The following is a 72,089-nucleotide window of genomic DNA, read 5'->3' as shown; positions in this document are numbered from 1 at the left end:
GGAGGTAGGAACATCATCTGGAGTGACAGAATGTTCCTTGGTTTCTGTTCTTTGACTCCTTCATGGCCTACCACTTAGTTTCTCTGTGCTTCAGTTCCCATTTTTAAAATGAGGATTATAGACATATACCCCACCCTACACACAGGGGTGTTGTAAGATTAAGGGTATGTCCACGCTACCCGCCGGATTGGCAGATAGCAATCGATCTATCGGAGATCGATTTATCGCATCTCATCTAGATGATCCCGCGCCGTGAGGACAGGAGGTAAGTCAAAATAAGAGACGTCGACCTCAGCTACGCTATTCTTGTAGCTGAAGTTGTGTATCTTACATTGAACACCCCTACCCACCCCACAATGTAAACCCGCCCTAAGTGAGTTGCTACAGCAATAGGGACCATTTAAGTATTTTACACTGAATTTTTGCCCCCTCCATACAAATTCCAGTTTCTTCACTGCTTCTGTGATATTTATCAACCTGATGTACAGTTGGTTGGACTCTGAAATAGAACACAGCTTAACAGTTCAGACTTAGCAGTCTGAATCACAAGCAAAGAAAACACAAAGCAAAGGGCAAGGAGAAGGTTTTATAATTGTGATCAGCCTGTCTTCTCAGCATTTAATTTAAACCAGAGCACTGTTTTTTAGTGCCTGTAGCAATCATCCTGCTCAAGGAAATGAAAATATACTTAGTAAGCTAATACATGTGAATCTGTTTGGGGGGATATTTATTTATGAGCCTGGCACTTCAGGGTGTTTAGAAGGTAATTTCAAACTGTGAGGACTGCGCTGTGTAAATTTAGAAGCCATTTTTCTAAATGTCAAGTATTTATTACATGAAAAATCATTTTGAGTGCAGAGCAGCTCCCCTCGGAACTGTAATGCATTTTGGGGAGGGCTTTGTGGATGAATAGAAATAATCTTTAAGAAGGGACAAGAAAATGTTTTGTGTGACATTGCATTGTGTGTGTGGTAACAGGAAAAAATGAATAGGGCAGGATGAGCAGACAGATATTTTTCTCTGCTTCGTGCTCTGGGTCAAGGTAATCCAGTGTAAAATATAACTGGATCTGGCTTTCAGGGAAAGGCCATGACGTATGTTACTGTGCCTGATAATATCTTAAATTCTAAGCATTAATTGAACCAAGGTAAAATCATAGCAAGGACTGGGCTTACAAAGGTGCTTAGGCACCTAAGTCTAACATTTAGGTGTCAATGACATTCTCAAAGCTACAGTTCAGCTGCCACCTAACCCTATAGGTGCCCAAATCCCCATGGTACCTAACTTTTCACTGGTGGGGATGTGGAAAGCTGCCTAAGTCCTGATGCTGCCCTACCATTAAAGTGCAGCTCTGAGTCCTAGAACAAGCCAAAAGGAATTCTCAAACTAGGCATTCTCCCACTATCTCACCAACAGGACTCCAGTCTGTAGGTATTCTCAGAGCAGGCCTACAGGCTCAGGCCCTGCCCAAAAGACAGCGGACATGTGTATGCCACCAGATAACCCAGTACCCCAGTGGTTAGAGGATTCACGTGGGATATGAGAGACCCTGTTTGAATTCCCCCTCTGCCTGAACCCAGGTCTGTCATATCCTATATTTTCTATATTCAGTTTTCTTTCCAAATCCCTGATGTCTTTCTTGATTACATGGTTGATTGACTGATAACACTTCCTTATTTACTTTCTCCACACCAGTCATGATGTTATGGCTCTATAAATATTTCCATTCCACTCTTCCTTCAGTGTTTTTTCTTCACTGATAACACATCCCTCCATCTTCATTCCCAACCACTATTTCATATGGACTCCCATGCTGCCATGTCTCCCTTGATGATTCCTCGAAGGTTTGGTTGTATCACTGGTTTCTCTCCTGAATAGAAACTACCTTACACAGCATAGACGTCTGGCCCTCATGATCTCCATGCACAGATAGGAATACTATTTATATGCTTATTTCATACTGGACTGCCTTGGAAACTTCAAAATCCATTCTTCATAGCAGTTATTGCTTACATCAGGGTCTCTCTCTTGTATAGTAGGACACTTAATACCATGTGCTCTACTAGTCCATGAAACACCCAGACTGTGGTTCACTGATAGATTACACAGCAATTAATACCCACTCAGAACCAACTCTTTCTTCGTCTGGGGTCACCCCCTGCTAGGTCTCTCTCAGCTGATCTCTTGTCCTCTGGCTTTGTATGCAATAGCCTCAGCAAATCACCCAGCTCCTCCAAAGCACATTCAGCACAATCAGAATAATTACCTTGAGTCACACCTCAGTTCACACCCCAGATAATCACTTTGCTTTAATGGACTGCAGTTTAGGTGAACTTAGAAACAGCTATAAGTTAATGTTTGCAGAGTTTCTGTTTCAGACTCACTGTTAAATGTCTCAGCAAAAGTGATTCTCCACTTTGGAAATTATCTGTATTACAGTAAAACCTATGGGCCCTAACAAAGACAGGTTGCCTCATACAATGGGTCCCATTAAAAGACATAGTAAGAAATGAGACAGACAAAGGATATGAGGGAAAAGAGAAGAAGTGACTTGCCCAGGGTCACAGAATGGGTTGGTGATAGAACTAGACCCAGCTCTTCTGATTCCCTGTCCAAGGATTTGTTCCCAAGACCACTTGGGCTTCCTTTAAAGACTCCTTTATTGTTCAATGGTAATTACTGTACATTTGATGAAGAACAGTTTACTTTTTACAGTAACTCAGCCTGGGATCACTACGAACCATCCCTTACGTTTCACGTTGTTGATAGTTCCACAGCTAATCCTTCTTCAATCTTTCTTGTACTATGCCTCTACAATTTATTAAGCCAGGATGTTTATTTTTTTAAAAAATAACTTCTCACTCCTGAAAGAGATGGAGATGGTAGTTATTGAGGGTCTTCCTTTGGAACTCTGTGTCCCCAGAGCCCAGGCTATAAGACATTACCATTGTTTGCCTTAGTAATGTACCTATTGACCGGGTGCTGCACAATGATTGCTGTGCTGAGTGCAAGAGAATAAGCATTGGCATCTGGAACAGGGTTTTTCATCTGCAATGTGTGCACTGCAGCTATTCAAATAGTAGAAGGAACAAACTGGGCTGAAAACATTGAGAAGACATATTCCAGTCCTCTGTACTGCACAGGGGCTGAATTTATTAATGACGAAGTGGGAAACTTCAGAAGCATTGAAGTCATATCCCATAGGAAGCTCAATTGTAAAGGGTGCTTCTCAGAGTGGGTGCAAGGATGTTTCATGCCCTAGATGAAACTTCCACCTTGCGCCCCCCCCCTTCCCCAGCCCTGTGGCAGCTCTCCGCCCCCCCATCCTGAGGCACTCCCCCTCTCCACCCTGTGGCACCCCCTGCAGCAGCTCCCTCCAGCCTGGGGAGCCGTGCGGCAGCTCCCTGCCCCAGCTCACCTCTGCTTCACCTCCTCCCTGAGCACGCCATTGCTGCTCCACTTCTCCTGCCTCCCAGGCTTGCGGCACCAATCAGCTGTTTGGTGCCCCAAACCTGGGAGGGAGAGAAGCAGAGTGGGACGGCATGCTCGGGGAGGAGGCAGAGCAGAGGTGAGCTGGGGCGGGGAGTTCCCCTGCATGTTGCCCCCCGGCCCCGACTTGCTGCAGGTGGTCCTCCCCGAGCTCCCCTGCCCCAGCTCCCTCCACCTAAATGCTGACGATGACCAGGGTGGCTGAAGATCCGGCCGCTGTGGCCACCACTGAAGGGCCCGAAATGCCACCCCCCAAATGCTAGTGCCCCAGGTGACCACCTAGGTTGCCTAATGGGTTGCACCGGCCCTGGTGCTTCTTCTATAGGTCCAGAATGGGGAATTCAGAGGAACCATCCTACTCCAAAGACTTTGTGTTATCAAAAATGAAATCCAAACCATTTTCCATCCTAAACCAGCAATAGAATATAAATGCATACTTCTGGATACCCTCAGTCAAGACACTTGGAAGGTAAGTGCTATGTGGTTATGACATAGTGAGGGAACACAAAAATAATTTCTGAGCAGGCTTCCAGATAGCCCTCACTGTAAGACTAGTAGCACTTTGGGTACATCTACATTTTGAACTGGAGGTGTGATTTCCAGTTCAGGTAGACTTACCCGCACTAGCTCTGGTCTAGCTAGCACACTGTAGCCAGTGCAGCAAGAGGGGCTAGCCATCCTCAACTACCTACCTACTAGCCTAGACAGGCTTATACTAGGGGTACATCTTTCCTCCCACCACTTGTGCTATTCTTAGCAGGCTAGCTCGATGAGTTATTACACCTCCAGTTCAGAGTGTATACACACCCTTTGAGGCCCGGTGCTCTCTATATTTGTTTCTTTATATGGCTTTCCCACGGTGGAGGAGGTAATCAAGTGACGTGCTTATGGTCACACAGTGCTATTCCTTCTCCTTGTTTCCGGATGCTAAACTATATTAAAGACAGCTTGAAATATATCAGTATTCTCCTGCCATAACTTCTCCAGCTAAATAATTTATGTCATTGCCACAGAGGTGTTTTGTGAATGGGAGGGGCAGGGTTCACATCATTTTAACGGAGTGTCATGGGGTCCATATTATGAAATGTTTGTAGCTTATTTTTGCACCATTGCACAGCACAGCCTAACTGCATGAAATTCAGTGTCATCCACTGTATGCATCAGCTCCACTATCACAGCACTAAAAAGGCAGGTCACTATCTAGTTTTTTAATCTCATCTCGTTCATTGTGTACTTTTGAACAATGGCTTGGGTGAAAGCAGAAGCTGGACTAGCTGAAGAGTTTGCATCCCATGTAATTATCAGGACATGCTGCAATGGGAGTCTGTAGCGAAAGACAAAGTAAAGAAGTTATGTTGGGAAGATAAGAGAGAATGGCTTGATCAAAAGGCGAGAGAAGCTGAAGCAACATCTTTAAGAGGTGGCTCTAAGAAACTGTTTCAGGGTGTAAGCAATTGCCATAACAGTGGTATCATAGAAACGAAGGAGGAAAATTGTTAACAACAGAAGTGGAACAAAAGGAATGATGATGAGAACATTTGAATGAAGTACTCAGCCAGCTAAAGACAGCAATTCCATTTGACGGATGCAGAGAAGGTGAAAAATTAAAAGTTTCACTGTTAGAAATTTCAAAAGCGGAACTAGAGAAAACTATTAAGCAGTTAAAAAAATGGCAGAGCGTCTGGCCTGATGTCTCTCTGTCACTGCTGCAAGGACCATGCATAGGTCTGCTTATGCTGACCCTGTGACACCACTCCCCTGAGGAAATACCTCATAGTGCAGTCACTATGCTTTATGCTGCCAGCAAAGTGTAAAGTGGCTGAAATAGGGAACATTATCTGGCTTCTTTACTTCTGGATTCAAGGTGGTTTTTGTTTTGATTTTTGTTTTTTGACAGGATCAGCCCATTTCCACTGTTACATGAAACTATGAAAGCTTCTTGAGTCTTCAGGAGGCTAACGAACACATCCCGCCTCCTGGGCCTCGACGTAAGTGAATCTGTTTTGAAGGGATTGTCTTTAAAAATAAAATATCACAAGGATTTTACTACCCAGAGTGTTGGCGCTGGAAAGGAAGAGGTGGGGAGCTAACTTGTTGCTTGTTGCAGCCACAGTCCGATTCATCTACTTCCTTCAGTGCTTAATTTTTGCCAGGGCTGAGCCTTGGCATCTCTGGGCTCGACAGTTCATAGACCCAACACCTCTGGACAATCTGCATCAGATATGAATGTAAAAAAATTGCTTGAGCCCCAGTACCTCTTTCATTGTAAATTAAGCACTGAGTTCCTTCCCCTTACGCTGGATACTTCCTCAGTTCTTTTAATCAGTGCAAAAGTAGGGTACATAAGCAATCCTATCATCCTGCTTTCTATAGCTTTGAGCATGTCCTTTGCATTACCATTGTTATGCTCACTTGCCAGGTTCTGCTACCGAAGCTTCCAAAATAATCCCAGTTGTGCTGTTCTCTCTCTTTTGGGGGGTTATTTACAGAGGTAGAGCAAAAGGCCACAGAATATTGGCCTCAATTACAACATAGCAATCAATTGCTTCCTTAAAATCCTGCAAATAACTTTAAAAGCCCCCCAGAGTCTTCCAGGGCTGGCAACATTTTCTTCTCTCTCTATTGCTATGCAGACTCTCTTCTACTCCATGCTGCAGATAACATGCCCAGCTTCCACAAATCAAGGGCTGTATCCTCCAGGCCTTGTCCCAATGTAGGCACTTACACCTATGCACGGTGGGTGTGGAACACCACCACCAGTTAAAGAGAGTGAATACTGCCGGTGTGGTATTTTACACTGCCTTGTGCTCAAGTGCAAGTGATTTAGCTGTAAGGCTGTAGAAAATGAGCCCCCCCACAGAATCAAGTAGTTTCAGCAAAGACCCACAACATAAGTTATCTGCTGAATCAACCTCCCCCCGCCCCCCACCCACCAGGTACAACAATAATAGCTGGTTCTTATATTAGACTTTTCATCAGTAGATTGCAATACAAAAATTGTTATCTACTGATGAAAAGTACATGACCATTTTCCCTACCTTGTGCCTCATAAATTTTCTCCGAGGTCAGTATATGTTAATTCATTTCACTTCACTTTCCTACTTAATGTCCCTCTTTACCATTTGTCTGTATTGACAAGTATGACAGCAGGTAGGGTGACCAGATGTCCCGATAAAATTGGGACTGTCTCGATTTTTAGGCGTTTGTCCAGCATCCTGATCAATGTTTGGTCGGGATGCAATTTTCCCGATATTTCACATTCCTGTTTTGTTTTGTTTTGTTCTGTTCTGCCAGCGGGACTCCGCTTTTTTTCTCTCTCTCTCTGTTGGCAGGACTCCGGGACCCTGCACTTTTTTTTTCCCCCTCTCTCTCTCTCTGCCGGCTGGACCATGTTTTTTTCTCTCTTTCCCCTTGCCGGCGGGACTCTGTTATTTTATTTTCTCTCTCTCTCTGCTAGCGGAACACCGTGTGTTTTTTTTTTTCTGTGCCTACGGGTTTCCTCCCATCCCCTCATGTGTCCCGATATTTTCTTTATCCCATCTGGTCACCCTAACAACAGGTGAACAACAGCAAATGTCTAGTAGTAGATACGCTGGAGGGTAGGGATAGCATACCGAGGGACCTAGACAAATTAGAGGACTGGGCCAAAAGAAATCTAATGAGGTTCAACAAGGACAAGTGCAGAGTCCTGCGCTTAGAACAGAAGAATCCCATGCACTGCTACAGACTAGGGACCGAGTGGTTAGGCAGTAGTTCTGCAGAAAAGCACCTACAGGTTTCAGTGGAAGAGATATGAATATGAGTCAACAGTGTGCCCTTGTTGCCAAGAAGGCTAACAGCATTATGGGCTGTATAAATAGGAGCATTGCCAGCAGATCGAGGGATGTGATCTATTCAGCATTGGTGAGGCCTCCTCTGGAGTACTGTGTCCAGTTTTGGGCCGCACACTACAAGAAGGAGGTGGGAAAATTGGAAAGAGTCCAGCAGAGGGCAACAAAAATGATTAGGGGGCTGGAGCACATGACTTATAAGGAGACACTGAGGGAACTGGGATTATTTAGTCTGCAGAAGAGAAGAATGTGGGGATTTGATAGCTGCTTTCAACTACATGAAAGGGAGTTCCAAAGAGGGTGCATTGAGACTGTTCTCAGTGGTAGCAGATGACAGTACAAGGAGTAATAATCTCAAGTTGCAGTGGGGGAGGTTTAGGTTGGATATTAGGAAAAACTTTTTCACTCTGAGAGTGGTGAAGCACTGGAATGAGTTACCTAGGGAGGTGGTGGAATGTCCTTCCTCAGAGGTTTTTAAGGTCAGGCTTGACAAAGCCCTGGCTGGGATGATTTAATCGGGGATTGGTCCTGCTTTGAGCAGGTGGTTGGACTGATGACCTCCTGAGGTTCCTTCTAACCCTGATATCACTAGTCTACAATTTTTGAGACATTGTCTGCTTCAGAGATAAAATGTGGTATTTATTATGTATTTTGATGTGCTGTATTCAAATATGATAATTAAAACAACTGATTGGCTACTGTTTCTAAGATATTTAAGTTTTTACATTTTATGTCTATGTATATTGTATAGATAGTAGAGTTTTTAATCATAAATTGTAAACCTAGGTCTTTTCATTGTGTTATGGTTGCTTACATGATAATCATTCACCTGTCCTGTTAGTAACACTTAAAATCAGCAAAAGGGTTATATAAATAAAAAATCTTATTATGAAACAAAAGGCAAAAAACCTATTATGTACATAGTTTAGTCCTATTCAGTGTTCTACTCGTGCTTCTTGACTGTCTCTTGTATTCATTAACGGAGCATCTCTTGTCACTGGTCCGCAATAGTCTGCAAGCAGTGATGGACTCCATTTGCCCTGATAGGCGTTCTTCATTGTTTGCATGGTCCTAGGTGAAATCAATCGCCGGTCGTCGCTCATGCTCCAGCAGTGCGGTGAAAAAATTAGATGAGAGTGCAAAAACATGTATCTTAGTGACATGTGTGCAACCAAGGCTTTTGTATGCCTTGACGGAGGTTTTCCCACACAACCTATTGTCTGCCTTGTTGTTTCCGAGAACATATTATGCCACTACCACTGGAAAAGCTTCCATGCGTTTTTCCTTGCCACGCAGTGCTATGTCAATATGCATCATCTGAAAGAAGTTCATGAATCTGAGGACCTACAAAGCACCTTCCCTTTATTCTTAGCTTTCACTTAACTTGAGAAATTTTCACAGGAGGTACTTGAAAGCTGCCCTTGGTTTGTCAATGGCCCTTGACAAAGTGCGTCAGTAGACCGGAGCTGATGTGTAAGGGCGCGTAAACAAAATCTCCTTGATCAACAATGGGGATGCTGAACACTTTCCCTCCCAGGCTCCCAATGACCCTGTCGGAGTGGCCAATCTTTCTTGATGTAGTGGGATCTCTTGCACGACATATCCCATCGGCAGAGAAACAGTAGTACCTTTGTGACCAGTCTGCAGACCAGCAAGAGAGCAACAACTGCAAATCGCCACAAAGCTTGCCACTGAATGTTGGTGCATAGTTATGCACTCAAAGTTTGTTTCATGTTGGAGGTTTTCTTATAGGACTGCATGACCAACTGGAATTGAGCGGCAAAAACATTGCATATGCCAAAACAGCTTTAAGATCGGCTTCGATGAATCAATGAACAGTTCACTCATCGGGATATGCACAATGTGAGGGCTGCATCACAACCATCCGTGTGTTGCAGGCTACAGATCACTTCCATGAAGAAGAATGGCACAAGATCTTTTGACGGCAGAACATGGAAACCCTAACATCAGCTGCCAGGAGCTTCCACTGTGTAATCTGGAGCCCAACAGCTAGACTAGAGCCAATCAACAATTTTAAGCATCATTTTCGTTCTCAGTGACCCAGAATTAGTAAAGTTTGACTACATTTATTTCAGAAGCATTTTGGCTGTAGAGCAGTGTATTCTATGATTCTAAGATTCCATACCCTCCTCGGAAAAGTAACAGTAGAAAAACACCACAGCCATCATGTCATCAAGTACCAGGAGAGGTGGGGGAAAGTTTTGCACTCTATACATATGTGATATCGAAGTTCTGATGTAGACTTCACTCCTGCAATGAGCTCTGCCTGCATACAGCCTCATTGACTTCAACGCTGGCACAGGGGTCTAGCCATACAGAACTCGTTGCAGGATTGGCACCTCAGGCCCAGAGCTGCAAAGGGACTTAGATGTGACAATGCTGAATGTTGCAAAATCTAACTATTAGGCACCATGAAAATCACTGGAATCCATAAAGCCTATGTTAGGCACCTTGATTCCCTATACAATGCATGGGGAAAGCAGGCATCTAAGATGGTGATCCGCAAAAGACTGCATCATAGGTGGGGAGCTGCCTATGCTAGCCAGAGGAAGATGACAATGGAAGATGTGTGTGCTAAGCTATGCCCTTCTCAGAAGTGAAGTACCTAAGTCCGGGCTTCAGGGAGGTGCCTGTCTTTGTTAGTGAGCCACAATCATGGAACCCCTCTCCTGGAATTACATGTTTCAGGCTCCTAAGCCATTTCTTGCAAGACATGATTTAGATACTTAGCTACCACCACACAAAGCTTGAAGGAGAAGGAGGCAACTTCCTTATATACCTTAGCCCAGAACTTATGACCTAGGACACCATGGGTCTATTGCCCCTTCTGCCTGGTAAGGGTAAAGGCTTTGAAGAGGGGTTTCATACTTCTCTGATGAGAATAACTGATACTGAACTATGGGCTATTCTAAGGTGGGGCTTTGCATTGAAGCCATTCCACTTTAACTATTAATTGGGTCATAGAACAAGTAAGAGAACCTCTCCACGGCCCAATGATTAGGGCACTCACCTGAGGGGTGGGAGATCCCTGCTCAAATCCTTTCTTCTCCTCAGGCAGAGGGGTTAATGGAACCTGGGCCTCCTACATGCTGCGTGAGTGCCCTGACCACTAATTTAAAAATTACGAGGGAGGCAACCTCTTCCATCAGTTCCCCACTCATAGCTATTTTGTGTGGAGCTAGGTGTACTCCGAGCCCGTCTACCAGATCAGCCCCATAGGAAAGAGGCAGAGGCATGATTATCTTCCCTTGGTATGAGGATCTCACTGGGGCTTAGGTGTCAGCTAGACACCCAGAGGCAGAAATTTAGATGCCTAGGAGATTTTTAGAGAAAACAATTTATCCACTGAGTGAGTTTAGGTATCGACAGGGTTAGGCAGCAACCAAGTGAGGGGATTTTTGGATTGCAACGTAGCCTAAAGCTGGGATTTAGGTACCTAAAGCTGGGGTTTAGGCACCTGAGTCTGTTTGTGGATCTGACTCTTAATTGCTAAGCTTGATAGAAAAATATAACTGTGTGCTGTCATAAATATTAGGCTTCAGCTCACTTTGGTATTTGTCTACCAGCAGGGGGCATTTAGCATGTGGCAATAGGTCCCCCCCATTTTTATTCAGCCTGAAATTGTTTTACTAACATTTAAATATTAATTTTAACAGAGGCACTGTAGGTACAAGGAAAGGGCCTGATCTGAGCTCTTTATTCAGGAAAAACTCCCACTGGGGGGCAAGGGGGATTTGATGTGATTATCACACGTTTCCAAATCACAGATAGTATTGGAAAGCTCGTTCCACACTGGCTGTGATTTCTTCCTGAAGCTCTAGGAGAAAACAGAGTTAATAAGACACATGCCCCTTTAGACATACTATTGATTATATAAAAACTAACATGTCCCACATTCCAAAAACAATTTTTAACCAATTGATTCTGGGAAACTTTCATGTGAGAGTTCATCACCTTGCTAGAAGCTCCTGAAATCTGTTGTATTTCAAAATCAAAATCTTGGAGAGCTAAACTCCATCGAAGAAGTTTTTTGTTATTTCCCTTGGTGGTATGAAGCCACTTTAGCGAAGCATGGTTGGTTTGTAGTTGGAAACGCCATCCCCAAACATATGGGCATAGCTTTTCCAGTGCGTACACAATGGCATAGCATTCCTTTTCGCTGATTGACCAATGGCTTTCCCTCTCAGCCAGTTTCTTGCTGAGAAACATGACAGGATGGAATTCTTGATGTGGTCCTTCCTGCATTAAAACTGCTCCCACACCACGTTTGGACACTAGGAACGGTTTGTCAAAGTCTGGGGCCCTTAGCACAGGGTCAGACATGAGTGTTGCTTTAAGCTGGTTAAAGGCCTTCTGATACTCTTCAGTCCATTGAACTGCATTTGGCTGTTTCTTTTTGGTTAGGTCTGTCAGTGGGCAGCGATTTGGTTGTAGTGTGGTACAAATCACCTGTAATATCCAGCCAAGCCTAAGAAGAATTGGACCTGTTTCTTTGACTTTGGGAAAGGCCACTTTTGGATAGCATCCACTTTGGCCTGTAGGGGGTTGATAGTTCCTTGACCCATCTGGTGTCCAAGGTAAGTCACTCTGTTTTGGCCTATTTGACACTTTTTTGCCTTAACAGTTAGTCCTGCCTCCCTTATGTGCTCGAAGACTTTTTGCAGATGCTCCAGGTGTTCTGTCCATGAATCAGAAAAATGGCCACATCGTCAAGGTAGGTGACGGCAGATTCTCCCAATCCAGCTAGGAGACCATCTACAAGTTTTTGGAAGGTGGCGGGTGCATTTTGCAGCCTGAAAGGGAGCACATTAAATTCATACAGCCCCACATGGATGATGAAGGCTGACCTTTCCTTGGCGGATTCGTCTAGCGGTACCTGCCAGTACCCCTTGGTTAAGTCTAAGGTACAGATGAACTGGGCACATCCCAGTTTCTCCAATAGTTCATCAGTGCTCTGAGTCCTAGCACCCTTCCCACTGCAAGGGTGCAGAAGGGTAGGGACCTCAGCCCATGAAGGCCACAAGGTGTCACCCTATCCCATGAGCCCCTGGCTCATCACCAAATCCCTGTTTTTTTTACCTCTGGGAACTGTACAATTTATCCCACTGGAAAATAACTGCAAGTTAGGCAAATTAACAACTCCCCTCAAGTACCTCAGTCAGATACAACATACCTTCCTACTTAACCCCCTGTGGCTTGACAGTGCTGTGAGGAAGATGAAAATTTCCCTCGTCTGCTGCCAATTGGCCCACGGGAGAAAAAATTCCTTCCTAATCCCCAAATGGGTGATGTGCTAGATCCACAGCATCTGTCAGGCCAGGTTCCCATTCCTAATTTGGGGTGGCTAGGATGGGGCTGCTGGAACAGAGTCAAAAGACATCCCACATGGCCCATGTTTCAGATTAAACCCTGGGAGCTCGGAAATGCTGGCCAGTCAACAGCCCTGTCTCCCAGCTGGCTAATGGGTACCAGAGACACCTAAGATGGGGAGAAGTTACCTAGTGTCCCTCAGTGAGCAGCTGACTCCCTCACTGCTGGAACCACCATCAAATTCCCCCCCATGTCAAAGCACATGGGTGGCATTTTTTGTCTTGGAAAGGAGATCAGCAGCTAAACAAAACTGACTAATACCCTAGAATTTCTGTATGTTTGGAGTTAAACAAATGACACAGTTTTTGCTTGTTTTTTGCATAAAGATGTATTGAAATACCTGGAAAAGAGAGAGGAAAATATAATAATAAAGTTATTCCATTTTAACTCCTTATCTCATATGCACCTAAAACCCAGTATTTCCTCTTACTTTGCTAGATAAGTGACAAATGAATCAGTTTAGTGTCCCTAATAGGGCAGTGGTGCACATTCAGTCCTGAGTTGCTGTTAGTGTAATGGGAATACTCACACAAGCATCTGCCCCAAGTGAAATTTGAACTGTAAATCCGTACAACTTTCAGGGCAGTATCATTTTTCCGTCACATGGTTAAATAATTTCAGTCCCATTTACAGGCTCCAGACTGAACATTTTAATTTTGGTGAAATTCTACCATCCAGTATCCAGGTGGCTCAGTTTAGTGCTTTGTGTACTCCTCCATTCCATACAGATTCTTAAAGCATGCTCATTGCCATAGTATCTGAGATAATGTGAGACCTTAATGTTCATATTCTTTTTCTTCATTCTTTCCAGTCACAGACTAAACAAAATAGCAGTGTTTCTATAGTTAAGGCTAATTTCACACAAAGAAAGGATGCCAACTTTTCTTTTTTTTTAAACAGGAGCTTAGGTTCTGAGGGAATCACAAACTTTGTGGGAAACTTGTTGACGTATCTACCCTTACTTCTGTCTGAGGAGACCACAGAGACCTACTGCCCTTAGCTCCTAGATTAACAATCCATCAGGTTTCATTACCAATAAGGGTGTATTTTCAAAGACAGGTTTTAGTTACCAAACAGGATTATATATGAAAATATGCCATAAGGTCACAGCAGCTGAGAAACTGGCATTTGCATATCTAAATATTTGGCAATGATTTGACTTCAGCATAGCAAATAGCATACCCCATTGTCAAAGTTTCTTTCCCCACTTTGAACTTTAGAGTACAAAAGTGGGGACCTGCATGAACACTTCTAAGCTTAATTACTAGCTTAGATCTGGTAACTCTGCCACCAGCCAGAATTTAGTGTCTGGCACATTCCCCGGTCCCCCAAAACCTTCCCTGGGGAACCCAGACCCAAACCCCTTGGATCTTAAAACAAGGAGAAATTAACCATCCTCCCTTCTTTATCCCCAGACTTTCCCCTCCCTGGGTTGCTTTGAGAGGCTTCACACAGAGCCAAACTCCTTGGATCTTAAAACAAGGAGGCAATATCCAGCGCTCCCTCCTTTGCCCCCCCCATCCTGTGAGTTCAAGATCCAATCCCCTTGGATCTTAAAGCAAGGAAATCAATCAAGATTAATAAAGCTGCTTTAAGAAAAAAAAAAAATAAAAAATTTACTTTGTAAATCAGGAGGAAAATGCTACAGGGTACTCACTTTCTATAACCAGAGGGACCCTCCCCAGGCCTAGATCCAAAGTTACAGCAAACAGAGGTAAAAATACTTCCAGCAAAAAAACAGTACAAGTAGAAAACACATAAGACTAATCTCCTGCCGCGAATTACTTACAATTTGACACACTGAAGATGGATATCAGAAAGATGAACCTGAAAGTTCTGTCCCTTAGTCCCAAAGAGCGGAAAAACGAACAAAAACAAAAAGCAACAAGACTTCCCTCCAGACAGATTTGAAATACTTTCCCCCTTGTCCTGGTCAGGGTCAGCCAGTTACTGAGCATACTAACCCTTACAGGTAAAGACATTACCTTACACCACGTGTAGACACCCATGGTACTCTTTATTCAAAAGTTATGAATCTCAATCAAATGCACTCCATCAGATAAACACTTCAGCTCTAAGTGCTCTAAAGCACTCTAAACATTTCTTTTGATGCAGAAAGCTTACTGTACACGCCACATATAATTGGCCTATAGTCCTTTATTCTCATGTATGCATCTTCAGCTGTTTGCAAATAAAAAAGAAACGGTTGTTTTTAAACATTGTCAGAAACTGACAAAAGTATCCTTCATTCCTAATTCTGCTAGTCCTGATTCAATAAGATTGCAATGGCAGTTCATCCCTAATGGCTCTAGAGTCGTGGTTACAAACTTTTTTTCTTCCATGACCACTTGAAGATGACTAGGGTCTCAGGAGGGCCACTTGATGAGCTTCCAAATGTTGTTCTTACATAGCAACATGTAAAGTGCGTGGATAAAAGCACTATATAAAAAATAATTTTTTTGTTCTACCAAATAAAAAGCACACAACTTCATATTTTAATATCAGTAGTCTTAACTTGTTTGAGGAAAAAAGACACTCTGTACTTTGATCAGACAGCCTGAGGCACCTTTATTGAGTATACACCTGTGCACAAGTGGAGGTCAGCGTTCTCCCATGCAAGGGATGGGCTGGCCTCCTGAGCATGCTTCTGCTCCAGCTTATATAGCTACAAACCGCAAATTAGCATATTTCATTAAATCATTTGTTATACCTTTTATGGTTCTATATTTCATAAACAATTAGGTAATTGCCTTATTTGATACACAAACTCCTATAACCTCTTAAAAATGCAAGCGTACTGTGTTTCATTTCCGTATAGACAGTCCCCTGACAGTCAGGCGGCCTTGACTGTTCAGATACCCCTACTTGCGGTTTTTGTTTGGCAAGCTATGTGGGCCTATTTGGGGTCCTTGTGACCTGTGTCTAGTTCCCCAATTCCGGCCAGATGGCTTATATGCTGATAAATCGTCTTCTCTATCCTTATTAATATGTCGTTAGTACATGCATCTATTTTTATCAAATAGTGATTGAAGCAGGCTGTCTGCGTTTAGTCGGGTTGTTAGGAAACTTCCATTAGGCCTCCTGTTCATGCTAGTAGTTGTTAGGAGTAATAAGAGACTAGGGGCCTTTTTCCCTGACATACTTTTCTAATGTGATGGATGTGCCCTCTCTTCCCCTCCATGGCAGCCCCCGAGCTGGGGCTGGGAAGGAGGGGAGTCTCTCCTTCTATCCCCTAGTGTGGTACACCCTGAGCTGGGGCGGGGAAGGAGGGGAGTCTCTCTTTTTCTCCTCTGATGCAGTAGCCCCCAAGCTGGGGTGGAGGTGGGGTATCTCCCCCACCACAGCCACCACATTTCTGAGACTGGGAAGGAGGGCCATCTTTCCCTGGCAGCCGCAGCCCTGGAGCTGGGGAAAGTCACCTCTTTCTCTGGCCGCTGCAGCCCTGCATGCCCCAAATGCCCCCCATCCCCTCTTCTCACCCCACTGCCCCCTCCCACCTACCCACTATTCCACCCAAGGCCACCACCTCACCTTACATGTGTGTCTTCTCCAGGGTTGTCATAAACAGATAGCTAAGGGTTAATGTTTCTTTTACCTGTAAAGGGTTAAGAAGTCCACCTAGCCTAGCTGACACCTGACCAGAGGAACCAATGGGGTGGGGGTGGGGGGAACAGGATGTTTCAAAAGGAAGGAGGGAAGTTCCCTTTGTCTTGTTCAGTTTCAGTTTTGGCCAGAGTGGAGAAGATCAAGGAACCAGCCTGTTATCAGAGTAGAGAGTGTTAGAAATGAATAAATAGGTTTGTTTATTTTCTTTTGTGACTTTGTCTTTGTGCAATTAGAGGAATAATCAAATTGGGGATATTTGTGTACTCAGTTTTGCCCAGGGGAACATCCTCTGTGTTTTTAATCTGTTGTCTGTGAGAGTAGCTGGTATGCTAATTTCTCCCAGAGGTTTTTGTTCTTTTACTTTCCTTTAATTAAAAGTTTTTTTGTTTTTTTTTAAAAAAAGAACCTGATTGATTTTCCTTGTTTTTATATCCAAGGGGATTGGATCTGGACTCACCAGGGACTGGTGGGGGAAAAAGGGGGCTGGGGATGAGTAATTCTTCCTTGTTTTAAGATCCAAGGGGTCTGGATACGTGTTCACCTGGGAATTGGTGGACAAGTCTCTCAAAGCTACCTAGGGAGGGAAAGGTTTTTTTGGGGGGAAGAGAGTTTCCCAAATGACTCAAATATTTGGGTGGTGGCAGCATACTGATCTAAGCTGGTAATTAAGCTTAGGGTTTCTCATGCAGGTCCCCACGTCTGTACCCTAAAGTTCAGAGTGGGGGTGGAACCTATGACAAAGGTCTAGGCACCTAATTAGTGGAGCCACACCTGCACGGTTTCATTAGTTAGCTGGATGGCCCTCCATTGTCTTGTGTGCGGCCACTGAGGCATGCACCTTAACAGGAACTATCCATGGACCACCTGAATGGAGCTCTGTCCGTGGACTACAGTTTGAGAACCTCTGCTCTAGAGCAGGGGTCGGGAACCTTTCAGAAGTGGTGTGCCAAGTCTTCATTTATTCACTCTAATTTAAGGTTTTGCGTGCCAGTAATACATTTTAACATTTTCAGAAGGTCTCTTTCTATAAGTCTATAATATATAACTAAACTATTGTTGTACGTAAAGTAAATAAGGCTTTTAAAATGTTTAAGAAGCTTAATTTAAAATTAAATTAAAATGCAGAGCCCCCCCAGACTGGTGGCCAGGACCCAAGCAGTGTGAGTGCCACTGAAAATCAGCTTGTGTGTCAACTTCGGCACCTGTGCCATAAGTTGCCTACCCCTGCTCTAGAGGATAAAAACTCATATCACGAATATGTACACATTTGACCTGATCTGATAAAACAGTCAGATTCTATTTGGAGAATCTCAGAAATATGTAGCGTAGAAGCTAACTCACCTGCTGTTCTCTTAGACTGAAAGGCAAATTCATCGAGGAGTTTCAGCATGGTAGCCATTTTAGTCTGTATCAGCAAAAAGAATGAGGAGTACTTGTGGCACTTAGAGACTAACAAATTTATTTGAGCATAAGCTTTTGTGGGCTAAATTTTCCCTTTGAAATTCATCCACTTGAAGGTTGTTTTCTTGTATGTGTCAACTTAGAACTATTGTGCCCTAGATTTCTATGTGATCAAAAATGACTTTAATAAAGAATCCATACTATTGTCTAGGTACTCACTAAATACCGTCAAACCAGATGTTTGTCACATTTTCATTTGACTGCTGTTTTAAAAATGTGTTTAACTGTTCATTTTTTGAAAAGAGAAAAGCAGCAATGATTTATTTAAAAAACAAACACACTGTTTTCTTTTAACCAATCTACTAAAAATAAAAAGGCATTTCCAAGTGATTCAAAACAATGAAGCGAAGAAACAAAGAGTATCCCCACAAAGGAATGGAAAACATTTGCTTGTGGTCTGCAATTGCTGGTATTTATGGAACAGAATATATATATTTGACTTGAAGTACAGTCCAATTCCCCCCCTCCATCTATATCTCTGTTTGAGAATCTCTGTAAATATACAGTTCAAATATACTGCACTATCTAACTTCTTGTTGAAAGATGTATTTTTAAATAGTATGTCTTAAATATAAAAAAGAAGCACACAGATATGTCTAGTAAGTCTTTATTTCCAAACAGAAATTGCAAAAATATTCCATTACAGAACAATATGGAACTGGTGCAGTGTCTTAAGAATGCATCGTAACAGTGAAATCAATGGGGTTTTTTTTGACATAAAATCATTAGGCACTTAAAAACATAAAACAAAGTATAAATTAAAATCCACTGATTGATGTCTCAGCAATACAACTTCACTTCAATTTCCTGTTATAAAAACAAGTGGTGATGCACACGTACAGTAGAGGGGCATTGCATGCCTCTGCCTAAATGCTGCAAAGAGACATTTGTACATTATACTGTAATACCCTAATGTGTGAGAACAGACAATAGCAAGTTTATATCTTAAAGCATAAAAATATGCAGTGATAAATCTTTAAGAGACCTTTTTGGAAATAACATTAGTAGACCCTACACTATCAGTGTCATTTTTTTCTGGTGAAATGCACAGTCATAACAGCTCAAAGGATATGTAATAACACTGCGATATTCACAAATAAAAGAAACAAAATAAAAGTGAAGCCAAAAACAATACACATTTTGGAGACACTGAAACCTCAAGTAAGGGACACAAGTTTTAAACCTGTCTGAGACCATAGTTATGTGTTATGAAGGAGGGAGTGATCTTGAAAATGAAAATGTATGTTTACTTATAACCTTATAAATGATCATTTAGTTTAGAATCTCCCCATTTACCACTCTCCATTAATTTGAGTCTATGCATCACATCGACTAAAACAAAAGTAGAGATGGTCTGTAAAGAAGCTTAATTCCTAAATCTGCTTCAACCAGTATCTCAATTTGCAGCCATGATTTTGCACCTGTCAGCTTTGCAATTGTCTACAGGTATAATTAATCTCACCAAGGTATTTAACTAACTGATATGTACAATCAGGTAGCTGGATTTCAAAAGAGATAGATTGTGGAACTGGATCTACCCATAAACACCCCTGCACATGTGTTAATCATTTTGGATTCCACACTGTGTGAATTCAGGAGAGGTTCTGCAGGGGTGCACTCAGGTGATCCAGCTGCAGATCAGGATGTTAGGTGAGATTATTTGAACCCACAAGCTGCCCTTGCACAACCGGAGGTTAAGTTTCAAAATCTGTCCCTTAGTATGTCTGTATGTAAGAGTTTTATACTGGATCATTCTGTAGTCAACTAGGGGAGTAACAAGAAAGACAAATGTGTGTGTGGGGGCGGGGAGGGGACCCAAAGTTTTTTCCAATGGAATAACTCCTATAAATAAAAAAGGCAAATGGAAGAAAGATTCTCTCACTTCTGAAACCACCAGGATAATGAAGTCTCTTTGTGTAACATGGGTCTTTACTTGGTCTGACTTTTCTAGAGAAAGTAACTCCAGGAAGCAATTGTTCAAAATGACAGGTGAAGAGTTACTTGCTAATGGAGAATTCAATGAGATAGTCTCAAAATTCTGCCATTCAGATGCATCACTCCCCTTCCTCCCCTATTTTTGGAAATATTCTGTAATTTCTGTCTCATTCTAATAGAATTTAATAATTATTTTATTTTATTAGGCATTTTGATGTAACTAACATTAAGAATATAAACATAAGGGCCAAATATGAAGCAGATATAAAAATGCACATACAAAACATGTGTAAATTACAAATATATTAAATATACTTCAATTTCACAGGAGTGTAGGAATATTTCTATAACATAAAATTTCAAGAAAACAAAAACAGTATTTTTATATTCACTTTATTTAAACAGTCTTTTTTCCTCCAATACTTTGTTCACAGCTGAGTTCAATGATTGGGATATTTAATCTAATGTAGAGTGAAAAATTAGTGTTCTATAGTCAAAGATGATGTTTAGTAAACATATATCTGAGATTGAGCATAATATGTACAAAGGATAAAAAAGGAATTATATATTTCATTTGACCATTCAATAGACTCTCCAAGAGATCATGGAGGTTCTGCTGGTAGCAGAAGCGGGTTATTAGAATTTTGTCCTATTCTATATTAAAATCTGTGAGTAATAATGTGCAAAGGAACATCACTTCCTGTAAATCAAAAGCACAGGAACAAAGGTTCAGTCCAACTCCCGCTAAAGTTAACAGGGTTCTTTCCAGAAGGGCCAACTTTGCCTTTGCTCTGGACCCTATATGCTTCTCCACTGGTGTTTAAGGACCATACAGGAGCCACCAGTGGCCAGGGGAGAACTGCTTCGTCACAAGACTACTATGGGGCTGTCCATACACAACCCCACCCCCACTACAATCCCTGGCATAGGGCATGCAGCTTGGGGCAGGACACTGGAACAGCTCTATTGTTGAGTTTTAATGGAATGCCTCAGATGTCCTAACTCCTTGGTAGATTTTGTCTTGACGTCAGTGAGCTGCAGGAAGAAACATAAAGGGTGACTGAGGTTTTGCATTTGGTTTCTTCGGCTGACAGCTCCATTTTGTATATGGGCAGAGATGTACAACTGTGTGGTGGAGGAGAAATGCCCATAATGGTGTGCACTACCAGGGTTCTAGGAGGCACAGCATAGAATCTAGCCCATTGTCCTTAGCAGGAGTTGAACTGAACCAAAAAGAGAATACAATTAATTAAACTATGGTTTAAAAAAAAAAATCATAGGTCTCTGATCCTGCAAAAGCCTACACACATGCAAACAAGTAGTCCTATTACATCCACGAGGTTATTCGCAGTGCATAAAATTAAACACAGGGGTAAGGGCTTATCTACTTGGGGAAACTGACTGGTGGTATAACACCCTAGTGCAGGCACTCTACTCCACAATCAAAATAACGTTTTTCTGCAATAACTACCCCACTTAGTGGAGGAATTTCCAGGATCAATGCCTTCAGTAGAAAAAGTCCATTGCCAAATCTAACACATCATACCATGGAGCTAATAAATACACACTTTTGTACATCTTGTATGAAAAGAACAAAAATGTCAAAACATTTTTAAATTATAATAATTTAACAAGCAAACCATTACAAATGTCACATAGTGGCACCATCTTGAGATTGTGCTTTGTTAAATTTAACCAATAGTCAGGAGTTCCAAAGATTTTCCAGATAAATTTTGTTTGCATAAACAATTTTGATTACAAGAAGTTCAAAAATGTAGCAATCACTATGTCAAAAATCATTCACTTTTCTCCTTAAGTGTAAAATATTTCCAAATTATAATAGTGCAGTTTAATGCTCACAAAACAACATCATATCAAATCCACTACCAAACTTTTGAGATATACACAAATGTTCTCCTTTGGAATCACCACCCTGGAATTAAAACAAAAACAACAATATGTGTTACTGTTTCCTGTACATAAGTAAACTGTATATTAGATTCAAAATAAGCCAATTTTTACAATTCTTATAAGTTAAACCTGTTTTGCCTCACACATCTGTATTCAACCTTATGTTAGAATAGAGTCTGTCACAGATTTGTTATACAACAACATCACAGGCTCACAGAATCCTCAGGGTGTGGAAAGGACTGATAGTGAGCTATCTAATTCAAATGTCTGTTTTCTTTAGAGGAGGACTCTAAGCTCACTAGAGCATCTCCAGTAGTTGTTATTCAGCAGTGCCTACAGTTAGGCCACAGCATGCTATGCCTCTTTATCACCTTATCAGCAGCTTGTATCAGCTAAGTAGGGTCGGGCTTGGTCAATATGTACATGGGAGATAGACATAGAAAATTCAGATACAAATATAAGATGGCTGTAGAGGTAACAGTGTTTCAGATTCTTGCATTCCTTCTCCTCTCCTTCCCGATTACAATTAGCATAAACTAATTGTAAATAAAATTGTTTCCATTTACAGTTTGACCCATTATATCTATTTGGAGCCTTGCTAGTTAGACAAGAACAATATCTCTTCACCGGCGTAATCATGCTCATTGTGGCCCAGATTCAGGATAGCATTTCAGCTCATGCCTAACTTTATGAACTCAGTGGGACTACTCACACATTTAGAGTCGACTCATGAGCTAAAAGTTTGCACATGCTGAAGAGCTATGGTGGATCAGGACTTCTATGCAGCACTATAGCAAGGGCAGCTGCTGCTAAGGTTGCATGGCTCCAGAAGTTGTACATAGCCTTCTCTGGCTTGGTTGGAAAGTCACATTATTGCTTGCCTTTGTATTAATAGTTGGGGTTTGGCCCTGCTTTGAGCAGGGGGTTGGACTAGATGACTTCCTGAGGTCTCTTCCAACCCTGATATTCTATGATTCTAAAACTAGCTGCCTTTGGACCATCTGACTACAGCTGAAAAACCCAACCCCAATTATTAGGCTCCACAATCATCACTGACCTCATATATTCAAACTGAGGCTCAGATGAAGGCATGTTAGCCATACTTTTCTGTCTGGCCCTACCTACTGACACCCATCCCCTTCCACCACTCAATTCCACCACTCTGCTCAGCCCTTCCTCCTTTTGCCCCTCCCCTCTGATGGGCAGCCCAGCAATATTAACCTGCTTAGCCACATCTCCTCTTCCTCCTGCCTCTGAGATGGCTCAATCTTCCCTGCTTCACTCTTGCTCTCTGGCCTGCCACCCACCCTGTGAGCAGCAGCTTAATGCTTATGCCAGATAGCCCTCAGTCTGGAGCCAGTCTCCTTGTCTCTTTCTGGCAGCAGAACACCTAGTCCGTTTGCTTGTCCAGACGGCATTTCCACTTGAACGAGCCTTCTGAACAATATGATTTTTGCCAGACTAATAAAAAAGGGCCTATTTTTCAACTCTGGGGCCTATGTTTATTTGAATCCTCCAGGCTTATGTGGTTAAACCAATGCGCAAACAAGATTCTGTTCAACCAGAGCCAAAGCAAAAATGACTTAATTATCTAATACAAAATAATCTAGATCAGTGCTTCTCAACCTTTTTAATAGCAGGGACTGGCTTGCTGCCTTCCTCAACTGAATCAGGGAGATGTCAGGGACTGGTGCCGGTCCACAGAACGGTCATTGAGAAACACTTCTAGATCATTCTTTTAGTGTAATTCCAGGATTCTGCTGGATCTCTCATTCTCTCTCTGTGACAAAGTATACATATATTCTAGTGCAAATATGTGTGGGGCTGTGTGTGCCTAAGGACATGCGTGCATGAGTGTGTATTTAAGTAGATGGAGCTCCCATTCTGCTCTGAACTGATTCTACACATACTGGCCATCAGCTGGTGGAAAATGGTGCCGCTTCATTGGTGTCAATGGATCTGTGCCAAATTACACTGCTGGAAGATTTGGCCCACTGTATGAAGTGTAATCTTCCCCTCTTCCTGTGGTTTGGCTTTATGGGTGACTCAAGTTGCAATGGAAATGTAAGCCTCAGGCTAAGCTTTCTTCCTGACTATTCCTAGAGTTTTCTTGACAACACATCAGTAGCCCAAACCACAATTTCCTTTCTCCAAAAAGAGACACTTTCCTTATCGCCAGGGTGGAGTTAACAAGCCACACCTGCTACAAGGATTTATCAGGAATCAGTTACCATCTCCCTGCAGGGTTCTACACCTGCTAAAAGGGTGGGTCAACAGGAGAATCCTGCCACTTTGATACAGTATGAGAGCATTGCTCTATTCAAGTCAACAAAACGGTAACATCCGCAGAGAGTGAACACTGTGGGCAAGATTATGACTGAAACCTCTGTGGGTGCCCTAAGGTGGAAGAGAATCTAAGGAACATGCCCCAGTTGCATACACATGCAGGGGACAGACCCAGACCTAATCCTTGTGCTCGCTAGAACGTGGAATATTTTTAAAAAAAATTATGAAAAACATCTGATTTCTAAAAGACTATTTTACAATGAAAAACTTCATTAAAAATTCCAACCATCTTAATAAAACCTTTCACTTCTTTGTTGTTAAAGGACTCAATTCTTTCCTATTAGAAATGCAAGCCATTAAGTCAAAAAGTTTGAGTGTTAGGGCAGTGCAATTTACTCTTCAGATTGTTTTTTTGCAGCTTCCTGTGCAAATCCGGCCACAGAAATGGTTTTCAGATCCTCGATCTGTCAAGCATTGACAGTGTTTAATTCACCCATACATATGCTTAAGCTTTTTTGTGACTCCTATGTGCTCCATTCTGATGAAAAATTCATAAATGGTTTCCTATTAATTTTCCTAGCTGGCATAGTTACTATAATTAAAATTATATGGCATAGTTATCATGATTAATATTATATGAAGTGCAAACAGTGGAAACTGCGGGATGTAAAAAGCATAGCAACTGTATGTGTGATTATGAAATACATTATGTATTTCTCAACATTCCCTATATGCCATTCCTTTTTACAGTTAAAAAGGATAACCTAGTAATGTATGTGCTCAAGCATGTATCTCCCCATCCCCCCAGTCCATTATGTACTGTAATGTTATGTATAAGCCATCCTCATTCTGTTTTATTCTTTTGAACATGGGAAGATCTGAAACCATTGGAAGAAAATTGTGCTTATTTGGCTTGGCCCAGCAATCTGAAAGGTTAAAAGGTAGCAATCTTATTGTTATGAATCAACTGTGAAATAGACATTTGAAAGCGCATTTTCTAAATAGCACTGAAAACCATTTTGAAATACATTTCACAGTCTAAGCAGAAGAAAAGTATTTCTTAGCTTTTGAACTTTCAGATTGCTTGGCTCGGTAGTTCTTTTATATAACTTGAAAAATACAGGAGAAAGATTATATCACCCAATTAAAATACTATATTCAGGTCTCATTGTAATTATTTATTGGTGTTTGGACTCCCATCTTTTGGAGAGTCAAAGTCCTAGTAACTATGACTCATAGTCAGCAACAGTGCTAGAAGCTGAGCTGGAAATTGATGTAGCTGAAGGATGTACAAACAGCCATATTGACAGGTTGTGTTTTGTCAATAGGTCAGAAGAATCTCACAACCATAAAACCGAATCTCTCCACAGTCAACTGTAATTTGCACTCAGTAAATTGGCTTAAGATCTGGGGCCAGGTTCTGTGCTGCATCTCTAAGGATGCAGAACAAAGAAGATGCATCCCAGGCAAAAAGGGTGCAGTGCTTCATGGCTCTATGATGCTCTGTGGGCCAGTGCAGTCCCCAAAGTAAGTTACAGCAGCCCAAAGAGCTGCTGTGACCTATGGAAGCTTCTACACTTTTGTCAACCGGCTGCTCCCTCTCCTTGTGCCAAACTGGCATAGCCACTCTGCAGGGACATGTAAGTGGGGGCACAAGGTTGCATACATCTGCCATATGTTGCCTCTTCTCTGGGTGAATTTGTCCATGGACTGCTTGGCCCTTTTTGTGGTCCCATACACTGTTGCATCAGTGTAGAAAGGTTTATTTAGGCAGCACCAGAATCCACCTCTTCTCTCTTTCAGGTGGTAGAATGTGTCTGTCTTAAATAAAGCAGCCCACTTTTGGCAAAACAGCACACCTTGGAGAATCCATCACAGAACACAAAAGACTGGCAGTCACACATTTGGGGCAATGGAACACTATTGATAGACTGAGTTGTGATAATCATGGATGGTGCTGCCAATCCTTCATCTATGCAGAAGGATTGACAGTGTGGAGGAAAACGTTGGAGCCGACCCTAACCTTTCATCTCCATGGTGCTGTACATATAGGCAGAGCAGTCAAGCCTCCCTCTAATTCATATACACAACTCTCACTGACTCTTTGAGAATAATGTGCGTATCTGGGGAACACCACCTGGTCACAGAAAAGGCATTTTTGCCCTGATACTCACTTAAACGGAAGCATTTTATCTTTGCAGAATCTGACTTACCTTTTCAGTCTGAGTCACATTTACCAAACTGCAGCTTCAGAATGCCCTTTCCATGAAGCTGGAGAATCTGGTTGTATTCTTTGGGCATTGCATGGAAACCTGGCTTAGGCAGTTGGTTGTCATAATAGTGGTGACTGATTGGCATCTCCTCTGTGGTTTTAGAGAAAGGCCAGAAGCCATACAACTTCACATTCTCACAGAGTTCAATAGCAGCACTAGCAATCATAAAACCAGAAGACAGTCGATACGCTTTTACGCCCTTCGTTCTCCAGAACTGGGCTAGATTTTTCAGGTACCTGGGATGAAAAAATATGGCCCTCTGTTTTGCTCTGAACTCTTGTAGAGTGTGGTATACTTTGAAAGAAGCAGCTGTGTTGCTTTTGAAGGAAAATGCTGGCAATAAAAGGAAAGCATTTCCATAACTTGCAATGTTCTCCAGAAATGTCACCTTCTTTTCATTCAGCTTGTTGTATCTGTCAAATAAAATGCCTAGTGAACTTATCAGTTTTAGAGGTGAAAAAATGCTTGAATTCAACAATTTATTATTGCAGGCAGGAGTTTCACAACTGCTTGAGCAAGTAATCTGTGAGCACTATTACTGCCATTTAATCTGTACATGTAGTAAATGTATATGATATAATCCCAGTTTTACATGCGCTATTATGAAAATCTGGCCTTATATGATTTATTTAATAATTACAAATTCACTATATAATTTACTTAATTTCACAGGAATTGCCATACCAAACCAGACCTGTGGTCCACCTAGTCCAGGATCATGTCTTCAAAGGAAGGTGCGAGAAGCCCCACACATTTAAAAATGGGCACACTAGCATATACCATAAAAATCTTTATGCAAAGTCGTTACTACATGTGTGAGGTAGCTGCTTCACAAATGTAGGCTGCAGCTGTGCAAAGACTTGTGCATGTGCCTAGTATATGAATAGTCCTCATGGAGTCTAAGGTAAGCACATGCTTAAGCCTTCGCAGAATCAAAACCTTAGCCGCTTTTTAAATACTGCTGGACTGATTGTCCAACCTGCTGACACCCAAAGCTCCCACTGACTCAGCACTTCTGAAGATTAGACTATACTTCTAATGAATTGCCAGATCCCAGGTCATAAACTGTTGAGCCCTCCAAAATTCTGCAATAAAAGAAAAATGGTCAAAGTGATTTTGCTTTGGGACTTTATTGAAGGGCTGAAACATAGTTTTTACATCTGTACTGTAAATGCCTTGAAAATACAGTCCATAACAGAATGGCTGATATAACTTCAACTATAGTGTTGTGAGAAGAACCCCACACTTAGTTTGCTAATTAGAAGTTAAAGTAAAGCAGTTCTCTAGACAACCCTTTCCCTCTCCTCCTTCTAAGGCACTTACAGCTTTCTCTGAATAATAAAATCATTGAAATGGCCAAATCCCAAAGTCCTGACTCATTTCTATTGAGTCCTTATTAAGGCTAATGCTGTTAACTTCCGTGGAGGTTTGCCTGAATAAAAACAGAGTAAAAACTTAGTGGAACATCATGATTAAGCCCAAGAGCAATAAATAGCTTCAATAGCCACCAATGAAACTGTCTTCTTACGCTAAACCTCTGGACCAAATATTGCTTTTACTTGCAACCCCATTGAAGTCAATGGGCCAAATTCACTGCTGGTGTAAGCCACTAATACATCTCCATTTACGTTAATAAGGATGGCAAAAGAATCAAAGCAGAATTTATTCCAAAGACTCCAGCTATCTCCTTGATTCAATGACAAACTTCTTTTAGAGATACAAGATGGGGAGGAAATAGCTTTTACTGGACCAACTTCTGATGGTGAGAGAGACAGAAGTTGGTCTAATAAAAGATATTACATCACCCATCTTCTCTCTCTAATATCCTAGGACCGACATGGCTACAACAAAACTTCAATTTTCTGTGTATTCGACTGTTTTCATCTCACTGTTAAGCTCGAGTCAATTTTGTCTGGTTGTGTCTGTTTGAGAAATACAGAGAAGACAGACTGTAAGATGCTGTAAGATTATTAAGCAGTAAATATCAACATACCACACTGGTTCATTTGACAGATAAGCACTAGCTAGAACAGCTTATGGTCCAATGTGAAACTGAAGGTTATACAATAACTAGCAAGTTCTAATTAGACTTTTGTTGTTGGTGGTTTCTTCCCAAGAAGGGGAAGAAAGCAATATACTTTGGAGAAAAAAGGGAGATCTACTTTGGGATGGATTCTTTAGTGTCCAGACAATTATAGAAATGTAGGTCCCAATTCAGGACAGCATCTGAGCACATGCTTAACTATAAGTCTCACTAATAGACTTAGACACATGCTTAAGGGCTTTCCTAAATCATGGCTATAATGCCAGCTTTTCAGAATGGACTTGAGATGAGAAATGCTGCTATTTCCCGTGGTCAGGAACACGTGGATGGGTGCAAACAGAGGCACTGCTAATCTCCGTATTGTTGACTCATTTCTGTTCAAAAGGACATGTTTAATGGGTTTCCATTCACTGGAATGCCTTTTACCTGGGAATTAAGAATCACTGACAAAGTAATCAGAATGCATTGCCCACTGTGATGGCATCCCAAAGGGTTTAATAACAAAATCTAAAGCATGTCAAACAATTAAACAACATTACGCAAGAAAAGAAAATTGTAGTGATACTTACTTCTGTGCTATGATACTTGGATTAACAGTCACGAGACTTGTTTTATTGCCAACATCTTTGCTAACGCTTCCTGTGGTTGGGGGAAGGTTACACCTGAGGTTTAGAAACAGTTATTTAAAGAGAGCCCCACCACAAATGCCCTGCTGTTATTCTATGCAAATTCCTCAACTGGACCGTAATATTTACCTCATCTCCCTCCCAGCACCCGATAAATAAATATTAATGAACCCTTACAACATACCTGAAAAATAAATATTTGACCCGCTTAACAAATGCACACTGAGGTACACAGTCACATTTTCTCCATATTATATGAGTCAGTAGCCAAGCTACTAATAACCCAGGAAGTCCCACCTCCCAGTTCCCCTGCTCTAACCGCTAGTCTAGAACCTGCCACTATTTCCTTCCAAGATAAAGTAATGCAGCTCCTTTAAAGGTTTTCTGTAGTCTTTTTGACTAAACACAGTGTAATTAATAATAAGATGCAATTGCATCTGGCATAGTGATGTTATTGCCTGTATCAAAGATGAAAATGGAAAAATGTCCAACTACTAATGCATTCCAACTACTGATTCAGTAGTAAACAGTCACTTTCTATTAAAGATGAAGAAAAAGTTTTAGTCTGAATTATGTTTATCACTTATGTTCTTTAAAAACCTGCTACATTTAGGTTTAGCATCTCATCCTGTAGGTTCATCACTATCTATTCAGGCCAAATCACCTAAATTAGACATGGCAAGGCTTCTCTTTTGTCTTATTTAAAAGCACCAGATGTAAGTCAGAAATAAAAAAAGGTGACAAAATCCAGTGGAGATGGGTGTGGGCTCAGAGGTCTGCCTGCAAGGTTGTCGCTCGTTCACATGTTGGAAAATTTCTGGTGGAGAACAAAATGGGAATTTTATTTCCACAGCATGGAGTGAGACTCAAAAGGAATCTCTGCCACTCAAGCTCAGACTCAGGGTTTGAAATGGGTTCGAGAGCCCAAGCTGCCACCCAAGCCAGAACGTCCACACTGCTATTTTTTGTGTGCTAGCTCGAGCCCCACTAGTGCAGGTCTGTCTACCTGGGCTGGGAGGCTTGCTCTCAGCTGCAGGATAGACATACCCGTAGACACCTCAAGAGGCAGTTAGGTGCCTATAGGGATTTTCAAAAGTGCCAAGGTGCCCAACACCCACTGGGAGTTTGAGAAGGTATTTAGATGCCTATCTGTATCTTTAGGCACCTAAATACCTTTAAAAACCTGGCCCCTAGGCATCGCTCCACTCAGCATTGCAAGGCCTAAAAACCTTTAAAAACCTAGACCTGAGGCCCCAATCCAGCAAAACATGTAACCATATGCTTGACTTTATACTTATGAGTGTCAATTGGTAACATTTTTAAAAGTACCCAAAGTGACTTAGGAGCCTAAGCCACCTTTGAAAACTGGTTTTAGGTATCTGAAAATGCCAGCAGGGACCTAGGGGATTTTCAAAAGTGCTCAAGAAGGTTAAGGTGCCTGGCATGAAGACTTTAAGGTAAGGGCAAGCATGTAACATATTTAATGCTAGCTTATATCAGTCTTTTAAAAAAAGCTCTCTTCTCTGATCCAAAGAAAAACATCCCTCAACCCTAAATGACAGTCAATATGCAAAAAATGGAGCTTCTCAGAGGCTCAACTCCCAAACCAGAACACATCCAGGTTCATAGTCTAAGGCCAGAAGGGACCATCGTGATCATCTAGTCGGACCTGCACATTGCAGGCCACAGAACTTCACCCACCCACTCCTGTAATAGACTCTTAACCTCAGGCTGAGTCACTGAAGGCCTCAAATCATGATTTAAAGACTTCAAGTTACAGAGAATCCACCATTTACATGACCTGTGCCCCATGCTGCAGAGGAAGGTGAAAAACCCTAGGGTCTCTGCCAATCTGATACAGGGGGAAATTCCTTCCCGACCCCAAATATGGTGATCAGTTAGACCTGAGTATGTGGGCAGGACCCAACAGTCAGACACTTGGGAAAGAATTGCTGGCATTCCCTGAAATTGCAGGTGTGTGAATACATGTGCACTTTTTTCTGCTTCTGCTCTTTTCTTATATGCACCCAGAGTAGTGACATTTACAGAGCAGAACATGATGCTTGGCTATTGTGTTGAAGAATGGGGCAGAGGCTGAGAAGATAGGGAAAAACGGGGCTGGGGCACATGTGCATACCCACTAACCATAGCACAGCCGTTTGGTTTACTTTTTGGCCTGCAAAGCTTGACAGAATCCCTTCAAGAGCTTTAGCACTCTAATCCCATCAGTGTTTAGCAGCTCTTACCTAAATACAAAATCAGAGTTATCGATTTCAGCTCCACAGCTGGAATTTTTCAGAATGCCCCCATTTCCAACCACTGCACAGTGCTTAAAAGGATAGCCCAGAAGGGGTGGGGACTGAAAAGAACAAAAAGAGCATGAACAGAGTTTGGGATGGGTTTTTTTTGCATTTCTCGTGATATGGAATCAGAACTATTACCACTTGCAGGCTAACTCCAGTAAAGTGCAGAGAACACACACAGAATGCAGTACGCGTCTGCCACAAACAGTCAGAAGTAACAGAGAGGTGGAAAGAGCAAGACTGGACTGTGAGCTGCTATCTTTGCTTTCAACAGTTTGGGAAAGTCTCTTTGCATTGTTAAAATTGAACAAAAAGATAAATAACTTGCTTTGTTATGTTTACCATGCAATACTCCTGTTATGGACAGTGTCTCCTGAGGGACACAGGGTATGTCTACACTGCAATGTAAGCCCAGGGTTAGTGGGACTCGAGTCTGCTGACCCATGTTGAGGAATCCTGGGTTTAAGCATCTACATTGTTTTTAACACTATGTTAAGACTGTTCTAACCCATGCCTCAATCTGGGGCTCTGGCATCCACACAGCTGTGCACAGACCTGAGCCAAACCAACCATATTTCAGAGTCGCAAGTGCTGCTCTAGCCCTCTGACTGTGATGTACTGTGGGAAAACTTTACTGCCCATCCTATTACAGGAAGTCTGAACAACCTGAGCCTGCTGAGTAGTCATTTTGGTTTGTGCATTCCCAATTACTGGATCCAGCAACATGGAGGAGGTGCCTTCTGAAGAACTTCTCTTGCTTGTGCTTTCACTTCTGTGTCAGGAAACAGGCAAAGCATCCATAAGGCATTGGTGGACATTTCAGCAGCATTTTCTGTCCCACTGAAGGCACTTGATGGATTTCCTGGTGGAGTAGCAGGATGAGGAGTACCCTGGCATCGCAGACTCACACTGGCTGATGCTGCTTGGTACAACTGGCATAGCCACTAATGCCCCATATGTAGACCAGCGCTTCTCATGCAAGGCCACAAGCACATTGTCATGAAGACCTGGGATGACCAGCAGTGGGTCCAGAACTTTTGCATGAAGCAAGCTACAGTTCTGGAGCTTTCCGAGCAGCTTACCCCCAACCCTCCAGTGTAAAGAGACACAACTGAGGTCAGTCATGCTGGTCCAGAAACAGGTTTCTATAACTGTCTGGAAGCTGGCTATTCTGGACTGCTACAGATCCGTTGCCAACCAGTTTGGGGTTGGAAAGTTGGCTGTGGGTAAAGTGGTGGCAGAGATATCTGAGGCAATCAGGCATGCAGCTCTTTGCCCAGGTGGAGGAGAGGGTTTCAGCGAGGGAGCAGGCACTTGCAAAGTAGTTCATTGGAACAGGAGAGGCAGCTAAGGGAGGAGGACAGAGCTCAGAGAGAATTGTTTCAGCAACTCCTCCTGCTTCTCAGCAAGCTGTTGCTCCAGCCTTTCATCCCTCTTCTTCTGGTACTGGACCTGCTGGTCTGCTGTGTCATGAACATTGATCATAACTTATGGAAATGCTTCCTTTTGGAATGTCCTGTGAGGGTACACTGGGCCATGGATCAATTCCCGATGAACAGCAGGCAGTAGAGGTTGAGTGGCCTGAAAAAGGACAAGAAACAGAGGGTTCCTGTCTAAAGTAGCTCAGTGGAGGAGCACAGAATTAACTCTTGTGGAATCTCAAGGACGTAAAACAATACATTCCAAAACTGAAACAACATGTATTGCGAAGGAGATGCTTCAGTCCACATTCTTTCTGGCCACAGCCTGGTTATTTGCAGTTACAGAAGGGCAGAAACAGTGGCATGGTTAAAATAACCTGTTTTCTGTCTTATAAACAATTTATAATTAAGTGGCATATGGAGCATGTATGTGGGGGAGGATAGTGCCCTTACTGCAAAAAGGCTTTTCCCGTCATTTCAGGCCTTTCACACTTCGGAGGACATAATGGTTCTTGTGGTGCCCTACTGCCAAAGGGAGATGTTATTCCAAGCTGCTAGTGGGAAACCTGCAGTGTATGTAGCAGAAGTAGTCAAATCTATAGTGATTGAACAGCACATCTGTGAGTGGAGTGGGCTAGTCAGCTACTGAGGTGCCCCTGGAAAGTACACCATTCCCCACAATGTAACTGCATATCTGGAGTTCCTGCTTCAGGAAAAGTTTGCAGCTATCACTAACCAGGACTGGGTCCAAATCCATGAGGGAATTAACAGGATGCTGTGTTAGCTCACACATTGCTTTACCCTGTTATTGATGCTCACAAGCATGAAGAACTCCACAGCCTTCTGCACCACCACCGTTCTGAACAAAAACTGACACCTAACTTGTACTTGGGAGAAATAATTTGGTGACCTACAGATTGCATCTAACTGAAATGGACTATATTTGCAAATAGAAAACAGTTTTTTTTCTCTCTCTCTCTCTCGCACTCACACATACACACACACACACAGGTTCCTAGGTGGCTCCATAGAGGAAGCAGGAATGATCACGGCGAGGCAAATTTCAAGCCCTTACTACTGAAAGGAAAACGTGCATGACCCTGGCAAACATCTGTGACCTTACAGTGAAAATACTTTTACAGCTGTTTGAAATTCCCAGTCACCGTTTTGAACTCCACATAGTTGGGGATGGGAGGGGAGAGGGGACACCAAGTTGCTCCAATACAATCCACCATTACCGGACACACACTGGTAGCCGGAGCTGATCATAACTTGTGCATTGCTTCTAAAGCAGAAATCCCTCCCAATACTGTAATAAACTGTAAATCAGAGTCATAAACTTACCCGGTTCCAGAGTGGTTTCTGTCTCCCCCAGGTTTGCTGTAGACTCAGTAGTGGGCTGTTCTCAGAGGGGGAGAAATCAAACAGCTCTTCTGAGTAGGGACCTTGAATTTGCTGTTGATCCTGATCCACAGCCTCCTCTGGGATTGGTTTAACGAACAGTCACTTCATGCACCTCTCTTGGAGCCTGCTGCTGGCTCTCATCCATTCCCATGTTGGATTCAGGGGCCAGCAGGGCACCATTCCAGCTCACCAGGTTGTTATCATGCATGTTGCTCCATGCTGTGTGCAGTGCCCAGCACCCGGTCAAACTCCTCATAAAACAGCCATGGTGTTGGCAAGTTGCCTGAGCTGTGGTTCTTGTCTCCGGTCTTCCAGTACTTGCTCTTCAGCCTCTTACTACGCTCCTTGCACTGATCACCCATCTAAAGCGGTCAGCTTTTTTAGCTATCTGCTGGTACGCATGGTCATTCCTGGTACTTCTGCTGAAGTTCAGTTTTACTGGCCTTACACCAGAGATTCACCAAAATTGATCTGTGTTCCCATGACCATGAAGCAGCATGATTTACAAAAGTCTTGCCCTGCTCAGTGTCCACTGCAAACCCAGGAGGCTCTCTGATAGTGTGCTGGGAGCTTGGTGTTCAGAAAAGGAGGAGTTAACGCTGACCTGAGCTGCTGCCATATGCCAATGGGGGTGACTCATTTTCAGTACAGTCGACTGTAGATTTTTGGTATAGCAAGGACTAAGGAGGTTCGCCCATAGAATTGTGGGACACTTCTGGTAGACTCCCAGGACAAAGCAAGGCTGCATCTACATTGCAAAGCAATAGGGCTCCAACCTGGGGTCCTGGCTTGACTTGTGCTCAGACTCTGCAGCCCTGAGGGTCCTAGGATCCTGGGTCTGTGCAACTGCAGTGTAGATGCAAGGGGCAGGGGGGTACACTTGAGCCTGAGCTTAAGCATGGAATTGCAGTGCGGACATACCCTTAGTGGGACCATGTATCTAGGGAGACCTCCAGGAACTCCTACTGCCAGGGGGAAACACAGGTGCTTAATGTTATCCTTCCTCTTCTCTCAGGCAGGCCATGTGTGCTGAGAGGGAGAAGGAGAGAAACAGTAGAGGGTGCCATACGGGAAAGCAAGGAAGTGCGTGAAAGCTGGTAAATGCCAGTCTTTATAGAAGAAGTTTATCTCAGGACAACACAATAAAAAAGGGCTTTGTTTGGAAAACCAAGGCACCTCTTTTAACGTTGGAGAAAGAATGTGTCTTTCTGTAGTGAAACCGAGTGACAAAAAAACCCATCATATTTGTGGGGACAGACCCAAGGCTAAACTAGTCTGGCTTGGATAGCAAGTGCATGTACATAACAGCAGATACCAGAGGCCTGATTCTCCTCTCACTTACCCTAGTTTTACGTCACTGTAACTTTATTTACTTTAATGGAATTACTCCTGATTTACATCATTGCGAGAGGAAGATCAGTTCCATTTTACTTGAACATACACAAGAAGAAGCTCAAGAGCTGTCAAGAGGAACCGTGTGTCAGATACACTCAGGAAGGGAGATGCACGTGATCCAATGGCCAGTGTTCCTTTCTGTGCTCCATCCACAGAGGATGTGAGCCTCTAAGACTCTTTAGCTCAACCTGTAACATAGTCATGTTTTCAGTTCTAGAGATGTCTGGTTCAGTTCCTGAGATCCATCACAGTCACCAGGATTGGCATGGAATAAAAGAACACAAACCATCTATTGGAGACAAACTTTTCATGATCACCTGAAACTAGGTATGAGAAGAGCAGTGTTAATTTGCACAATGGCCTTCAGTCTATAGACCTGATGTCTTGCCCCTAGACTGGAAGTACTACAGAGGCACATCTGGCTACTGAGAGAGTTTACAATTTGCAGCAGTCTGCAGTAACCTCTATGGCTGAGCTACCAGCGGAGTTCATAGATACTAAAGGTACATCTACACTGCATCTGGGAGCGAGCCTCCCAGGCCATGTCCATTAGCAGGGCTTGTGCAAGCATGCTAAAAATAGCTGAGTAGATACTGTAGCTTGTGCTCTGAAGTCTGGTGGGCTGAGCCCAAGCTGCAACCTCGATGCAGCTATTTTTAGTGCTCTGGTGCAAGCCCCGTTAGTACAAACCTGTGGACCTGGGCTATGAGGCTTACATCCAGGTTCAGTGTAGACATATCCTAACAGAAGTCCCAGCCAGCCTCTCTCCTTTGCATGAGAAAGTTATCAAGAAATAAGGAGAGAGAGTGGGAATGGGACCATCCTCTGAAGACCCAAATAAAACAACTGTAGTTCTGAAAGAAAAAGAAACTGTTCTTACCTCAGGCAGCATCCTAAAAATGTCCTCTGTGATGAGGATAGTCTTTTTATTGTCCACCTCATAACTCATGTTACTTCCCAGTGGGGTATTGTTTTGAGAAGCAATAAAATTGTGAACAGCATCACAGCAGGAAGCTAGTTCTAACCTGCAAAAGACCAGTGTAGCTAATGAATGATAAGGAGGTGGCAGAGAACTAGAAAAGAAAGTCTGTTTTTAATTAATTTAGTTACCTATAAAGCTGTGTGAACCCTTCAGAATGACTTATCCCCGACTTGCTTTGTAACCAGCCCAAATAGCTCAGCTGTGTCAAGAAAGAGATTGTAGGATTTGTGGCAAACCCAGGAACCCCTTCTCTTTCCTTGTTTTTCCACCCCCCTTTCCAGGCCACAATCACCTTATTATTGTTATAAATTAGTATTACGGAAACACTGCAGCCCCATCAGAGACCAGGGTCCCACTGTGCAAGGTGTTGTACAAACAGATAATAAGAGCGTCAGTCCCTAACCTGAAGAATCATCAAATCAGATTTCAGCAAAAAAATGTAAGTGGGGGTGTAACAATCAGAAGGGATGGGGAGAGAGGATGCAGGAACAGTGAAGGAAACACCTGGTTACGTAGCTCAGCTATGAGAACAGCTAGATGGTTTTGAGTTAATTAATTAATGATTAATGTCTTCAACCACTCAGCACAGTTCTGCTGTGCAAGATTTGGCAGATGTTAAATAAATTAAAAGATACAAATAAATAAAGATAGATATCTTCCGTGTCTGGTGTGTAAGAGTGTGAGAGAGAGCACGCGCAAGATAAGCCAACATAGTTCGCAAAAAACCATCTAATCAATAGGGCAGCCTCTATTTAAATGTCTTCTAGAAGGATGGTCTCTTGATCATCCAACCCATAACTCAGTTTATTTCCTCCAGGCGTGTGTGTAATTGCTAAGCAGTAAAGTTGTGATCATACCATCAGGACTCTGAAATCTGTCATTGATCCTGCTGCCCTTTGTCTTATTCTGGGATCTGATATACCCCATAATGCACCATGCCCAGGATACTAGGGAATCATTTTAGCCCAGAACTTCAGAAGATATTTAGGAGCTTAATTCCCACTGAGGCTCTGGGCCTTTATCTCTCAACACTTTTACCTCACACTTCAAGATTGTCAGCCTGCGGTCAGCAGTGATATCCTTGGAATGTCAGATTGAAGAACTGGCAGATGCTGCCCCTGGATGCCATGTGGGCTTCTCCCAAGCAATAGAAGCAGCATTGATGTTTGTCACTGACTGCGAAGGAACTTGGGCAGGAAGCACAGATTTTAAAGCCTGGGGTCTTCAGCACAGTCCAGTATCCATGCATGGGTACAAGGGGGCGGGGCGTTTATAAGTAAACAGATTCCCCAAAAGTCCCCAAACTCCTCTAAATAATTACTAAAATGAGTAAAAACTGTAAAACAGCTAAATACTAAAAACTTAAATATATACAACTACACTCTTTTTAAAAAGGTGCAAGAGGACACTAATAGTTCTGACCCAGATCACGTGGGAGGGAAAAGGAATGGGAGACGTGGTTGGTCTGGCCTGCCTTTTATTGCTTCGGACGAAACCATGTGACAAGTCAAGGCAAGGGCACGTTCCTGAATCAACGGACACTACTTTCAAGTTCTCCATCTCCTGATGCATGGTGGACATGTGTAAACGTTCAATGAAATACTGTAGGGACCATCACTCAAAGAATTAGGTGAACAATGCTCTGGTGTGCTCTTAGAGCACCACTACCCTTACTCAGAGGGGATAGTGTGGTTACAAAACTGTCTGATACTGTCTAAAAAGAGAGTTATTAATCCTAAGGTAGAGACTCTCTACAAGACTTTGTGCAATGCTTAAGCCTTCACTTAGCCCCTACATTCATGGTTTAAGCAGTGAAAGGGGCTTTGCTGGCCCATCTGAGCAGGGTGATTTTCACCCATGTTTTCCATATACTGACAAAAAAGTATTTAGCAAAAATGAAAGAAAAAAAAAAAAAAGACCCAAAAACCTTTTCTTTATGGAACTTTAAAAAAACATTGGATTCAGTTAAATAGCCAGTGCAAAAAGTGATTGCTTCTGTACCAAGATTTTGTAGGACTTGGTATTTTTGTAACTAAGTTATACATGTGTTTTTTTTGAAGACAGTTTATAATAGGAAATTTGAAACATGTTGGACCACTGGATCAATATAATTAACTGTATTCTAAGGGAAATTATGAGCACAATTAAATATTTTGATGCACTTTATAAAAAATATAATTATTTTGTATTTTTAACTTGAAAGATCAGCTCCTATATTTACTGTTGAAAGGTTGGTTTTTCTTATGTTATCTGTGAATGTTGCTAGCTGCTGCCCCCAACAAAATGATGGTTGCAGTTGTCTACAACCTACCTGGATGCAGATTATCTGCCTATGGAGAAAGCAGGAAGCGAGTGGTGAAACCAGGACTAGTGAGGAGACAGTGCCCCCACAAACAGAACTGTAGCCCTTGGGAAGGACAGGGTCCTGATGAGGAACAAGGAGAATGAAAGTTGCCAAGAAAAGGGCATCACTCAGGGACAGATATGGAAGGTAGGCCTAGAGGCCCAGAATGGATGCACAAAGATGGTGGAGAAGGCTGAAGTGGCTGTGAGGGAGAAGACAGATGAGAACTCCAGGGAAGGAAGAGACTCTCAGAGGAAAAGCTAAAAGATACAGGAACCAATATGGAGACTAACCAGTGCACAGTTGGAACTCAGACTCTGGGGGAAAGGGATATTGGGAGAGTCTGTAAGGGCAAAAGCTACATGAAAAGTTGTCAGCAGCAGAGCAAGCATTACAAGTAGCCATAAAGGACATGCAGTTTCAGAAGGAGAAACTCAGAAACATGGAAGAGAGAGGTAAATGATTTCTCATGGTAGGAGACCAGAAGCAAGATGACCAGTGGAGCAGCTCCAGCAACTCCAGGGGAGAATGCATTCATACCTCTGAGGGCTGTAGTCTTTAAGGGGATGGTGTGAGACTGGGTGTCCATCCCCGCAAGGCCAAAAGGAGTAAATTAGCCCAATTAACCTATAGGCTGCATCTGGCGTGCTAAGGCCTGATTGCTGATGAAGGATAAAGGGCTACAGCTTGAATTCCATTGGCACAAATGAATAAAGCCTAAAATCACTAAAGCAAAGAAATTGTGAAGCTACATCTTGCTCAAAAGAAATGTGTAGGTATTAAAAATAATTATAGCTGTGAAGGTACCCAGCTGGGTTCTGTAGTTTGTTGTACTGATGATATACCTCTTACACGAAAAAAATCAAAATGTTAATGTAGTCATTAATATTCAAGTTACCTAGGGAACCTGAGACTAAAAACTCTAGCTAGAGAAGCTCATGCGGCAGGAGCAACCCACCCCACAGTAGTCTCCAAGGCTCTAGGAATGAGCCTTCTGGGGGAAAGCAAGGTTCTTTCACCCATCTTTTTAATGCTCTCTGATTCACTGTAATAGCCAAGAAGAGTGAGGTCTTGGTTTGGTTAGAACAAGTATAGATTGACGTAAATCTGTAAAAGGAAGAAGAATTCAGGTGGGCTTTAAGCAGAGAGGTTAAGGAATAGGCTAGTGGAGTTGCCATGCTTGTGTTTTGACTGGTGATAAAGAACAAGGGGAATAAGACTGAATTTTGAGACAAATAGTCTCATGGGAAAAAATTTCTGAGCAAGATTCATATGTAGTATTAAGTACTGGAAACAGTAGAAGTTCAGACACACTTTTCCTTACTGCCTCAGTCACTTGTCATCTGCACTCCATTCAGTTGTGGTAAAACTGTATCACAAGATACTACAACTGCTGGTATCTCTCTGCCATAGTTAGCTGGAGGATGGAAGAAGTAGTAGGAACAGCAGTGTGGATGGATGATACACCCAAGCATGTGACACAGTATGTCCCCCATTGGAGGCACAATGGCAATAACCAGAAGACAAGTGCCAGGCGTGCTGTGCACCCCAGTGGACAGTCTAAAGTTGGTGGAAGTGTTGTTAGCACAGGGTAGACAGACACCCTGAAATGGAGAGAAAGAACATGAAACCCTTATCTACCTATGAGGCCTGGGCAAAAATTCATCATACAAAGGTGATTGGGGGCGGGGGGGAGAAGGGATAGGTTTGGATTTGTTTAGTGGCATTCATTGACTTTGAGAGGTGTGAGGGAAAGACAGTTCACCACCCAGCTATCAGAACACTGACCACTGGTTGAGAACGAGAACAGTCCCACATTAAGCTGTAGGTAAAAGCCACCACTGAGCTCTATAAAGTATGAGCACTCACTGGAACAGTGCTGGAGAACATTTAGACAGGGGGAAAGACAAGGGTATAGCAAGAAGACTCTTTGTGCCTGTCAGTTTTGCACAAGCTGAGGCAGGTAGTAGATAGCCAGCTTATACCCTGTGCTCGGATCTGCCTGCAGCGGTGCCACTGGGGTTTGTGCAGCATAGAATTGCCAGCTCTTACCTTTTGGCCAAACAGTTACGTAAATATTTCTCCCTTAGAGCCATACCTGTTCCTTGTACTAACTCACTCCCCCGTCCCCTTGTTTGTCTTTGGCTCTGCTAGGATGCAGCCATCTGCAGAAGGCAACAGAGCTATGATACTAGGGGAGATGTTTGCTGAACATTAGGCGGGGCTGTTTTCTAGTAACATAGGAATTGCCATACTGGAACCGAGCAGTGATTTATCTACTCTAGTACCAGTCTCTGATAGCGGCTAGTACTAGATGCTTCAGAGGAAGGTGCAACAAAGCTCAGAGCTCAGTTATGGAATAACCTACGCATGGGGGAAGCTTTTTTCAAACCTCTAACTCAAGATTAGTTTATGCCTGGAAGCACAAGGCTTTACATCGCTCATAAAAAACGTATTTTATCCTATCTATTCTATTCTTCAAAGCTGTAGGGAAGAACACGATGATCCTGTAAAACAATACTAAACATGCCTGTGAGGTTGGTAAGCACTATTTCCATTTTATAGATGGGCAAACACAGATAGAGAGATGTTAAGTAGTTCGCCTTCAGATACCGTAGTCTAGCCATTAAAGGACTCCAGTGGATTAGGCATGCGAATGGCAATTTTAGTCCTCCTTCTGATAGTAAGTAGCTGCATGACCTGATTCATGTCACATAACCTCTCTAAGCTGAGTTTCATCATCTGTGAAGTGGGTATGACTATATTTAGCTAGCTCATAGGGAGGCAGAACGGAGTAATATTTGTAACGTACTACACAAGTGTAATATACTATTCTGTAGAAGCAGAACTCAGTAGTTCCTTGCACCCAGCCCTGTGCTCAGTGCATTGGCCCAGTAGCCTATAAAGTAGGAACACATGGACAAACAGAATTAATTTAGAAGGTAGAAATAGACAAATGGGAATTTATAAGCAAAAGCAGCACTTTGACTTTTCATATGCTTCAGCGTGAAAAGTTACCACTGTCCCAAAATTTTGTGAAAAGTCTAAATACCAGGGTACAACTCCCGTCCTATCCAACATTACACAATGTGGTGCTATTCCTCCCCCTCCTCGCTCAAAAGATTTCACCAATTTCTTCCAGCTCTATTCCCCACACAACTCTGCCAGTACATCATCATTTCTAAGCTGCTATTCTAGTCTCTTGCTCAACATTTATAAACATACCAAAGTGTGTGGCGGGTTTCTAAGGGGCACAGATTTAGTTAGGAAGCAATATACTGAATCTTAAAGGAAAGCGTATTTCCTCTGATGTGCTAAGAGATCAAAACTTTTGCAAGATTCTGAAGTGCTAGAAGAGCAGGATATCTATAAAATTTTAATATCCGGCTTCTTGAAAAGAACAGAAAGGAGAAAAGATTGAGATAAAAAGACAGTTACTTGAACACATACATCCCATGCATAATAATCATCCAGCCACCAAAACAAGTTAACTTATAGGTCAGTGATCACATTTTATTTTGTGTGTGTATATATATATTATATATAAAGTGGACACATTTGATAGATAGATGGGCGAAGAGAACTTCTTATTTTATTACATTTCCTAAAAGTTTAGAAATTAATACAACTTTTTACAGTAAAAGTCAATGGGCACAAATTTCAATAAGCTTATCCTAACCTACCGCTAGGGTAGAAGGCCAAATAATCACCTTAAGTTTGCTAGAAGGCTAGTGCATCCAACAGTTTTCTTAAAGTCACATTTTTCAGGAACATAACTACAACGTTAAGTGAGGAGTTACTCTACTACACACAAGAGGCACTGGTTTATTTGGTATCAATTTCCTGGGGAAGATCTGCACCATACATTTATAAAGCAAACCCTCGACAGATTGCTTTTTAAAGTTAACAGTAGATTACCTAAATTTTATATATTCTTCTGGTCTTCTTTTCCATGTGCAGTTCTGTATTTTTGTCACTATCTGAAGGTAATAATCTTCAGAGTACCTTAAAAAAAATTATCAGAGGCTATAATATGTATTCAGTTCCAGCTATAAACACAATTTCTCAAACATGGTTCATACAAAACAAATCCCTTCGTGAATTTCCACGACCCCATTTTACCTCTATGTATTGTAATACTACTATCCTCATTTAATTATTGCGACCTATTAAACCATCTTCTTTTACCTCTTTGATATATTATTGAACTTCTATTTTCAGAGTTTTTCCAATACACCTACAGATTCAGAACTTGCATATTTTAGATTCATTGGATCAATCAAAATGATCTCAACACAGGAGTCCAAATTAATATAAGTCTGTGTTATGCCAGAAAACCGCTTTTTCTTGTATTCAGTGCTTTAAACTTTAATGATGGTTTGAGACATAGCTGTTGCAAACCAAGGGTAGCCTTACAATTCTCCTCTTATTCATTTATTTACTTCATAGATTCTTCCAAGATCAATTTTATTATCCAAGATATCAATATTTAAACATGAAAGTTTGTTTGTAAAACATCTCAAGTAAAGATATCAAACCTGTATTTTATACACCACAGAATCAACACTACCAGGGCATATGGAACAAGAGTTTTTTTTCATACTGTAAGGAACCTTTTGAAGAGATTTAAGTTAGTGCATAGATGAAATACTGCAGAACATTTTATCAAAAGAAAGGAAAAAATTTCTTCTGTTATGGATCTCTGCTAGTACAGATTCCATTTGTGCTTTTTTATGTACTTGGAACCTAATGGAGTTGTGTGTATTTATTCTGCAGAAACAAACCTGATTTATGGTTTGGTTTTTTTTGTGTGTGTGTGTAATGTGACTACTAATTTTACAGGACTTTTATCTCCAGAAAACCTGTACCCAGTGTTCTTTTAGTGAAAAGGATTATTTTTGGAACCAGAGGGTAATAAGAGTGCCACAACTTTTATATGCAAATGTTTCTGGAAAAAAAAAAAAATCGCATCTTTCCTTTTGTTTGCTTGTGAAAGAAGCAGAAGTTAGTTAACGTTATACAGTAAGTGACTGGTCAGGTTTGCCAGACTTCTAATTACTACTGCAAATGGAAAAAGAAAATGCAATCAATCATTTAGGGCCCAGTCCAAAAACCCACTGTGGTTTGAGTTCATTGGCTTTGGATCAGGTCTTTAAACATAGAGTGTAGATCACATGGTCTTGAAATAAACATTTAAGTGCAATGAAAGAGGACATGTTTACCAGAGCCCCCAGCTTATTAATAACATCTAAGGAAGCCAATCATTTTTACTTAGCTGATTTTAGGAAAGTATCAGTTGTGTAAAATGGTCTTAAGTACAGTAATCGTATCTAATGTTACATTATACTGCTTAAAAGGGAAGCAAAGGTAGATGTTTCTGTGTGGAAACTCTGCATGCTAGCTTGGTTTTGTTTTTTAGTGCTGAAATCAATAAATAACTTTATTTAGGAGACTGGGACCTAAGGAGAAATTGTATAAATTAAGGAAAAGACTACAAACATGACAGAAAAAAATTACTTGGAACAACATTATTGTGTAGGGAAAAACCTATGAGAATCTGAAAGCAGATTCTTGCCTAAGGACATCAACTAGATGAAGATCACAGTCTTCAGTGAAAAAGAGTACTGTCAGCTTGGGAAGAAATGCCATGGGCTGACAATATTAGAGAGCTTCAGAGAGCCATTAGGTATACTGCGGAAAATCAAAGCAAATCACCACAATGCCAGTTCCAAGGCCTCATGAAGGACTTAACATAGGACTGGAAGGGAACTCCTGGGTCACAGAGTCCAGCATCCAGACAATCTGGACACACAAACCCATTCATATCAAGCTCTCTCTTAAAACCAGTTAAGGTTTCTTGCCCCCACTATGTGCATTAGCTGTCCTTACAAAATGGGAGGGGCTTCTTAACTATATATTAAGGAGTTATGTGCCTCTGTCTGGAACAACACACCCCACGATGTGCAGTCTTGCTGGGTTACTACTGCCTTCTACTGGATGGGATCAGCCCTGCTCCAATACTTACAATCTCACTCTCTACTGGCTGATTTACAGAGAAGAATCCAAGTTAAATGAAGACCTGTGTTAATGAAACCCACCCCTCAGGTGCTGTTTAGTAGACATTGTGCCTGTATATGCAGCCATAGATTGCTACAGGTCTCCTTTGCCAACTGCTGGTACAGTGCCATCGGTTTAAAACATTGGTCAGACCCATATATGTCCACAGGGTAGGATCTGAAGATGCCTACAGTGTCATGATTCAGACACCATTTTGCCTGCATTAGTTTTAAACACTTTATTTTCAGCTGCAAAAGCCTCTCTAAACACAGGCAATATTCAAATAGTTTTTTTCTTTCATCAGTTGGTTTTTCTGTTTTTAAAGACTGAACACAAAGCCCTTGGATTTGCTGCTGCTGGTTTCACAGCCTGGAAAACTGTGCCATCAGTCAGAAAGCCTATCTGAGCAGCACTTGTTAAAGAGGCCACAAATGGAGTGAATCCAAGATGGCGATAAAGGTTTCATTTCACAGCTCTGCCAGAATCTACACAGTTCTGTTGTCAAGTGATGGCCAAGGATATATTACCTCCTGCAGCATCTGAGGATCAGCAGCACATAGCCAATGATGCCCAAAGGGTTAGTATTCGGCTACAAAGGTGGGAGAAGCTTGGGTAAGTTGGGCTGTGGCAGAATGTGGACAGGGAACAACTATTGCTCTTAGAACAGTGGGTCACACTTCCCCCTTCTGCTTGAAGGTCTATCGCCAACATCCCAACCACTGCAATGATATGCCACCCTAGGAAACTCACCTGTGTTAACTGATCCCTCCCAGCTAGTAAAGTGATTCCCCACCCCCCGCGGTGCCTCTCACTCATGTACACAGGGCACTAGAGGGGGGGAACGGCCAGGGTGCAATGTCTATTAGTATGCATGGTGGGAATGCCTGCAGACTGAGTCTCCTGCACTGCAGCCTACAGACTCTGGTGCACTAGCAGAAGGGCCACAGCCAGAAGCGAGTGATGAGAGCCCACAAGGAGACGTTAGAGAAGGGAGACAGAAGTAAACCCCACCTATGACATGCTGAAGCTAAGCACCTGCCTTCAGAAAGACCAGTTTGTTTGGCAAGAATGCCAAGGAGGGGCTGTGAAAGAGGAGGCTCTTGTGGGACAGAAATACAAAAGAAAAGAAGCAGAGGGAAATGCAAGACAAGGGATGGCTGCCTTATGCGTTTTGACATTACAAAGCTGTCAAAGGAACCATCATGTTTTTTAAACTTTAGGACGTGCCCTCAGGGCTTGCCCTAGAATAAAGATGGAAATCTTCCAGGAAACCTAGCCCCTCAGGCCATCTATCACCACCAAGGCATGCTTGATATAATAATACTTAGTATGTACTAGCATTTTTTAATTTTCAAATCATTGGACAAATATTAACACTGGATAATTTATCCTGGTATGTATCAGCTCAAGAGGCTGAAATGTCCAGATTACTACTGAAGGCACTCTGGAATGGCAGTACAAATCACTGCTGGCAAGGAGTATGTGTAAGAGGTAGATTCAAAGGGCAGCCAGCTATGGAAATTGAGTTGCAGCACATATGGAGCAATGCAATACCCTGTTCCACAAACCCAGCTCCTCTTCCAGCCTTCCCAGTTCAGTATCTGCCTCCCACAATCTGCACAGCTCCTCTTTCCTCAGCCACAGTGGTAGAATCAGAGAGTGGGAGGCATTAGCACTCTCCCAAGCTTTGCCTATAAACCAAGCCCCAAACACTTGAAATGCTAAAACACGTCACTAATCTAAGTAGGCTGTCCAGATATTGATCATCTGATGATCCCTCTTCTTTCTGAGTGCTTTGATCAGCAAGTGTAAGGGGTAACAATGTTGACAATTATATTGTTGTCACTAAGTTTCAGAGATAACACATGTGAGATGACTAATAAGGACAGTTTACACCTCTCTTGGTGCTATCAATTTAGGCTGACAGCAGACACAGCCCATTATCACTGTATTGATTTACAGCCAGCTCACAGTCTGAAGAATACCTATGCAATCATTAAGGATGGTGACCAGACTCTTTATAAATAAAAGCAGATTCTGAAGCACAGAGAGACAGAAAAACAAAATCTCCAGAAAGAATTACTACTTGCTGAGCCAGCTGCATCTATTAAATCGTGGCTTGGCTTCTCTCCCTTCTGATTACCACCAGCTGGATGGGGAAGCAGTACCACCACTTTAGTGCTTCTCCATCCACCAGGGGATGAACAGGCCTGAGAATACTCAGCTGGTGGGAAGGAGCATTAGTGGGAGGAAACAAAGGAGATTAAGACAACAACAAATAGGGTAGGTGATCATAGAATCATAAGAGTTAATGATTCTAAGGAATGGTAGGAGGGAGAATAAAATAAAGACAATGGATTTCAAGGTGGCAAACTTTAGCAAACTCAGGGAGTTGGTAGGTAAGATCCCATAGGAAGCAAGTCTAAGGGGAAAAACAATAGAAGACAGTTGGCCGTTTATCAAAGAGACATTATTAAGAGCACAAGAGCAAACTATCCCACTGCATAGGAAAGATTAGAAGTATGGTAAGAGACCACCCTGGCTTAACCAGGAGATCTTCAATGATCTAAAACTCAAAAAAAGAGTCCAACAAAAAGTGGAAACTAGGTCAAATTCCAAAGGATGAATATAAACAACTACAAGTATGTAGGGACAAAATTAGAAAGGCCAAGGCACAAAATGAGATCAATCTAGCTAGGGACATAAAGGGTAAGAAGAAAACAAATACATTAGAAGCAAGAGAAAGACCAAGGACAGGATAGACTCATTACTCAATGGGGGGTGGGTGGGGCGGGGCGGTATGATAAACAGATAATGTGGAAATGGCAGAGATGCTTTATGACATCTTTGTTTTGGTTTTTACCAAAAAGGTTGGTGGTGATTGGATGTCTAACGTAGTGAATGCCAATGAAAATGAGGTAGGATCAGAAGAGGCTAAAATAAGGCAAGAACACGCTAATAATTACTTGATCAAATTAGACGTCTTCAAGTCACTAGAGCATGATGAAATGCATCCTAGAATACTCAAGGATCTGACTGAGGAGATATGAGCCATTAGCAATTATCTTTGAGAAGTCATGGAAGACAGAAGAGATTCCAGAAGACTGGAAAAGGGAAAATATATAGTGCCCATCTATAAAAAGGGAAATAAGGGCAACCCAGGAAATTACAGGCCAGTCAGCTTAACTTCTGTACCCGGAAAGATAATGGAGCAAATAATTAAGCAAGGAGGGGTTGCAAGTGCTTTGGAGGATAGGATTAAAATTCAAAATGATCTGGATAAACTGGAGAATGGTCTGAAGTAAACAGGATGGAATTCAATAAGGACAAATGCAAAGTACTCCATTTAGGAAGGAACAACCAGTTGCACACATACAAAATGGGAAATGGCAGCCTAGAAAGGAGTATTGCGGAAAGGGATCTGGGGGTCATAGCGGACCACAGGCTAAATATGAGTCAACAGTGTAACGCTGTTGCAAAAAAACCGAACAATATTGTGTCCAGTTCTGGGTGTCACATTTCAGGAAGGATGTGGACAAATTGAAGAGAGTCCAGAGAAGAGCGACAAAGTGATTAGAAGTCTAGAAAACATGACCTATGGAGGGAAGATTGAAAAAAAATTGGGTTTGTTTAGTCTGGAAAAAACAAGAGCAAGAGGGGACATAACAGTTTTCAAGTATGTAAAATTTGTTATAAGGAGGAGGAAGAAAAATTGTTTTTATTAAGCTCTGAGGATAGAGCAAGAAGCAATGGGCTTAAATTGCAGCAAGGGAGTTTTAGGTTGGACGTTAGGAAAAACTTCCTGACTGTCAGGGTGGTTAAGCACTGGAATAAATTGCCTAGGAAGTTGGTGGAATCTTCATGATTGGAGATTTAAGAGCAGGTTAGACAAACACCTGTCAGGAATGGTCTAGCTCAGGGGTCGGCAACCTTTCAGAAGTGGTGTGCCGAGTCTTCATTTATTCACTCTAATTTAAGGTTTCGTGTTCCATTAATATATTTTAACTGTTTTAGAAGGTCTCTTTCTAGAAGAAGTCTATAATATATAACTAATCTATTGTTGTACGTAAAGGAAATAAGGTTTCAAAATGTTTAGATGTTTCATTTAAAATTAAGTTAAAATGCAGAGCCCCCCAGACTGGTGGCCAGGATCCGGGCACTGTGAGTGCCACTGAATATCAGCTCACATGCCGCCTTCAGCGTGTGCGCCATAGGTTGCCTACCGCTGGTCTAGGCAATTAGTCCTGCCACAAGTGCAGGGGACTGGACTAGACAACCTCTCAAGGTTCCTTCCAGTTCTATGGTGACTAAAGAGAGGAGAGAGCCAGGGCAACAATAGGAATGGGTGAAATGGAGGGAAAAGGTGACTAAGTGCAGGAGAGTAGAGTGACCAAGAAGGTGGTAGAGGAAAGACTGAAAAGTCAGAGAAAATCCTGAAGTTTAAGATAGAGGGAAAGAGGTTCAGTCGGAAGGGAGACTAGTGGGAGAGGTAGAATTAAAAACCCTAGATGAAACCATTTTAAAATGAATTAGAAGTTGATTGAGGGAAAACATGGAGACTGATAAAAACAGGAAAAAGCAGCATTAAAATTTGAACAAAAAATTGTGGGGTAGCGGCAAAAAAATAAAAGAAAAAAATGTTTTAAAAACTGATTTAATGGTGCTTTCCAATGAAGCAAAGTTTAAACATTTCCTGGCCTTTGACTGGGCAAAGAGTGATTTTTTTTTTTATTATTTTATCTAATTTACATATCATTTGTCCTCTGTGTACAAATAAAAGGCCACAGCCATGATCTTGCAGATATTTAAGCATATGTTTTCATAGTATGGGGAGTGGGAGAAGGGTGGAGAGATGGTATATGCAAAACATATGGGTCACTTCTCCATTTCCTGCACAGAGAGGGGCAGAGGGGCCAGGAACTTGAGCCAGGTTGATGTCAGAGTCTATATTCCAGAGTCTACAGTGTCTACACTAGGAAAAATATAAGGGTTTTAACTGAACTGGTGCAGTTTCACCAGTGCAGTCAGTCAATGATGAACACTGGTAAGCAGAGGAGATGCTGGTGTCTGCGTATACAATGGAACAACTAGTCTCCTGGAGGCAATACTACAGTCACTATAGGTAATTCAGTTTTTAGACAAGCTCATTTCTAGACCTTTTCTGAAGAGAATCCACTTCTTGTGATTGTGTATTGGCTTATAAGAATGTGAACTAATCAGGAAAGGAAACCCCAAAGGAAAAATGTGCTGCTCAGATTCTGTCAGGGTGATTTTTTTTTTTTATAAAGACCCTAGATTGAAGAAGAAGAGATAGACGTCTCCCTCCCATTTGTAGCTGTGAATGAGAAATCTTCTTGACATACTATTTTGTTTTCTTTAATTTAGACCAAGAATAAATCCAATGGATGCTACAGAGGGAAAACAAACAAACAAACAAACAAACAAACAGCCAAACACTGGTTACACATTTTCAGCTTGCTGTTTTATGGTTTTGCATTAATGTCACTGAGAATTATGTGCAAAAGACAAGCAGATACTTAGTCTTCTATTCAAACCAAACACAGCAGAAAGCAAACCAAACACCTACCTTTTCTTCTTGATAGATGAAGACCAAATGTTGTCCTGCATCTCCTTACATTTTGAAGCCTGTTGAAGTTGGTAAATTGCATTTTTGAGAGTTGTTCTGTTGGGAAAAAAAAAAAAAAAAAAAAAAAAAAAAAGAAAATCTTCAAAAGTTAGAAAACTCTCTTAGCAACCCCACAGTTAATTTGATGTGACAATGAGATTAATAACTGCCATAGATTCTGAAAAAACATTACTAATGAAGTCTGAATCACTTCTGCAGAAGGGGAGGTGGTTGTTCTTACCAGCAACAAGTTTGATTTAACACAATCTCAGTTCATATCATCAATTGCCTTGTGCCAATTCCAACGTAAATCAGAAATGTAATTAAAAAAATAAATGGGACTCAGAAGCAGCTTGAACATTACATTTTGAAGATATTAAAATATTTTTACAATAGATATTTAACAGAGGGTGGTTTTCCAAAGCTGTTGCTAAAATGCAATATTCAGGAACAGCCTGCAATTCAAAGAGAACTGGGCAACTTGCGGAGGCTACGTAACTGGATGTGGAAACTTTCACCTGTAGGTCGCTAGTTTTTAATCTAGTGACCCAAGATTAGTATTTCCCCCTTGTTTTCCAGGATAAGATGATGTTATTCATGTGACTACATTATCTTTATACATCTCTCCCTCCCTGGCCCCAAACTTCTAAGTATGCCTCTTGTTCCTGATAGAAGACAGACCCGTTGGTTATTAAGCTTCTTTGGGTATGGCTACACTGCGTTTTAACACCCATGGAAGTGAGTCTCAGACATGGAAGCTGGAACTAGGGGTGCTGGGGATTCAGCACCATCCCTGGCTTGAAGTGGTTTCCATCATATACAGGGTTTGCAGTTTTATTCAATGACTTTCAGCACCCCAGCGCCTATGGTCTCAGAGCTGCACAGACGTTCAGACTTGGGCTCTGAAAATCACCCCAACTTTAGAGCCCAATTCCGGCCCATGCCCCAATGTCTACACAAGCTGCTTTTAGTGCCATAGCTGTAGACCTGGGCTCTGAGACTCACTGTCGTGGATTTTCAAACACAGTATAGATGTACTCCGAGGTTGAGAACAGCAATTCTCTCTGGTATCCATGTTTTATATCAGACAATATCCTCTCTATCATCTCTTGCAACATTTTTCTTCCCTCTGACATGAGGTTTTTTGCTCCACTGACCATAATTTCTCATTCTCTACACCCATTCTTCCTCTTCACCGATTCAGTGGGAGCCCACCAACATATTCATACACTAACTGGCCAACATTAAGTTAACAGACTTTTGTATCCAAACACTTCAAAACTGTCTGACTCTCTAAATTCACCTTCTGGCATACTGGACCCTAAATTATCCCCTTTAATGATACTAAACATGTTTGCTAGACCTAGGTGAAGATATTCCTATTCCAGCATAGAAAACCAGCCTAAACAATAATAGCTTCTTAAAGAGTTCCCTTCTGTCACAGGAAAGGCCAAGACCCTGTCTCAATAGGCCACTGGAAGGAGAAAGAATCCTCTGTGCTTATTGATACTGTATGAATTAATTATATGAACACCCTTTTTAACAATCCGGTAGTGTGGGCCAGATCCTTAGGTGTAAATCTGGCCCTTTGAGTGCACAGCTTTTTCACCCCTACACCAAAACTAAGACATTCTTGCACAGTGTAAGTTTCCGGAGATTGTGTAGCTCTGATGCTCGGAGCATGCTTGCACAGATCATGGTTAAAAGGTGTGTAGCTTGTGCACAGATGCTGTGTCATTCGTTCATAGCTGCCTATGTGCAGGTGCTCTCCTGAGCAACCCACTCTAGCTCTCAGAGTCAAGGCAGCCAGGCCACTGGAGTGCATACATGCTCATATTCTAGCAATTAGGATGCCAAGGGCTTCGCACATTTCAGCCTCAAGGCTGATGAGCCAGGAGTGCTGAAGTTGTTCCTGCACCTGTCACCATCACTGGGATGTGCAGGGCCCAATCCTGTCTTTGGGTGCACACCAGGCTCACAATGAAGTCCTTGAGAGGCCTGCACCACATGTCAAAGTAGAATTTGGCCCACCCTGTGCACACATATACTGAAGCAGGGGCTAATCATGCAGTTCTTATTCGGTCAGAACTCCCTTGAGAGTTAGTGCAAGTCTTACTCAGGTAAGAATCACAGACCAGCCCTTGCTTGACTAAGCAGGAATAAACAGACAAAGTAAGCAGTAACAATATTTTGGCACTAGGCTATGACAAGCACTTACATGGCCAGGCAGTAGGACAGAGAGGGAGTAAGGAGCCTTTCCTCCCCCAGGACAGGCCACATAAGGGCTGGGCAGAATTGCAACCATTTGCCTGGAGACCACAGCAACAACTCACCAAGGAGTTGGCTGGCTGTGATGGGGAAAGGGAGCATACTGCATCCCTAAGAGGGAAGTCACAGACTCCACTTCCCCCTGGACAGAGAAGGGGTTCCCCCAGGAGCACATCCAGGGTTCTCCTTGGGGAGCTGCAGCTCTGCACACACTTTATTGGGGGCTGTGGCAAAATGCCACAATCTAGCTTTGTTTTCTCAGCTATACAGGGCACCTAACAGACAGACAACAACAGCTGGTATTACTTGTTATCAGCTCAGTGGCTGATTTTGGATATGGTTTCTTATGTTAATACTTCTTTTGGAAGAGTGGCATACAAATATAAGGACAGCAGATTTTCAGGGCACCGAACTCAGTACAGCATGTATACAACTGATAATAAATGTTCTGTCAATACAATTCACACACACAGGTTTAGGAGGTTTACTAACTGAGGTCCCTTTGTCCTGGCTCTCATAAAAGCTCTGCACACATGTGCTTAAGCAGCTTTTGGTTAGCCCAAATTTACAGATGTAGATATTCCTTTCAAAAACACAACCAGAATGACACCACAGAAAAATAAGTGAAATACACTGATGCACTGTTCCTCTCTTTTGTTTCTGTTGTCCCTGTTACTGCTGTAGTTGCTAAAAGTTATTCTTATACTGCAACAGTTCAAAGCACAAATGGGAACACAGTCTACGATTAATTATATCAAAACCATCTTAAAAAAAGAGAAACAATGCTATCCGCCAAATGCATGCTACTGGTGCAAACGGTCATTGCTTATAACCAGAGATATGGGGGAGACTGGATGGTAGAGTGAAAGAGGAACTGTGCTAAGGACAGATCTTGGAATATTCAATAAAACGTTGTGATTCATCTACTTGCTTGGACGCTATCACCATGGAAGAACACAGTCACAAGTGTTATGACACTTACAGCATATGAGGAGGGAAAAGCTGCTTCTCCAGAAAGAATGAAGGGGAATACACATTGCAACTGGGAGATGTAGTCCCCAGCTTGAGTAGACATACATGAGCTAGCTCTGCACAAAATTTGCAGCATGGCCATGTCAGCACAGGCAGCAGCTTGGGCTAGCTACTCACAGAGGTACCCAGGGGGTCAGGCAGAGTTGTAGTCAGGCAGGCTAGCTAATGCCACCACCTAGGTAGCCATAGCCACAGTGCTCTTTTTAGCACACTAGTTCAATCAAAGCTAGTGCAGGCATGTCTACCTGAGCTGGAAGTTATACCCCTGGATGCAGTGTAGACTTGCCCCGAGTTATGACTATCTCTGTAAGGGAGCACTTTTTAGGCAGACACCCTCACAAGTCAGTCACGGAGAACTGACAACATAAGTGCCACTTGTCATTTCAGTTAAGCTGGTGTAAATCAGAACCTTTTCCATTTATGTACATGGAGCTTAAGTCTGATCAGCCTAATCAGGCCCATGTCTGTTATATATCGACTGTTTGTATCCACCGGCACACAAAGCATTATCCATAGCAGCCTCGAAGTTCAAAACAGGACGAAAGTGCTCTCCAAATACAGAAGACAGAAACACATACACAGCCACAGAGGATCCAACAGCAACTGTTCCTTTGTACAGCTGATCGTATACATGGGACCCTCCTCATCACCTGCTGACAGTGGTTTTTCAGAGATACACGAAAGCCACTGGTAACCATTGGTCATACTTTGTATAGCTGGTTTCCACATAAAGTAAGGCTGGTTCAAAGTCAAAGTTGATACACTGCCATTGGCTTGTGGCTAGTACTCAAATGCTTGTGTGAAGCCTGTTCAAACAAGTTCTGAAAGCTGGCCTGCTAGGTTTCCTGTCCAGAAGAAGTCACGCTCTGCCAGGAACAGCCAGTCAGAAAGGTGATCTTACATGGCATTGTTTCAGGTAGACTGACCATCTGAGGCACATCTCATCATAACATTAACACATCACTATGCAAGAACTGATGTTCTTTCAAGGAGTGAACTTCAGCTCTATACAGAGAGACAGCACGAGGGCCTTGGCCCTATTTGGTCCCACTTAAGCACGATCAGTTTCAAGCAAGCTGCTTTCCATCTTCAGATTCACAAACTATTCCTTCCTGTTGGACAAAAACAAGTCCAAAATGGCTGCCTTTGTGGTTACTTCCTCCACCTTCCAAAACAAGAAGTTGTCCCCATACATTCCAAGAACTTATTGGACATTTTATGTTTTGCCATATTACCTTGCCAACAGATATCTGGGTAGTTAAAGTCCCCCATTACTACAGGTCATGTGTTTTGGATTTCTGTTATCTTGAAATGCCTCATCTGCCTCTTCCTCTTGGTTTGGTGGTCTATAGTAGACCTCTGTTTTTCTCCACTTTTATCTTCACTGAGACTTTCCACTGGTCTGCCTCTGACCTCCTTCTGAACCTCAGAATGAGCATATATATGCTTGATGTACAACACAATATCTCCTCTCTTTTTAATCTTTCTGTCCTCCTTGTGTAGAACTGATAAATGAAATTGTTTTTAATTGTTCACTTTATTAATGTTACTTCTGTTCACCATTCACTACACTTGCCTGCATTGTAACTTCTGTTCACTGTTTGCCATATTGTAATTCAAACCCCATTTTAAAACACTCACTCCATTTTGTAAAAGCTTCCTCCAACCTTCATTTTTGCAAACCCTGCTGTAATCTTATTAGTTAGTTTAGATGTGTGAATGAGGCATGTATGGATGATAAAATCAACCTCCAGCCCCAGCCTGTCCTGATGAGGTGAAGTTCAACTACCAACGGCTGAAGACCTAGACAACACCGAAACAAAGTAAAAAGCATCCACCCTAAAAAGAAAAGGACAAAAGAACAACAGAAGGAAGATCAAAGCCAGGTTCAAGGCTGAAAGTCACGCCTGCAATTGACGGGTGATCAATCCAAACCCAAAGGCAGCGTGACACAGCAAGACCTATAGACTTTGAATCCAAACTAAAAGCCTGTAAAAAAGAAGGGTGAGATAAGAGACTTTGGGTAACATTCTGCTGCCAACATGGAGCCAGCCACCTGCTGATTAATTTAACAACAGCAGAATGAAGCAACTCCCATGAACTAACATAGGGAAAAATCCCTATAAAGCTGGACTCTGAAGACTGAGGACTTTGAGTCTATGGTTCTGCTGCCAGCCTCCAGGAGCATCAGGTGCACCTGACCCGGACTCGGCTCCACTCTTGTGTACAGGGTACCTGGCCAGTATTCTGTCACAAGCAACTTTAGGCTGGTAACTATAATATCCATACAGAACTTGTATGAATGATTGTGTGAGTGAATGAATATATATATATATATATAAGTAATCATAGGAATAAGTAGCCAAACAACATTGTTTGCTGTTATCTTTTATTTTGGTATTTACAATAAATGTGACAAATGTCTTGTCCCCTTTAATAAGATCCTGCTAGTTTTTATTGGTATAACACTTGAACAAGGTGTACTCCTCTATACCAGTATTCCAGTCATGAGATTTCTCCCACCAAGTCTCTGTGATGCCAATTAAGTCATAATTTATCTTATTTATTCTCCAAAATGCAAGGAGTATAGGGAATAAACAGACTCCACTCACACCACCTGGTTCCTCCTGTGACTCTCTTTGACAGGTACATGCAAGCCACATTCTGAGCAAGTTACCAGAGTCAAGACACCTATCTGGCCACGTCCCTCACAGGTGCAGGCAGAGGAATAGCTAGCAGTGGCATTGGCAATGTGCCATTTCCCTCCCACTGCAGGTTCTCCCTTGTAGAGTACCAGCAAGTTAAGGGGGAGAAAACAAACCCACCTATCCACACTTTCTCCATCTGCTGGTGAGCTTAGCTGGCTAACCCCTTTAGTCTCCCATCTGCCTTCATCTTATCAGTGACTAGCAACATCTGTTGTTTTTAAGGCCTGGGCCCTACACACAGCTGGAATGGGTCACTCACCCCTTCCCACTCAGCCCCTGCTGATCAGTGGCCTATCCAAAAAACTCCACTGCTCTCATTTCAAATAGTCCTACTAGAAATCAGATGCTCACCCACCCACTCACCCAACCCTATGATTCTAACTGCAGGACAACCTAGCCCAGACAGTCAGCAACCAAGCCTATATTTCACATACACCAAACACAGAAAACCTACCAAACTTAGTGGCATGTTCCCAGTCTCTCCCCTGCCCAGGTCTGTATAGCACAGAGAATTATTAACTATATATAGTTATTGCTATTGCTTTAATTTAGGGGAATAAATAAGACAGAAGTGCCCTTGAGCTGACTAACTCCCTTAGCCTCTCAGGTGCCTTTGTCTTCATACTACGGTATCTGTGCCTCTTTCTACTAGATTTGGCTACTGAAAATTGGCAGTCTGTTTGTGAATATTCTTGTCTCTTATCTTCTCCCTAGTAGACACATTTAATTTTGAATCTTTCACGGTGTGTTAGTTGGGTTATTAGAAACCAATAATCCACTCTTCCATAGCAAGGGTGTTATGAAACTGTTAACTCTGCCACCAATTTAAGTAAATTAGATAATGAGAATACATTGATGTTTTTAAGGTTCATGACACTTTGATTAATAAGGCAATACGCAATCTAAATGCTTTGTGAAATGGACTGTAAAAACTACTTAATCAAACCACAGGAGCACTATTTGCCTTATAATATTAATAATGGCAACTGTGTAAAAGGTTGATCTTTCACTCCTTACTCAGGCAAAATTCCCATGAAACTTTAGCTTGGATAAGTAAAGTTACAGCAGGTCCTAAATATCCCTTAACTCAATGGCACTTTGGTAGTCCTTCTGTTGCACTGAACCAGTGTCATTTAGTATCGATATTTTTTCCTTTATAAAATCCATAAACTAGTCAGAGAACATGGCAAACAATATTCACAGTCTACTAGACTAGTGAAGAGAATATAATAAGGTGATAATACTGAAATGGTATTATAACAATAAACACTCGACAGAATGACAGACAACAACAATTTCACTTTGGCTAAGTGGACTGGAAGAGGCTGAGAAACCGCGTGGTGTCAGAACAGAAATGTGTCCTGGCAGTATTTTACAATTGAGCTTCTATTCATTTAGACATTGCAGGTACACTAGGTATATCCTGAAAACACACTTCTCAAGTGGGTGTGCACATATCATTGAGGAGGGAAGTTACAAAACATTAAGACAGCAGCAAAATTAGTCAGCAAGAGTGGCAGCTCTGCTAATCTAAACTGCAGTTTATTATTTGTATTACTAGGTTACGATTCATAACCTTGGTAATCAGCCTATCCCACCCTCCATCCCACTGATACAATATTTTGACAGAAGAAAGAATGTATTGGACTCTATAGCATAGTTCATTATTATCACGATAGTTATTTATTCCCTAGCCCTGAAAAATGATCTGCTATTGTAGAAGGAAAAAAAAATGGAGAAAACAAGGCTGTGATACGATGTATTAATTAATTCTACCTTATCTTCCCTGCAAACATCTCCTTTCTCCCTGCTTACTCACAGCTCTTCTAACACCTTTGCCAATTATCCGACCAACCCAATAACACAGGTCATGTTTGTTATAAAACAGACTTTTGTGTTGAAAAGATAACGATGCTCAAGACAAAGAAAACATTAAGAGGTGCTTTAAAATTGGTGCCACATAGTGAGTGGTGGCTGGCCAGCTCTTTGCTGCCCAGTCATCATTTCTATTAACCTAAATCTCTGCATTAGCTGTGTTTTGAGAAAGCTGTCTTCCCCTCCACTGGCATGGGCTGATCTTATTTACCTGCTTCTTATTCTAGTTGGTCTTTAAAGCAAGGTTGCTGCTATCAAGAAGGGAAGAGGTTGGTGTGAGACAGTGAGCGTGGGAAAGAGATGTCTGACTAATAGCAATGGAATGATGACTTTAATAATGGAGAATCATAGGGAAGATTTCACTGATGTTCTGCTAACAGTGCGATGTATTGGGATCTGAAATAATCTCCCAAGAGAAGTGGCAGAATCCCCATTGCTTGAGACTGGAAAAACTAGACCATGTAAAGCACTAGAAAACGTCATGTAGGGAATAATTCTGCATTTTTTAGGGAGATTGACTAAGTGATCTAACAGGTCTTTTCCATATCTACCTTCTATACCAGGGGTGGCCAAAACTTACTGACCCTCTGAGCCACATCTGACAATCTTCAGAAGTTTGAAAGCTGGGGTATGCTGGCTGGGGCTTGGAGATTCAGCCCCGTGAGAGGTACCTGCCAGGACTCAGGGCTTCAGCCCTGCTCCTGCTGGGGCTCAGGGCTTCAGCAGGAGCAGGTCTGAAGCCCTGAGCCCCAGCAGGTGCACCCTGCTGGACAGAAGCCCTGAGACCCTTCCTATCCCTGCTGGACAGAAGCCCCTACCCTACCACCCTGCTGCACAAGCTCCCTCACTTCCCTGGTAGGTGGAGAATGACTGGGGAGCAGATGCGGAGGCACCGCGAGCCGCTCTTAAGCGGTAAAAGAGCCACATGTGGCTCACAAGCCACAGTTTGGCCACCCCTGCTCTATACTTCTGTAGAAAGTGGGGTGGGAAGGTGAGGCCAGAATACACTGGCCCTTTAAAACTGAGGAGGGGAGTCTCCAGGACCATTACTGCAAAGATGGTTGTTGTGAATTTCCCCCAGAGACAGTGAGAATCCGCAAGGCTGCTTTGGGCTGTGCCTGCTGCATTTCTGGGAAGAGTCTGGATTCCCAGCAGGCATATGGGCAAGGAACAAACCCCCAGGGAGAGGCCATGTTCTGTTTTTGGGGTTTGATTCAATACTTTAGTTTGATTGCCTTTTGGACCTTGCTGCCAGACTTCTGGGGAGGAGTTCTCCAGAGGTATGCCTAGGAAAGAGACACATGCCACTTGGGGGAGAGGCCGTAATATTTGTTTTTAGAACTCCATCATCATGGCCCTCTAGGGACACCACTTGGCTGCATCCACCATCCACGAGGTCCCTAACAATGATCTGACTCTATCTGGGGGATAGCTGGTAACACCCCATCAACACTTGCCTTACAACTGAGATTAAAAACCTGTCACTGGTCTTCCCACATGCCTCCTGTCCCCTCTATTTCTTTGCTCTGATTGTGACTGTGCTAATAGCAGGTTAAAATTGACTAGACTCCCATTCACTGAAGCACCCTGAGTCTACCAGCACTTTCAATTCAATGTGACACCATTGCTTAGCACACAGAGCTGAGTGGCAGGAAAGCACAACACAGAAACTAGTGGGGAGGAGGAAGAAAGCAACATAAGGAGTTAAGGGCGGGGGGAAGAACAACAAAAAACAAAATAAAATAGAGCATATAAAGCGGAGAAGAGAGAAGCGACAAATACATAAACCTCAGTAGAACAGAGGACATCTGAGAAATCACTTACTAGTAACTGAGAGCAGGAAGGAATGAGAAAGCAGGCAGAGAGGGAAAGAACACAGAAAAGGGAAACAGGTGACAAGAACACAAAAGGAGTTCACACAGACTGACTGAATGCTCCACATTGTTAACATTACATGTTTTGTTGCATCTGAACTTTAAAAAACTGAAGACATTTGGAAGACCTAAATTCAGGGGGTGAGGAGGGGGAATATTTGTTGTTATAGTTCTCCTGGCATCCAGCCATTAAGGCCATGAGGCAGTGTGCCTCAGTTTCCTCATTCACACACAGCAAAGGAGGGTTTTTTTATGTTTTCTCTGCTGTGATAAGCTTTAAACTTATTTACAGGTATTTGAAATAATAGCATTATTATAAGGTTTAACATCCGTGTCAAAATTCTTATCCCCGAAACTTCATATTAGTACCAAAATTACTAGTATCTTTATGATACCACATCCTCTGTTCAGATAGTGCAGTTTTAGGTTAGTTTCTTCATTACCCATGGTGTCCTTTGACTCTCTCTCCCATGTAATCAGTCACTGGCTTTTCTTTCCCTCTAATGTTCCCTCTGTGTGGGCTCTTAATTTAATCATGTTTCTGGAATTTTGGTGCCTTAGGATCTGGCAAGATAGGTGTTCAGGGGGATTCTGCACATTAGCTGGCCCTTTGGTGAGCGATCTCCCAACCCCAGGACTGTACATATGTAGAAAATCCAGCTTCCCTTTTGGGGTTACCCTGTGTTTCCCCCTTCCCTGCCCCCTACAGGGCGGTGATCTGTGCTCTTTGGGCTGGATGTATTTACCCTTTGATCAGATTCACCCTTTTCCACCAGCTTTCCCATAACTGCTCTCTGTGTCTCACCAGCCTGTGGGAAAGCACCCCCTCCCCACACCCCCTCCGAGAACTGCGTAGTCTGTATTCTGGCAGACTAGTGCCTGGCAATTTCCTGGTCTCAACTCCTCTGCTGTTAGAGCATTGGAGCTGCATCTTGACATAAAGAGACACAGTTACTTTCCAAAAAATTATCAGGAATAGCATCCTGAAAAATTGGGACCTGGATTGGGGTACCCTCCATTACCCTTTTCTCTGTCCCCAAGAAGTCAGCTGTGTGAACCCTCCCCTCCAGGAGGTCAGTTACACAGTTCCTTCTCAAAATCTGGCTGAGTGCCTGAGTGCACAGATGCTGACCCAGCCATCCTCCTTGTGTCCTGGGCATCCTGCCCCAAGTGACTAGTAAGGAGCCATTCCTGTACCCCCACTATTCTTTCCCCAGTTTCCTCCTCTGGGCCCCCTCCCAAGACACATTTCTCTGTGTTCTCTAGGAAGGCTTCTGTCTTTTGTTCAGCGGCAAAGCTCTGCCAGCTAACAACTGGGGCAGTTTCCTTAATTACAGACAATGCCTCTCCTGCCCCTGGGTCTGAGGGCATGCTGCCTCCTGCTGGGAAGCAGCTAGTCTCAGCCCCTCCCACAGTTGGAAGCACCCTGCTTCCCTGGGTTACAGTGTCATGGGAAACCTCACCCACCTCAGGTTTCTGAGACCCCCTGCCCCTTCTCTGGGACACATTGCTCTTCAGTCCCTAAAGCCTGTTTTGCCTCTGGTTCAGCTGCGACCTGCTGGCAGCTAACAACCTGGACACTTCTCTCCTTGGCAGGCATTACACCCCCTTTCCTTCCTGTGTGCAGCTTTCTCCCTGGCTGCCTCTCTTTCTTTTATCTCCAGTTCTTTCAGTTGTAGTGATCTCTGGTGTGCCCTCTCCTTTTCTGCAGACTGAAACCTAAAAAGCTCCAACTTTGCAATTGCTTCACTGCTTTCACTCATTTTCCTGCTTTCCTGTTCTTACTTCCCTTTCCCAAAATAAGCAAACAGGAAATAACAAAATTGTGACCTCCTCCTGACTGTTCTTAGCCACTGCACTTTTGACTCACTTAAAATCACAAATACCAGTGCTTGAAGTGTGAACTTCACGTGGAGTAACAAGCAGTACAACAACAAAAGCTCGCTGCACCACTGTGACTTCCCCTCTGGTGTTATCTGAACCGGAGATCTGCTCACTCACTCACTCATGCCCGTCACCCCAATCAGGGTATGGGTCGCCAACCACAGATCTCTAGGCCTCTCCAATCCTTGAGTCCGGGAGCCAGCCTTACCTTGCTCTGCTGTGACAGCCCTGACAGCCTCTGGTACGTAAGCTGCTCCTGACTACTTGCAAGCGAATAACACTAGCCAATATCTCCAGTCCCAGACACAACCCTGGGAACCTCTGTCTTGCAGTGTCCAGTTATGCCCGCTGGACGCTGCAAGCTTATATAAAAGTTAGTCAATTTAACAAAGAAATTTATATGTACCACACTTGTTTTCCCAATGCAAACCAAACGCATTGTTTCAGGTAGAATAAACAAAACAGATTAACTATAAAGGCAGATTTAAGTGATTATAAGTCAAAGCATAACAAGTCAGGTTTGGTCAAATGAAATAAAAGCAAAGCGCATTCTAAGCTGATCTTAACACTTAGAATGTCCTTAAAACTTAGATGCTTCTCACCACTGGCTGGCTTTTCAGTCTGGCTCTCCCCTTAGATCAGCATTTCAGTTGCTTGGTGGTAGTGGTGTCTGTAGATGTAGGTGGAAGAGAGAGAGCATAGCAAAATCTCTCCCTTTTATCATCATGTCCTTTCTTCCCTCCTGGCTTTGACCCCCTCCCCTTCAGAGTCAGGTAAGCATTACCCATCACACTCCCAAAGTGCCCAAAGGAAGGGGATGACTCTCTCGAGAGTCTAACAGATTCTTTTGTTGCTGCCTAAGCCAGTGTCCCTTGTTTCTGTGAGACTCGGCTGGGTTTGTCCCATCCATGCCCTGATGAGGTGTGAACTGCCTCTCTGTTCTTGGAGAGTTTTTGCCTGGGCTTGCTTTAAGCCACGAGGATACATTTTCAGCCTCCTAACTATATACGTGAAATTATAACCTATAACCTTACTATAACAATTACTAAAACATCACTATAACAACCATGCTCAATGCATTACGAGCCTTCCAAAGACACCCAACATGACAAACTTTGCACTGGACACCACACAATCATTTTATAAAAATAAATATGGGGGTCTAGGGTGTTCCCCTGAGGTACAGAGCGTCACAGGGTGGTTTTCTTGGTAAGAAATATTGAATTGTCCACATTTACACAGTTAGAGTGAATAGTAAGACTAGCTCCATTTGTACTGACTGGGGGGAAAGCATTTGTAGTTTGAACCAAAAATTTCAGTTAGATTCTTTGGGTGAAATCCTGGCCGCACCAAAGTCAATGGGAATTTTGCCACTGACTTGAATGGGGCCAAGATTTCACACTTCAAGCTTGAAAGCCAATTGCTAAACTCTCTCTAAATCATTGTGTGGCTCTTTGGTCACCCTGGCTGTTGAGATATAGATGCTAATTAGAACAGCTGTAATGTGAATATGGCTAAATTAAATAAAATAAATAGTGGTGGGGGGAGGGGGCGGCAAATCCAGATAGCAGTAGCTTTTGAATGACTAATATATCAATTCTGCTACCCTTACCCATGGTGAGTAGTACCTTATGCCGTGAGCAATCTCGAATACCACTGAGTGGCAAAATATGGTTCTTGGTTATAAACATTCAAGCCCTGCTCTTATAAAATGACTCCTCCCCCCAGCTTATTTTATTGACTATACCCTTATTAAACATTGTGATATAAATTAATGGGCATGATAACAAGGATCCACAAAATGATTCAGAAACAGCAGGGCACTTGGGACTAAACCATGAGACTATGTGTGGAAGAAGATGCTACTCAGTGTGAGTAAGAGATTTCAGAATCTGGCCCTAAGCTTATGTATTTTAAAGGGGAAATCCACATTATGAATAAAGTGTGTGAAGATGAATTTTTTTAAAAAATTAAATGACAGACAGACCCACATTTTTGGAGAAAAAGAAAAAAAATGCTCAGAACAAATTATAGAGCACTCTTTGCTTTGCTACAGGTAAGCAGCCAGATTGACATTTGATGATACCCAGTATTGAGTAGTCCTTTTATTACATTGCAAGCCAATTTTCTTGTTCTAAGATGCTTTAAACATCTCTTTTGATCAAGGCTTATAAAAGCAAATGGCAACTATAGTGAATTCTTGCTGTATAGAGCATTAATACCACAATCATAAATAATCCGAATACTGAATAAGAAATAAGTAGCCTGTACCTGTTCTCGGCTTGAGTAGCAAGCTGGACAGATGTTAAAGGGGACCTGAGTTTTCTCAGCCCTTTAGGTGTGACATCAGTAGTTGATTTGGCCTCCTCCTCCCAGCTCCTAGTAAGCAAGAAGGAAAATAAAGTTGTCAGACACTGTAATGAAACGTTACCATGCGTGAACCGTTCCCTCTCCATTGCAAAGCCTCAGAGCCAAAATAGATCAGAAAAAGCTAGCGAAGGCTGCTCTGCTGTTGCTGTGCCTAGTGTATAAAGGGGATTATAAAGTCACACTCCTTATTTTCCAGCTGCATTTCAGAGGCTAGAGTATCTGATCTCTGGCATCCCACCTCCTCCAGGCATGGAGCCCACCTTCCAGCCAGGTATCAGTATCATCCACGCTGCTGCCTGCTTCCAGCCAAACCAAAACTCTGCCCCACCTATACTTGGGAGCTGGCTTTGGACGCCCGGATTCTTTGAGATTCACCCCGCTGCATGTCTCGCTACCTGGTGCGGAGGGACCCGTCTGCTGTGAGCCAGAGTAGGCACACGAAGAGAAGCAGGCTGCTGAGCACAGCGATTAAAGCAATGACTGCCCGCATCTTGTGACTGCTCCGAGCAGCTGCACGGCCAGTCTGAGCGGGAGCAGCGCCCGCTGCAGCTAAGCCGGCCCCATAGTATTTAAGGCAGGCGGTGATAGCAGCCACAGGGGCTTTCTGCTCCGCCCCACCCAGTTCCGGCGTGTGGGACTCAGTGCTGCCACCTTCCTCCAGCTATTGACATCAGCCTGAAGCATCCTCCTTTCCCTCCCGAAGTCACCAGGGGCTGCACCGCAGAAGAGCTGGGTGTAGCAGTGAGTAATTGCATCCTGTCCCTGCTCTGCTCCAACTCCCCTTGGCAAGCATCAGCTCCCTCTCGGGAGGAGCTGTATCTCCCAGGCAGGGGTCCATGCACCTGCCAGCACAGGGGCGGTGCCAGATAGCCACAGCAAAATGCCAGGCATCAGGGATGGCAGGGTGCCTTCCCACAGGGCATTGGCAGGGTAGGGGAGCTGCGCCTGGCAACCCGAGTGTGGGCTTGCATCTCTTCCTGTCCTCTTCCAGCATTGGGGGGGCAAGGAGAACGGAAACTTGCACCTAAAGGTGTTTTCATGTCAGGTGCTGGGTCACAATATGAAAGGACTCTACATGCCTGGCCTCCTCTCAGGTGCCCCCTCATGGCAGCCCTGCAAGTGGCCCCTCCCTCCGTTTCTCTCTTCATTCTTCAAATTCAGAATGTATGAACAGCCCTTTCTGCAGGGTTAATTGATTACCAAAATGCTGACTACCATAGACCAGAAACCCCCAGCACATTTAAATGGTATATTCATCCCACCAGTCCAACACCAAACACAATACTAGCATCTCCCACCATGCCGCTCCCCAGCCCCATTAGCTGGCGTATTTCTCTGCCCTGCTTTCTTCTGGGGTAGGATTCCAGCTCTTGCCTGAAAATAGCAGCCAGCTCACCCCTCCATTTTTCTTCCTCCACTGATCTCAGCCCTCTCTGGCCTGGCAAAGGTTGTAGGTGACCCCCCTGACTGCCTTCCACTTCACCAGCATGAGCTGGCTCCACTGCCCAACCAGGGAATTCTCACCCCTCCCTCCTTCAGGGGCACCTCTTCCACGTAGCTCTCAGCCTAGCTATGCTCTTCATCTCAGCTCTCCTTACTCTCATTTGTAATCCCCAAAGTCAGCCCCACCCTTCTCTTTCACCAAACAAGGGCACTCCTGGAGTGGAAAAGGAGAACTGAACCCAGTTTCATGTACTGGGCCAGCTACTCAATTATAGATGCCATGTGTCTAAAATTAAAGTGATTCTTCTTTAAAATAACTCTTTACAGAAGTGCTTTAACTACTACTAGCACTTAAGCCATTGACATGCAGACTTATTTCCTGGTACGCTCCTGCAACCTGTGTTCTTCTCCCCAAGTTCCATGCAGATTGTTATTAGGGATGTCAAGCGACTAAAAAAATTGTGATTAATCACATGATTAAAAAAATCAGTCACGATTAATCATGTGATTAATTGCACTGTTAAAGAATAATTGATTACCATTTATTTAAATATTTTTGGATGTTTTCTACACTTTCAAATATATTGATTTCAGTTACCAAACAGAGTAAAGAGTGTACAGTACTTATATTTTTATTACAATTTTTATTACAAATATTTGCAATCTCTTTATCATGAAAGTTGAACTTACAAATGTAGAATTATGTGCAAAAAATAACTGCACTCAAAAACCAAAACACTGTAAAACTTTAGAGCCTACAAGTCCACTCAGTCCTACTTCTTGTTTAGCCAGTCACTCAGATAAACAAATTTGTTTACATTTGCAATAGGTGTTCATACTGTTGTAGCTAAAGCTTCATATGCCCCTTCATGCTTCAACCACTCTTCCAAAGGACATGCGTCCATGCTGATGACAGGTTCTGCTCGATAATTATCCAAAACAGTGCAGATCGCTGCATGTTCATTTTCATCATTTGAGTAAGATGCCACCAGCAGAAGCATGTTTTTCTTTTTTGGTGGTTCAGTTCTGTAGTTTCTGCATTGGAGTGTTGCTCTTTTAAGACTTCTGAAAGCATGCTCCACATCTCATCCCTCTCAGAATTTGGAAGGCGCTTCAGATTCTTAAACCTTGGGTCAAATGCTGTAGCTATCTTTAGAAATCTCACACTGATACCTTCTTTGCATTTTGTCAAATCTGAAGTGAAAGTGTTCTTAAAACAAACAACATGTGCTGGGTCATCATCCGAGATTGCTGTAACATGAATTGTATAGCAGAATGTGGGTAAAACAGAGGAGACATATTATTCTCCCTCAAGGAGGTCAGTCACAAATTTAATTAACACATTTTTTTTTTAATGAGCGTCATCAGCATGGAAGCATGTCCTCTGGAGCGGTAGCCAAAGCAGGAAGAGGCATATGAATGTTTAGCATATCTGACACATAAATATCTTGCTACCCCAGCTACAACAGTGCCATGCAAATGCCTGTTCTCACTTTCAAGTGACATTGTAAATAAGAAGCAGGTAGCATTATGTAAACAAACTTTTTTGTCTTATTGATTGACTGAACAAGTAGGACTGAGTGGACTTGTAGGTGCTACAGTTTTACATTGTGTTTGGTTTTTTGAGTGCAGTTATGTCACCAAAAAAAAATTCTACATTTGTAAGTTGAACTCTCATGATAATGAGATTGCACTCGCAATACTTGTATGAGGTGAATTGAAAAATACTGTTTCTTTTGTTTATCATTTCTACGGTGCCAATATTTGTAATAAAATAATATAAAGTGAGCACTGTGCCCTTTGTATTCTGTGCTGTAATTGAAATCGATATGTTTGAAAATGTAGAAAAACATCAGAAAATATTTAATTTCAATTGGTATTCTATTGTTTAACAACGCAATTAAAAGTGTGATTAATCACTATTAATTTTGTTAATCACTATTAATTTTTTCAAGTTGATCATGTGAGTTACCTGTGATTGACATCCCTAATTGTTATCTTTTTCATTTTCACTGTTATTGTTTTGTTTTTGTGCAGGCATTTGCTGACTTGTGGAGTCCAGAAGTTACTAGTATGTAGCCCACCATTAGGGTGTCCAGGTGCCCAGTTTTGGACTGGAAAGTCTGGTCTAAAAGGGGACCTGACAGTATCTGGTCAGATCTACAAATCAGACACTCAAAGTCTGGTTACTGTGGGTGGGGGAGGCAGGGGGGTGCCAGGTCATCATCCATGCCAGCCCCCACTGCAGCATCCTACCTGTGTCGGGCAGCTGCAGCTCCTTGCCCCAGCTCCACAGGCAAGTTCCCCCTGACCCAGGCCAGGGGGTAGGAGGGGAAAAGCGGTGAGAGATAGGGGGAGGGGGAAAGATGAGTGAATGGGGGTGGAGCCTTGGGAGGAAGAGGGGGCATAGGGCCTCCGGGGGTGGGGGAAGAGGCAGGGCAGGGATGGTTCCTGCAGCCCTCCGGTTTTTAAATATTACCATGTTGGCAACCTTACCCATCGTAGTGACATGTCCTTTACTGCCAATCTTGTGGCCCATTAGGCCTCAAAGTCCTTTAAGTGTGCAGGTCTTCCAACCAGTTTTCCATTTCTTGTTGTGTTACTGCTATTGGTAGGGGATTTGCTTCCACCCTGTAGCCTTTTATTTTATTTTAAGGAGATTTTGTAATGTTGTATTATACCACCATGGGTATATGATTATATATGACATAATATGTAAGTTAATCATAACATCACACAATAAATAATCAATAAACTCAAATCACTGGCTACAACCCTGTTGCTGCGTTCATTGTGTTGGGTGGCATCCAATGGGTCATCTGTGTTGCTCATATACCTTGTTTCTTCTGACTCTCCTGTGTCACGCCTGCTGATGACTGTGGCTGTCTGGCCTGGCCGTGGCCCTGTCTGCCTGGGTGTGCCATCCGTCTGCCCCTACTCAGCAGTTGTCTTAGGTTTTGTCTCTACTGCTGTCCCGAGTCTGTAGCTACCTCCTATGATCTGTGTCCCACAGCAGCTTGGATTGTTGCCTTTTGCCATTGCCTTGTGTGGCTATTTGATGATTTGCTCCAGACCTGGTCACCTGTGTACAGTAGCCTCAGGTCCTTTGTTGTAGTGGGCTTCCTGCTTAGCTTTGCATTCTCTTAACTGCTTCTGAGTATCGTCCATCATTCCTCCACTGCATTCTCCAGCCCATCAGTCCTTATGCTAGGCTACTACCTAGTCTCTGAGAGGCTAGTAGGGACCTCTTCCTCTCTGTTTTTCCTTTGCCATCAGCCTCTTATCTGTCTTTACTGCTGTCTCTGTCTTCCCATTGCTTTGCGGGTGCCTAGGGGAAGAAGTCTTCTATTCTATTTCCCATTTGATGCCAGATCATTTGAATTTTGCTGCAGTATACTGTGGCCCACTGTCTAAGCATAGTATCAGAGGGGTAGCTGTGTTAGTCTGGATCTGTAAAAAGCAACCAAGAGTCCTGTGGCACCTTAGGCCATGGCTACACTGGAGAGTTGCAGCGCTGGTGGTGGGTTTACAGCACTGCAACTTAGTAACTGTCCACACCTGCAAGGCACATCCAGTGCTGCAACTCCCTGGCTGCAGCGCTGGCTGTACACCTGGTCTGCTTGGGGTATAATGATTGCAGCACTGCTCGTCAAGTGTGGCCACCAAAAGTGCTGTAATTGACCTCCAGGGTATTAGGAGGTATCCCAGAATGCCTGTTCACAACAAACCGAAGGAGTGGCTGAACTCCGGGCACCCCATAGCTGCTTATTTAAAAAACAAACACAGCTCCTGTTTGCTCGAGCGAGCGAGCGGAGGCAGGCAGGGGAATTGCTTTGGAATGTTCACAGCTGTTTGCTTGAGGAGAGAAGCCACACGGCGGAGGGGGAAGGGGGAGTCCGTGTTGAGCAGCTGCTTATGTGGTCTGAAGGCTATTTAGGAGTGCATAATTTGCATTTGGTGAATAAGAGAGGGGTGGGGGAAGGGGTCGAAACTTTTAAAATGACTGAAGGTAGGTGCTATGTGTCTTCCAGTCCTTAGAGCTTGCAAGGCAGGGAGCTGAGAACAGTGTCAGCTCCAAAAATCCACTCTCTCTGTCTCCCCCACGCTCCCTGTCACACTTCATCCCACCCCCCATCTTTTGAAAAGCATGTTGCAGCCACTTGAATGCTGGGATAGCTGCCCACAATGCACCACTCCCAACAGCGCTGCAAATGTGGCCACACTGCAGTGCTTTCCCTACACAGCTGTATGAAGACAGCTGTAACTCCCAGCGCTGTACAGCTGTAAGTGTAAACATACCCTCATAGACTAATAGACGTATTGGAGCATTTCTGGGAGGTGGACTATCTGGAGGACACTTAGGCAGTTTCCTCGTCACAGTTCTTGCCTAAGTGTCCTCCAGATAGTCCACCTCCCAGAAATTGGAGTAGTAATCATAAGACTGGAAGGAACCTGGAGAGGTCATCTAGTCCAGTCCCCTGCACTCATGGTAGGACTAGTTATCTAGACCATTCCTGCAGGTGTTTATCTAACCTGCTCTTAAAATCTCCAATGATGGAGATTCCACAACCTCCCTAGGCAATTTATTCTTGTGCTTAACCACCCTGACAGGAAGTTTTTCCTAATGTCCAACCTAAACCTCCCTTGCTGCAATTTAAACCCATTGCTTCTTGTCCTATCCTCAGAGGGTAAGAATAATTTTTCTCCCTTTTCCTTGTAACATCCTTTTATGTATTTGAAAACTGTTATCATGTCCCCTGTCAGTCTTCTCTTCACTAGACTAACCAAACCCAATTTCTTCAATCTTCCCTCATAGGTCATGTTTTCTAGATCTTTAATCTACTGAGCCCGTGTAATTCCTGTCATGAACAATGAACAGGTCTGTTCTGACCTTTTTCCAAGGTTGGGCTGGGATTTCATGGGGCTCTAGAGTCTCCTAAATCTTCTGTTGTTGATCATTATAGTCTCTGCATACCTCACACTGTTTCATGTATGCTGTCGGCTGGACATTCTTGCCTGGCCAGTAGGTACACTCCTTGGCTCATCTCAGGATTGCCTCTATATCTGAGTGTGAAACAAAGATCTGTCTCATGATGTCAGCTCTTAAGTCTGTTGGATTACTGCACAGTCCACTTTAAACAAAATCCCATTTTGCACACCGAGCTCATCCCTCATGTGGTGGTAGGGATTAACCTCCTGTGGCATTTGCTCCTAGGAGTCTGGTCAACCCTGGAGTATGAATCATTTTACTGCCTGTTGTGTCCCGTCTTGTTCAGTGCTTTGTTGGATTGCCTGGCACCTCCCATCAGAGATGCCAAGACATTGTTGCATGTTGATAGATACTCCATCCTGTTCCACAGACCCATATGTGTTGTACTCGGGAAGGTATGCCCTGCTCAGCGTATCTGCCATCAGCAGAGAGAGGCTGTCCGGGCACTATCTTATGCCCACATCACAGTGCTGCAGTCTCAGTAGCACACATGACAATGTCCTGGGTGCACACAGCAGTGGCTTGTTCATGATGCTTCCTAATGGCTTATGATCAGACTGCACATCCACCCTATGCCCAGAGGTGAACTGATGGAATCGTTCCATTCCAAAGAGCACAGTCAGTAGCTCCTTTTCTAGCTAAACATTTCCCCTTTCTGTGCTGTCAAGGCTTTGCTAGTAAATGCTGTGAGCTGCAGGCAACACATCAGTGCTGCTCCTAAGCTTCCTTCTGAGCATCACACTGTAGCTCTAGCTGCTCCATAGGATTGTAGTATTTAGGACTGGTGCCTTGCTTATGATTTTTTTTTTATATTCCTTTGAAATGCCTATTCTTAGGTCTCTGACCATTCCCATGCTGTTTCATGGGATGTTAACTGTCTCAGAGGTTCACAGGCTGCTAACAGGTGTGTGCAGAATCTGGAAAGATAGTTACCCCTCCTTGGACTCCTTTCACATCCTTTGGCCTGGGTATTTCCTTAATATCTCTCTGTTTATCAAGATCCTGCCAGAATCCCTCAAAAGTCAACAGATGTCCAAATAGGGAACCTTAGGTCTCCTCAGCTTCCGTTTGCCTGCATTCAGCCCAAAGGAGGCTCCAGGCACCAGCACGCCAAGCGCATCCCTGGGGCGGCAAGCTGCAAGGGGCACCCTGCTGGTCCCTGCGAGGGTGGCAGTCAGGCAGCCTTCAGTGGCTTACCTGCGGGAGGTCCGCCGGTCCCGTGGATTCGGCGGCAATTTGGCAGTGGGTACGCCAAATCTGT

General features: G+C 42.9%; 1 protein-coding gene across 1 annotated transcript; it reads right to left on the bottom strand.

The window, feature by feature from the left end:
* Positions 1-20,846: 20,846 nt before the first annotated feature.
* Positions 20,847-64,963, bottom strand: ST8SIA6 (ST8 alpha-N-acetyl-neuraminide alpha-2,8-sialyltransferase 6). Its single transcript, XM_032793964.2, has 9 exons — positions 64,791-64,963; positions 64,297-64,404; positions 50,346-50,441; positions 42,620-42,706; positions 36,256-36,400; positions 31,099-31,211; positions 28,796-28,888; positions 26,123-26,595; positions 20,847-21,645 (listed from the first exon to the last, which is right to left on the bottom strand). The coding sequence occupies exons 1-8, from the start codon at positions 64,883-64,885 to the stop codon at positions 26,127-26,129; spliced, it is 1,206 nt and encodes a 401-aa protein (XP_032649855.1). The 5' UTR covers positions 64,886-64,963; the 3' UTR covers positions 20,847-21,645; positions 26,123-26,126.
* Positions 64,964-72,089: the final 7,126 nt, after the last annotated feature.

This window comes from Chelonoidis abingdonii, chromosome 2, assembly GCF_003597395.2.
Source record: "Chelonoidis abingdonii isolate Lonesome George chromosome 2, CheloAbing_2.0, whole genome shotgun sequence".
Taxonomy (NCBI): Eukaryota; Metazoa; Chordata; order Testudines; family Testudinidae; genus Chelonoidis; species Chelonoidis abingdonii.
This window is presented reverse-complemented; position numbering and strand designations above follow the sequence as displayed.

Coding starts and splice junctions, on each gene's coding strand:
- ST8SIA6 (XM_032793964.2), bottom strand. CDS start 64,885: ATGCGGGCAGTCATTGCTTTAATCGCTGTGCTCAGCAGCCTGCTTCTC. Junction 42,707..50,345: donor TCATCTATCAAGAAGAAAAG/GTAGGTGTTTGG, acceptor ATTTTTTTTAAG/GTACTCTGAAGATTATTACC. Junction 28,889..31,098: donor AACTCTGATTTTGTATTTAG/GTAAGAGCTGCT, acceptor TCTAAACCTCAG/GTGTAACCTTCCCCCAACCA.